The sequence below is a fragment of the Haemaphysalis longicornis genome, unplaced genomic scaffold, assembly GCF_048455015.1.
Source record: "Haemaphysalis longicornis isolate Haplotype H1 unplaced genomic scaffold, Haemaphysalis longicornis Haplotype H1 scaffold_7, whole genome shotgun sequence".
In the NCBI taxonomy this organism is placed as follows: Eukaryota; Metazoa; Arthropoda; class Arachnida; order Ixodida; family Ixodidae; genus Haemaphysalis; species Haemaphysalis longicornis.
The window spans coordinates 175,116,914-175,189,002 of NW_027526422.1; the positions used below are offsets into that span (position 1 = coordinate 175,116,914).

At 48.5% G+C, this 72,089-nt stretch overlaps 1 protein-coding gene across 1 annotated transcript; it reads right to left on the minus strand.

The window, feature by feature from the left end:
- Positions 1-17,466: 17,466 nt before the first annotated feature.
- LOC144145550 (neprilysin-1-like) lies at positions 17,467-54,064 on the minus strand. Its single transcript, XM_077677197.1, has 13 exons — positions 53,942-54,064; positions 49,443-49,674; positions 48,060-48,158; positions 42,010-42,087; positions 39,883-39,995; positions 37,160-37,218; positions 35,410-35,461; positions 32,051-32,118; positions 31,117-31,247; positions 24,980-25,045; positions 24,769-24,876; positions 20,551-20,627; positions 17,467-17,754 (listed from the first exon to the last, which is right to left on the minus strand). The coding sequence occupies exons 1-13, from the start codon at positions 54,019-54,021 to the stop codon at positions 17,655-17,657; spliced, it is 1,263 nt and encodes a 420-aa protein (XP_077533323.1). The 5' UTR covers positions 54,022-54,064; the 3' UTR covers positions 17,467-17,654.
- Positions 54,065-72,089: the final 18,025 nt, after the last annotated feature.

A 72,089-nucleotide genomic window follows, 5' to 3' on the forward strand; every position in this document is an offset into this window, starting at 1 on the left:
AATGAGCTGTTGCGTCCATTGTTCTAGGTTATCGGTCGGCAGTATGCTTGGAAGTGGAGCTTCGCGGAAGGCTTGCCAGTCAGTGAGCTGCGCCGTGCCCATCTTGCGACGGATACCCGTGAGTGGGACAGTGAGAGCAATGATGTAGTAGTAACTGCATAAAGTATCTGTCAGCAGGACCTATACAAGGTCGCTGGTGTTGCGACTGAATGTCAAATCCGGTCTGGTGTCTCGGGTCACGCTAGTGCCTAGACGTGTTGGCCGAGTCAAATCGTTCTGCAGGGTGAAGTGGTGGTGCTGTGTTGCTTGTAGCAGAGCCGTGCCTTTTTTTGACGCGTGGGGATAGCCCCATGTAACGTGAGGTGCGTTAAAATCGCCCAGGAGTAAGCATGGGTTGTTGCGAGTGTGCCGAACCGCCGCGCTAAGGAGGGCTTCGAAAGCGGATAGGGGTTGTGTGGGCGGGCTGTAGACATTCAGTATGTAGAGGCTTGGTGCTTGTGGCTTATGAGGAAGGATTTCAACGAGGACGTGATCGATGGGTGACGTAATCGGTATTACCTGGGCTGTCAGTGACCGGGCGATAACGATGGCTCTGCGCTGGTGAGGCGGATTGGTGTATCATAACCGCGAAGGCTGGGGCTGTCAATTTCTTGCAATACGATGACATCCGGCGGGTTTGGGGAAACGTATATATCGAGGGCTGCTTTTTTGCTTTTAAACGATCGGCAATTCCTTTGGTAGATGGTAAGGGGTACTTGCGTTGCGGGTTTAATGGTCATCAGGTTTAGACGTTTTGGCTTGAGGTGGGTTGTCCGGCAGTATAGTTTTGGGCACCGCTACGGCAGAAACATTGCCGGCATCACCCGATTCTTTGTGAAGCCAGTCCTGTGCGGAACGCGAAGAGTCGGAGCTAAGAGTCAGCTTCTGTATTCAGCAATCCTTCGAACATACGGAACACATCGAAACGACATCGAAAATTCAAGGCTAAAACAAATTCCAGGCCTTCGGGGCTTCCGGATTTGGCAGAAGGAATTACGACTCCCGGTAATCATATGTAAGGTAAAACAGTTTGTGCAACCTTGCCAAATGCTCGAAAGTATTGTATCACATCACTTTACGTTGAAATGCAATGAAATTATGACGACATTCACTACGGGCTACAAAACTGTAGGTTGAGTTCCGAATAACAACCTGTGTGTATAGGCGCGTGTTGGCTTTATACCAGGCTTCTAGCCAGTATGGAGGGTTATTGATCAAAACGATTCACGGCTAAGGTAAAGATACAGGAACACTATGTTCTTTCAGGCCTGGAGGGATATTTTTTACGTTTCTGAAAGCCATATCTTCCAAATATTCGGAATGCGTCATAGGAAAACTGCGTTCAAGGGGAGGAAGAGTTCGAGGAAAACATTTTTTAACAGAAAAATCGAGCTGATTACTGGGCCTGACTGCATTTTACTAGCGAAAAATAGACGCGGACGAAGAAGAAGTACACAGGACACTCAATAGAGTACAACTGAAATTTTACTTAGCGTCCGTGAAACAAAGAAAGATAACATATCACCACGACCTGCCTCTACACATCCCCACACACGCCAGCCTATGTGTCATTCATGCGCCATCGTAGGTAGCATATCGCCTTATCTGTAAGAGTGATTGAAGGGGTGCTCACACAATTAACTCCTTCCCTGTAGATCTGAAATGCCTCGTTAATCTCGCGACTAGTTTGGTCACGTCCAGATCCTAAAACACGTGTTTTATCGAACGCCGGCGTACAATCAGGGCACCGCCTGCAATGATCGGCCAGATGGCCTCCCGCCGCAAGCGACGAAACTGCTGCACGGTGCCCTCTCAGCCTGTCGTTTAAACACCGCCCCGTCTGTCCCACGTAGCATTTGCCACATGACAGCGGAATGCGGTAGATGACACCTTTGCAGGTGACAAAACTGGTGCCATGTTTTTTGGGGCAAGCTTGGCGTGGCTTTTCGTTTACGGCGGGGCACATCCTCATCAGCTTTCCAGGCGCGGTGGCCAGCACTTCCACGCCGCATTTTTTCCCCACTTTTTTGAGGCGGTGCGTGAGCTGATGTACGTATGGCACGGCTACGCGTCGCAACCTCTCCCGGTTGGCGTCTTCTTCCCTGAAAGGGCCCTTACCGGCTTTAACCTCTTTGATGAGGCTTTCTGCGACCGAAGCCACCAACTCCAAAGGGAAGCCCGCTTGCGTCAGACGAGCCACTTGAGCTTGCACACTACCAGGTACCTTGTGAGCGCACGACTTCTGGAGGGCACCGCGGAGGCAGTTCGCCGCTATGCCACGCTTAACCACCTTGTAGTGGGCCGAAGCGTAATTCAAAATCTGCTTTTTTGAGCGCGGTTGGTACGTCCAGCATATGTTCCCCTCCGTAAAACAAAGTTTCACATCCAGAAACTGAATGGTTCCGTTCTCAGGTTCCTCAAAAGTGAACTTCAAGCCGTTTGAACACGTCCTAAACACATCTAAAACATTGTCACTCACACCCCGTCTATCCTGAAGGCTGTCCACATCCACAAACACAATAAAATCATCAACATATCTGAAACACTTAACTATACTGTGGTTGAGGCGCGCTGCAATGCGTTTGTCACAAACTGCTAAAAAGACTTCGCAAAGTATTGGGGCAATGCAGGAACCAATACAGACACCTTCTTTCTGTACATAGTACTGGTCATTAAAAGCGACAAAGGTTGACTCCAGATAAAACGCTAAAAGATCAATAAACCCTTGAGTGGACATACCGCTAGCATTCTGAAAACGGACCGGTTCGTTTTCTTCAATCAACGTTCTCACGGCGTCAATGAGTTCTTTTTTAGGGATACTATAGAACAAATCTTCGACGTCTATAGAGAATGCAAAATTGGCCCCCTTCTTGTGCAACTCCGGTAACACCTCAACTAGCTCGTTGGAATTGCGAATTCGAAATGGGTCATCAACGCAGATGTAGTTCAAATGCTTTTGAATCTCCCTAGATATAACACCCTGCCAGGAACCTTTTTCAGACAATATGGCCCTAAGTGGCATGCCTTCCTTGTGGGTTTTTCCCGAAAAGGATATTTTTTTAAACCCTCATTTTTAGCTGCCTCAATATTCTTTCCGAGGTGGGGCAAATTCCGATGTTCACACAAAAGTAACGCCTTTTTTTTAATTTTTGTCTTCCTTCCCGCAAATGGAACAAAGTTCTTTCCAATTGCCTGACTGGCTTTTTCTTCATAGATAGACACCGGCATCACTACAAAGCCTCCTTCTTTATCAGCAGTTAGCAGGGTAAGGTCGTTATCACGCAGGTAGTCAATAGTCTTTTTGACGCGCAATGGTTTACTTTTTGTTCCCTCATTCCTGCCCATTAGGCAGTCAACACCCTCAGAAATACATCTTTTTCGGCCAGCTGCGCTTGATGGGCCACTCTCCTAACCGCGCCTGGAAAGCTGATGAGGATGTGCCCCACCGTAAACGAGAAGCCACGCCATGCTTGCACCAAAAAACATGGCACCAGTTTTGTCACCTGCAAAGAAGGTGTCATCTACCGCATTCCGCTGTCCTGTGGCAAATGCTACGTGGGACAGACGGGGCGGTGTTTAAACGACAGGCTGAGAGAGCACCGTGCAGCAGTTTCGTCGCTTGCGGTGGGAGGCCATCTGGCCGATCATTGCAGGCGGTGCCCTGATTGTACGCCGGCGTTCGATAAAACACGTGTTTTAGGATCTGGACGTGACCAAACTAGTCGCGAGATTAACCAGGCATTTCAGATCTACAGGGAATGAGTTAATTGTGTGAGCACCCCTTCAATCACTCTTACAGATAAGGAGATATGCTACCTACGATGGCGCATGAGTGACACATAGGCTGGCGTGTGTGGGGATGTGTAGAGGCAGGTCGTGGTGATATGTTATCTTTCTTTGTCTCACGGACTCTAAGTAAAATTTCAGTTGTAGTCTAGCGAGTGTCCTGTGTATTTGTTCTTCGTCCGCGCCTATTTTTCGCTAGTAAAATGCAGTCAGATAACCAACTAGCCCAACTTTATGCCTTTACTGGGCCTGGTCCACAGCCCAGGACAAGAGAACAACAGTAATTTTCTTCACTTCACAGAACACCATCCCGAGTAGACCAGGATTTCTTCTTTACGCCTGGAAGGGTTGGAAAACAATAAGGAGCTTCTTTGAAATTTTCATTGGTCTCGATTCTTGTAATATAATCCCGAATACTATTCATTGCGTTCGTTAGCGAGTATATCAAGCCTTCAATACCGTAATTCTGTCATAATTGCTCGGGTTGAAATTCAGTTCGTTATGATAACGATGGTTACGATAGAAATTCGAAGCACAGAAGCCACCTTCCAATACCCTGGACAATGTTGTCTGGGGCGCGATAGCGGTGGCGTAGCACAAGCCTTGCCATTGTATTTGTATGTGAATAAACAACGCATGCTGCCGATATGCACCTTGTTGAACACAGCCATAACAAAATTCAACATCTGAAGAAGAGAATGTATGCCATACACCCTGATGAACATATCCACATGATCTTTATGAGCCTCGCAAACATCCCCAATCCTACTAATAAGACGTTTGTGACGGTGCAGAAAAATTAATGCTTTGGGCATAGAAAAAAACATTCATCTGATACAATTATACAGATACAATTATGCAGTTACTCAATTATACAGTTGCGAAACTCCGCTTCAGAATCCGGGCGTTGGTACCCCCCTGCTCCGTGAAAGTTGAGGGGCAAGTCGACGCGCGCGGCACCTAGGAGATCAAAACTGAACTTCGCTAGACTGTTATTATTCAAAATTATTTTGCAAAATAAAGGTTGCTTTTTGAGTTAAAATACATTATTACGTGAAATTTGCTTGTGTTTTTGCGTCTTTTCTTTTTATGACTTACGGCAGCAGCCGCAAGAACTTGAGTACTACTTCAACGTCTTGCCGACAGGCGACAGGCTAGTCAACTTGACCCGTGCTTGCCCCGGCGCAGGCGGGCCTTCGAAGACCGGCTTTTGATACATGGGGCCTATGGGAAGTTTCACAACTGTATGTATCCAGTAACTCTGTCAACAAGAACGAAAAAAAATAAAATACAGCCGCTTTATTTCCTGCTGTCTGATGCGCGTGTGGAGGCCCGCGGCTTGACACGTAGCATTAAACTGTTGAGTCTTCATAACGGCATCTCAAAAATACTGTAAGGAAGCCTACGAATTTTGAATACTTAGCCAAGAGCTTCGAGCGCTGAACTTCGCGAATAAGCTCTAAAGGATGAGTTACACACGATCTTCTGACCGATGCTCTCAATAAATTGTTCTCTTTCTCTTGGTGTGTTACTTGTGCGGGAAACAGCTTCACATTAGTCATTCAGATGAGCCAGAAGCTGGCAAAGTAACTGAATTACTAGAAACACGATTCTTAATGAACAAAAATCAGAGCGGGCGATTTCTATCACAGCCGCTACTGCCCTTAACAAGCGGAGTGTAGCACACGACAGCGACGCAAGTCCCTCAGCTGACTTCAGAGCCAGGGTGCGCCACTCAAACATACCACCGCCAATCGGCCCATAATATAACGGGAGACGACCGTACGTGGCCGCAAATTCTTACAGACACTTATACTGGCCGCCGGAACCATAAGCTGCTCTCGTCACAAACTCTGGCACACCAAACCACCAGCTAGACACCGCATTCACATTCGCCGAGCTGCACTCTGCCCTTCATATACTCACCCGAACCACGACACCTGGACCAGACGACATGACGTACACCACTTTCCGAAACCTTGGATCCCATTCCCACGAACAGCTCCTCGACTATTACAACCACCGCTGGCAAACCGGGCACCTACCAATAGAACTCATCATAACGCTCATTTCCAAGCCTCACAAGCCTATCTCAGCCCACAACCTACGTCCCATTTCACTCACTTCGTGCATCTGCATCTGCAAACTCTTCGAACAGATGATCGCACCTCGCCTCAATCTCTACCTCGATCATCAGTGTCTCCTCCCCGACAACATGTTCATATTTCGCTCACATCGTGCAACCAACGGCATACACTTCCAAATTTATCACCAGCTTGTTAAAACACCCCGAGATCGAGACACTTCGGAAATCCTTACCATAGATCTAACAAAAGCTTTTGATCAAATCTCACACTGAGCTATCCTGTCCTTATTCAATAACTTGAAGGTGGCAGAGATCTCTTAAATTTCGTTCAATCCTTTGTGTCTGAACGGGCAGCCGCACTTAAGCTCGGCAATAGACAATCCCCAATCCTTCCCCTTCCAAACCGTGGCACCCCCAATGTTCGATCTTATCTCCCACACTGTTTCATATAACTCTTATTCCTCTCGCTAGGGCACTCGCCAAGATCCCCTTCCCCCACAGTAGTCTATACGTCGATGACATTACAGTTTGGGTAACTCATGGCAGTGATGCCCACATAGAATCCACCCTTCAAACCGCTACGAACGCCATACACAACTTCGCCCAGTCGGCAAGCCTACCGTGTGCCCCTGAAAAGTCCCACGTGCTTCTCCTAACCCCACGCCGCCGGGCTGCCCCTTGGTCTCCCCCCAAACAATCCACATAAATGACCAGCCAATAACATCTACGCCAACACTCGCCGAACTCGGACTGACCCTACAGCAAAATCGAGGCAACTCTTCCATAATACAAACTCTCGCCGACAAGCGGCACAAATAGCAGGACTCAACCGGAGGATCACCGCCCGCGGGCACGGCCCCGCCGAAAAATACAAATTACAACTCGTTACAGGTCCTTTCACATCACGCCTCACGTGCTCTCTACCTTACTTATCACTCACAAAGGCGGAACTCGACAAGTTGGAAGCCTTACAGCGCAGGGTATACAGAGCAGCACTAGTTCTTCCTCCCAACACCTCCACGATCCGCCTCCTCTCAACTGGCACCTTCAAAACCATCCTCGAGCTCCTGGAAGCGCACACCGCCTTAGCCAAATCACCCGTCTATCCGCAACTCCCACACGTTCTATCCTCCTACACCAACTCAGCCTCACTGCTCCAGCCCCTCTCTCCCAACTTTGCCATACACCCCTATCCCACCGTGAAAACCTCGAAATCCTCACCCTTCCCCGCCCCATGCATCCTATCCACCACGCATCCCGATGAAGGTCCCACGCCTTGGCACACTCACGCCTATTCCCGCCCTCTCCTGACTCTATTTACCTGGACGCCGCGGAATACAGATACCGACCAGCTTTCGCTGCCGCTATTTTCACAGAAGAATGATAGATCCCAGCAGCGTCAGCCACCATCCACACAGCCCGCCCCCACGAGGCCGAGGAAGCGGCAATAGCGCTGGCCATCACACACCAACCGCTCCCATCTCGCATATTCTCCGTTTCTAAGACGTCCGTACGAAATTTCGCGCAGGGACACATCTCCTTCCAAGCTCACAACATTCTCCTATCCCATCCTCCTCCCGACCGAACCATTATCCTCCACTGAACCCCCCGCCACGTGGGCTTTGGCGGTGCGGAAACGGCTCACCTGGATGCTGGAGGACTGATTTACCTAGCCCCAGAAGTAGACGTCTCGCAGCATGGCGCACGGAACTCCCGCGAATTCTTGCTTACCTTTAATGACCTTACCACACATTACCGTCTATAGCGGCTAGAACTACCTCCTCCTCACACGTCTGTCCCTCCACCCTTAGATAGATTATGGCGACAATTATAAACCCATTCCCTCCCCACCAGACACATCCTCCACCACATCTTTCCCACATTATATCCCCACCCAAACTGTCCGGCATGTGGCGCTTGAGATACCACGCCACACGCCATTTGAGAATGCCCCTTTTTGCACCCGCTCCATTTACCCAGCCCTCCCACTACATGGCTGCAGGTTACCGGGAGCTGCCCACCCGAGCCGCAGCTCCTGACCACTACTAGGGCTCAAGATTACCTGGCGCGCCTTCCCCACCTAAGGGACAATCGCTAGGACAGCCTCAGCAGAAATAAAAGTTTCTCTCTCTCTCTCTCTCTCTCTCTCTCTCTCTCTCTCTCTGTTTTTCTTTTGTGTAGAATTTGGAATAAAACATTGGGACTTGGGGTGAATGACCGGAACTGAGAATTTATATCAAGGGCATGAAAAAAACGTTTAGGGGAAAGAAGCACAAAAGAGAATTGAAAATTTCGTAAAATTCTTCTGAAACTTCGTCAGGGCCAGGGGACCTGGAAATGGGAAGCTGATCGACAGCATTTTATACTTCAGTCAAAGTAAAAGCATCACTTATTTATGTACAATACTCATCGCATAGAGACATAATAAGGAACACGAAGCAGTGCACAACATCGCTCTTATGGCTGTCTGATGTGGATGTCGCGCCAAACATATTTGTGTGATATTGCCGAACTCTTAAATAATTTCTTCCATGGTGCGTACAAGTTCACCATCAGAACGGTTAGAACACCACGAGACCAGCCTACTGCGTTCGTTTCACAAGTCTATAGGCCTCGAGCGCGGCCTGTAGGGGCGCCACTGAAATCCCCCTAGCGGCCCGTTTCGAAAGCAGGCACGGGAGTCCCCGGCCCGCTCCCCCCTGTCGCCGTTGCTTTTGGGGCTCGTTCAAGACAGCGATTTATCGTTTGTCCGCGTTCGAAATACCGAATAACGTGGGGCAGGCACTCTGTTTGCAAGCGTGGCATGTACACGAGAGTATAAACGTTTATGACGCGATCTTAGTGAGATCTATGTGAGCGCCGGGCGTGTGTCACAGTCCGGCGTCCCGAAGCCAGCATTTGCATGCAGCTGATTGCAATTCCGCTGCCCTGAAATTTAGTGACAGTGTCTCCGTAAGCAGTGTTTCCTCCGATGGTCATGTTGCGGCCATACACACTATGATGTAAATCGACTTTGTGCACTTACAAAATCTAGCGGAGCACTCATACCTGACAGCACGCAAGTTACGCCTGCCAATATCACATATCAGATATTGATCAGTACCATGAACAAGCCAATGCGGCATAAATTTCAAACATTGTACCAAAGAAGTACGACGGATAATGCAAAATTACACTCCGGAGTCAGCACACGACGACAAATTTAATGCTGGGTCGTCTTGTCCTGAGGTGAGCGCTCCCAAAAATTCATCTGTTACATTTATCCTCCACGAGAAGCGCGAAGGTGGGCTTATAGAGTAATCCGCGTCCGTGACCAAACTCTTATTCGAAACATCGTCGTAAGAGTCATGACACAGGGAGACTGCAGAATCTAGCATAAACCGAAATCAGAGGCCCTTATCAGATACGACACTCTTCCAACGAGCCCGTGTATACGAGATTTTGGCGCACGTTAAGGCTCTCCAGGTGGTCAAAATTAATCCGGAGCCATACGGCGTGCCTCATCGTCTCCGTTGCGTCGGCGCGTTAAACCCTGCAATCAATCAATCAACTCTTCCAACGACACCTCGTATCGCTTGTGAACTGCCTATCCTGTATTCTTCAAAAAATGAGTCCGCCGAGTGACCAGCCGTTTTTCAAGGCTAAAAATAAACGAAAAGTGAACACGCATCTTTGTGTGTGCGATTACTAAAACGTTCATTCGTTGATTCCGCTCCGCATTTGTAAACAACGATAGTAAAGCGTCCTCCTCCTCACCCCCCCCCCCCCCATGTCTAGCGAAATATCAGTGCATTTCGCATCTAGTTGGTCTGGTGAATACTACCTTGCTCGAACAAACGTCTTTAGCATTTCAGAAGCTGCACTCGTTTTTTTTTTACATTCCCGTACGACTATTCCATTTATTCCTTACTTGCAGGCCATTCATTTTCCCGTGGTTTCATTAACATATACCTTGGTTCTTACTATAAGCCATGAGTGGGCACATATCTGACAATGCACAGCCTTTGAGTCTACTTAACATTTTCGCGTGGCTTATATTCCCATAAAAGGCACAAGTTTTTGTCAACTATTGGGTTATCACGTCCACGAAACATATTTTTCTACGACGTACATATTCGAAGCAAAGCCGCATTTGTCGTCTGCGCTGCAAAACGAACCAACCACTTACAGTGCCAATATCAGGTCTAAGCGAGGCGACAATAAATAGAATTCACTTGTGCTGACGTGTTCGAAGGTGACAGCGGTGATATGCTGCTGCCATCGCCGACGCCCGCAAGAGCGGCCAAGAAGCGCGCAGAACCGCCTCCCCGGGTAGCTCTTGTTGGCGTTAGAGCGCTCTACCAAGACGCAGCTGTTTTTTTTAGGTGCCCTAAACGTGCAGTTAGCTTACAGACGTCACCATAACAAGTTGTTCAGAGCGCGGAAAGGCAAAGAGAAGCGAAAGAGAACCGGAACACTGCATGACCACCTATCAGCCACGCATCGCTAATCCCGCAAACGCCGCGGAGAAGCGGCGGCAGGCGGCGCAGCGATCGCGAATCTCGAGGCGTATAAAAGGCACGTGGATATAGGTTCAAACATGCCCCTAATGGCGCCATGAATCATGGGCGCCTACGGTATTTTGTTAAGGCTACAAAGCATTGGCAACATTTATTAATAGCATCTGCACTGGCTGTATAGTCAACGTGCGTGTTGCTTTACAACGCACTTCGGACTGCTTTACTTCAGTCGCCATTCTTTCACAGCAGAGTTTATTTTAAACACAAATTTGTTCAACACAGGCATGTTAAACTTGTATAGGTTAATTACTCCAACTGTCTTTTCTTTTGTGTGTCCACAACGTGACAGGGAGCCAGCATTACAACTCAGGTTTCGGACCAAAAACTTCCACAGCAAAATGTTCCATCAAAATTGGAACCCACAGACAAGGTTTCCCAATGCAGCGACTAAATTTCACATTGGTTTTGAACTGTCCTATTCTCTGAAGTGAGACATAGCTGGCAGCGATCGTGTTCACTACGTCCTCTGAGCACTGCCTCCAGGTTTCTCACGGCTCTTTTGTTCACGACACCAGCTGGGGTTCTCCGGAAGAGCATAAATGTGAGTTTGATTATAATCAGATCTGGGCGAGTTGGCTATGCTAAAAATGTTACTACTGACAGCGAAAAATTTGTTCTACGTGCATACGTCACGTAGTACCTCCACTGTAATTCCACCGTGCTCAATAAACACCCTCTAGCTAGTCCAGAGGGTGTTGCCTCAATACGCTTGACGCGAAGCCGCTAAAACCAAAAAGCACTGAACGTAATTGAGAGGTATAGTTTTCTTTTTGTCGTTTGCTCAATTACTATGAGATATAAGTAGTTTCATACCGACGTGTTCGTTCGCTTGGGCTTCGGCATTCACGCAGATGAAGACGGTAGACTGCGTACTGTATAAAGTGCGCTCGCCGCTGGCGTAGACGCTTCCGTGCTGCAATGAAAGGTACTTGCGTAGCGTGGGTGGTAACACGGAAAACACCGCAACGGAGACTTCGAAACGTTTAGAGCGGCCTGGTGGACGCTTTGGTGTTGCGATGAAAGCGATTTGCCAATACACTAAGTAGCACCATAACCACAGGCTGACGATGGAAGGGCACTTAAGAGAGCAGCGGCGCTGCGCAAAGTGCTTCTTTTTCACGCCGTGTTCTTCTAAATCAATCCGTGTAGCATTTGCATTACCCATGGCCCATGGCTGACGGTAGCCGTGGCAACAAATACAAGAATCCAAAACACGCCGGACGTAACGTCAGAAGGTCATGTAGGATGCGTCTAGGCGGCAAGGTTTATCATTCACGCTGCAAGGAGAGCGGACTTCTAGCAGCGCCATCTGGTTGACATTGTCATAACTCTCACGGTAATTATGTATAAATATCGATAATGCCAAATCGTAATTCAGCTATCTTGGTCGAAAATCTTGTATCCATGGCACAAAAGCTGTCGTAAAGTGGAGCACCACATGGCCGTCTGCTATGTAAACAAGGCGATTAATGCTCTTATTGACGCCACATTTCTCAGGGGAGCTTTCATGTGAAAAGTATCAAGTCGGGTAAGTTTTGCTAAGTCGTGTAAATTTCGCACATGTATGAGTCAAATCCAGGGTCCTGCAGGATTCAGACGAGCAAGGAACGTGTGGATAACGAGAGCTTGATTATAGCTGACGACTGCCAGAGAACCTAGCTTATAGGTTTTGGCCTTGCACCTCGAAACGTGTAGAAATACACGAGATATGCGCAGTGTATTGATACAAGCAACGACTACGTGAGTAGCAAAGAAGCTCCCGCATAATAACGCCTATGTAAAGCTAACAAGGGCGATCACCCCCGAGAGGGGCACCTTGAGTTTTCGTGGTGAGGATACTGACCGCACCGCGGAACCCGAGCCCCCACACTCACGCTGTAACCAACCCTGATAGTGAATTTTAAGGTGAAAGGTAGAAGCCTCTAACGGTGAAATTCCGAGCCCTGGTCAAGCTCCGGCCGATAAGCTCCCTGTCGGTCTACTAGGTAGGGAGTACCTGGACCGCTGTAGCCATCAGGCTAAAGCCACCGAAGGAAGAACTCCTCTCCCCTCCTTTTTTCTAAGCCGTCGGCCCCCGAAAAAAGGCCGCACTGAAGTGAATTTTCCACCTTCACCTACAATTGAATTCCGTAAACCCGACAATTTTCCCCATTTGTTGATCATGATATCTGCGACAAAATCATACACTTACAGCTAAATCAGTCGTCCTCATTGCTACGTTTCTGATCAACAACGGTCTGTTGTTGATATATTAGGTCGCGGATTCTTAAAGGGAAGCTGAAGCGCTTTCCAAAAAAATTGAGTTAGATTAACAGTTATATTGTTTCTTGCGCGCTGATTCCGAATATCACATTGAAATGTATCGTACATGAGTCCAAGTGGCATTTATCTTGCAAAAAGCGCGGCCCCGTTTGAAAGACGCGCGCTTTTCGTCTTTTGACGCCCCTGATTGGTTGCGCCCGTCATGACGTCAAAGGAGGACACCCTTCGGCCGCGCGGGTTGTCGGAAGCATTGCGAACGATCGCACGGTTGCCTTTGCGGCAATTTAGCTTGCAGTTTAATTTTCGCACATGACTGGAACTTTGTTTTATAATTTCCCGTGCTGTTGGTTCAATTATCTTGGTGCTTAATTTTGCTTTACACGACAGAGAACCCCAAAGCAGTGACTGTGACGTCGACTAGTGGGTTCCATCAAAATATTTTTGAATTAGGCAACCAGCATAGGGGGATTTTATACCTTATGTTAATATTAGGTACTGCCTTAACTGTTTCTTATTATACACAGAACCATTTATGCCGAAGATTAATGGGCGTTTTATAAACAATCTACCAGCGAAAAGCACGTACGTGCACTGCACGAAAAAATAGCGTTCATGCGCTGTAAACGTATATGCGAGACACATCTTGCCGGTACACGCATAAACCAACAAGCAGACTCTGCTTCCGCATTTCCTTTGTTCGTTGTCGCCCACCCCTGCCCCGTTACTCATCCCCGTACACAGACTCACACGCGCGCGCCATTTCGGCAGCGGCACTACGGCGCCTCCGCGATTGCTAACTGCACTTCGATGAGTGACGTCTTACTGCTTCACATGCATTTATTCTGAAAACACTGCAGCATACTAGTGCCTGCTCAGCATTATTGGCTGTAGTAGGGCTTGATTTTCGCTTGTGCGTTGCGCATTATGCTACAATATTACGGCCACATCGTTATAATTAACAGACCAGTCGGACAAGGCAGTTACGTTGTAGTCATTACTTTAGGTAACAATCACCAAACGTTTGTGATAATGAATCGTTGGCCTGTTTCAGCATTTCTAGATTTAAGCATTTCCCGCGACAGTCGGACAGAGGCCGTATATTTACTATTCGCTCCTAATTTTTTTAGTATCATCATTATATATATCACCGACTATCACTGGAGCACACTTGAGGTTCAGTGACAACAAGTGCTTGCCAGGTTATAATATGCAGCCACACGGAACCTTGGGCAAAAAATTAGGCCCCCGCAGTCAACACAAATTATGGCACGGTGGTGGTTCGGGGGAGGAGGAGGAGGCAAAACGTTTATTGAAAAAAAAAAAAAAAACGGTGGGTGGCGTCCTCAGTTCAGGAGGCCGCGCGCCGCCGCTGCTCGCGTGGCCCGCTGGATCAGGCTGAGCTGCTCCTGCAGGTCCGAGCTGGTCAACGCGCATTCCCACTGCTCGGGGGTAGGGGAAGGGAGAGGAACAGGGTGTTGAGGGCACAGGAAGACGAGGTGGGCAGTGGTGGCTGGAACTTGACAGTCCGGGCAGTTGTACTCGAAGCGTGCGGGGGAGATGTGGGAGAGGATGGTGGAGTTATAGTATGTGCCAGTTTGTAGTCTGCGCCAGATTCGTGATTCTTCGACGGACAGGGTAGGGTGGGGCGGAGGATATTTTCGGCGAGTGTGGCGGTAGTGGGATAAGATGTCGGTGAAGCAGGGTGGAAGAGGATGGATAGTGGCCGTCGTAGAGTCCGAGCCGCCTGGCCCTGTAGGGAACGCCCGGAAGTGAAGCTCGCGGGCTGCAGCATGTGCTGCTTCATTCCCAGGGAGTGAGGCGTGTCCCGGGGTCCACACGATTGTTATTGTAGGTAGGTCGCGAATGGCTTTCAGGAGCTTGAGCGCCGCCGGGGGTACTCTTCCCTGGAGGTAATATTCGGAGTGGTGTTTTTTTTAAGTGCGAATGCACTTTATAAGCGACCCCAAACCTTCCACCGCCGGCGGCGGCGGCGGCGGCGGCGGCGTCCGCAGTCCTCCTCTCCCTAGCAACGGCGTGGAGCGCAGAGGAGCGTCGGTAGCAACGGCGCGGTGACGTCACTTCACCACGTGACCGCGCTCGCTCCGCCTCCTCGCCGTGGCTGCGCGGGTGCGCGCCGCTCCCCGCACCGCTCCTCGCGCCGTGACGTCATGGTATGACGTCACAGCGCGCCTCCTCTCCCCAGCAGCTGCCGCGCGCCTCTCTCTCCACCGTGACGTCACACTCTCTCCTCTCCCCCTCGGTCGGCTGCAGCTGCCGTGCGCCGCTGTCCCTCTCCCCTTGCGCTCGCCTCCTCTCTCAGCCACCTGGCTCGGCGCGCTCGGCGCGGCGTACCCCCCTATATATGCAGCGATAAACTGCCAGACCTCCGTGGGTCGGCTCGCGCGCGCTCACGGGCGAATGCCAACGGATTTTAACTTTACTCCCCCTCATAGCATCACCCCGTGCATTCGCACTTAACCATGTTCACCCTCGGGGAAATGCTTGGGAGCTTTTTAATTCCAGACAAACATCACCTTATCGTAACATGTATACTTGCAAAATAAGTAATCTGGTTGTCTTGGTTCTTTTACTTTGTAGGAATACTGTTTACCTCTTAGCCGGGAGAGAACTTCTATCAGGATTGGCCCCTTGTTTTAGTTTCGCCAAAAAATTGTTTTTTGAACACTGTCCTGAGCCCATACGGGAAGAAAACCGACGCGTTTAAGGAAACAAGTATTTCCTGAACAAATGTGACTTGATTTCTGGAATGGAACGAAACATCCCCGGCCAAAGTACAGCAGTATTCCCCATCCTTCCTAAATCTAGAATCTAATGTGAACATTCACGTCCTTCGCATAAAAAAAAAGAAACCGCATTGGAGCGGTTTACAAAGTATTTAACGTAGTGTAGTATATTATCTGTCATCAAGCCCAGCCACCTCGGCTGTCGCTTCCGTATGTTATCAAGCATCCCGGCGTGGCCTTATTCTGCTTAGGAATACGGCATGATAACGTATGCCTCGTTTGGCGTTCGTGCATACGTTTTGAACACGAAAATTGTACAAATGAGTGCTATCAACCACAACAGCAACAAGTATCATTCACAAGGAAACACGGCGAAAAGAGCATGGCCGAGGCGACCGATCCGGCCGGAAGTCCAGGTATGACGTTTTTCAGCCGGTTTTCGCCCGCGATCTTCGGTCTTTCGGCATCGCGCGGCGAGATGGGGCGGGGCATCGGGCCACTTTTGTTTGCGCATTGCGCCGCTTCTATTGAATGTATTGCGAAAACATTTCGTACACATGAACTATTCAATGTGTACTTGCTGCTAGTCAACTTTTCTTTTAATTCTAAAACCGATTTACCTTCCCTTTAACTTGCGTGTTACCAATATCCCTTACCCTACCATAGCATGCACATTCTTAAATGGGGGGACACCCGTGGTTAACGCTCAATTGCTACATTACAAAGAGTTCCGCTCCTACTACAAGTAGGATGAGTGTGCGGTGAGAAAGCTGTATAGAGAAACGTGTGGAATATTGGACAGCATAAATATCACTGGTCCGAGTTCAATTGTTATAGAACGAATCGCAACAGGGGTCTACAGGAGACTGGTTCCTATAATTGTTTTGCCCTTGAAGAGGATGCCGCAAGCTGATGCAGCTGGTCCCAGTTGCAGCTGCTTGTCCCAACTAGCCCCACTAGCTCACTAGTCACAGCCATTTCACCTCGGCAACCAACAGCAACATCTGTTCCCCGCAGCTGCGGACGGATAGTGCACTCATTCCTGGCTGCACTGCCAAGTAGCACCGGCAAAACGCAAAACGCATTGAATATTTCACAAGTAATCCTCACCAATAACAACAAAGCTTAAACAGTGGAAAATAACGCAGCCATAACTTGCGCTTCATTTATTGATAATTTTTACAACAACGAAATCACAGCACGATAAAGATAAATGAGCCAAAGGATATGGATGAATAAATAAAGCACTGTCGAACCACTTTCAAAATAAATATGGCTTTTTGAAAGGAACGGTGGGTCAACTAATTTCCTATGAAGTGAAAAGGACAGTGGTGGGCTCTCTCTTTATAGAACTTAAGTGTCAGCCTCGCCCCCTCTAGAGGGCGGAGAGGAAGTAGGGGAGACCTTTATGCCACTCTTTTTATTGCGCCATTTTGCCACAGGTCATAGGTAACAGGAAAAGAATGAACAAAACAGGATATGCCCTAATAAACAAACACATACATAGGCACATCTGGGTCTCTTTATTGAGATCTTTTACATTCCCCAGCTTTTCATTCTGTGTTCGACCTCGTTTTTCGTAAAAAGAATTTTTTTGACTACCTGGCGTAACCATTGAGTATCCATTGGCATATTCCGGTGCTTACCGGACGTTTCATATTCACCAAAAATTTATCCCTCCCGACGCCTTTGCGGGAAACGTACATCGTTTGCATGAGTTCTGATAGTCTAGTTTGCTTCGAGGCGATTTGAGCGGCACAGAGGTATGTTCAGCTTCTTTCGCACATCTACGGTTGTTCAAGGGCTGACAGTGACATAGGACTACCCCAACTGCTCTCAGATTTGCGTGGTCATGTTAAGCCCACCGCAATGACTAGCACAGGGCGATAATTTCATGCGTTTGTTTTTGTCGTGTTATTGGGCGTTCTGTTGTTTATAATACTTAATTGTATTTTTTCTCTCAGTAAAGCGTACGTTGAAGGGCGGGCAAGAATGCTAGCATGGAACAACACATGCATACATCAACACGAGCGAAAGCCTGAATGTGGATTAAATACGAGACTCGCATCTCGCGTCTCCATTTCGAGAGTACGCAATGTGCTCTAAAAGAAGAAATTTCATTTTTTTTTTCTTGCGTGTACACGCATAACGCCGCGTGAGCAACGGCGGCTGTGTCGGCTACCAGACGATGCACTTCTGGTCAGGGTTCATGATGGTTCCCGTCTTGCAGCCGAAAATGGTGGAGAACCGCTCGAAGTTCATCAGGGGAATAATTGTCCTGCGAAGGAAATCGTTTGCGTGAATGTCTTAGATGCGTTACAATAACCCTGAATTATGCAGAATGTGCAGCAAATCGCAAGTTCAACCCCTTTCAAGTTGAGACAAGACGGCAAAGGGTTCCTGCATGGAGGAACGCCATAGAAATCCCGCAACAATACCGCGTGCTTTGCTGCCCACATGTGGTAAAAACCACTAGTCAGTGTCACGTTTAAGCGTAAATGCAGTTTCTTGACCTAAAGGCTTTAATGCGACAGCATCTCTCACATGTTAGTTGGTTCAGTTGACAAAGAACTCGGCGTCCCCAGAAGATCAGCGTAGCCGAACACTGTAGACAAAAGCTCTCAGCAAACTTGTCTTGGTGGGAGATTCCAGCCGGAGCAGCGGTCGGCCACCGTAAGATCAGTGTTACTCTGAGTGGACCTCCCTTGCTCTAGGTTTTTTATTGTTTACTTGTTCGCACACCCTGACAAATGTCCTGAAGATTTTCAATATTACGACCTTCTGCCAACAAAAAATATTATCAGTGGTCATGTCAGGATATTTAGCTAAGGTTCAGCTGGTTATTCTTAGCTTTCCTGATTGTCTAGGATTAGCTTGATTACCATGCTTACTGCTGCTTTAATGGCACACATACGGTATACGCATTACGTGACATGTATATTTATCAAGCGGCTCCGGCGCAGCGTCACCAATCGCCCCCCCCCCCCCCCAACCCCCCAGAGCTAAGCTTGTTCCACAGGCGCACGCCGGTGTTGCTGCGACGCACGAGCCATCGGTTCCACACCCAGCCACCCCTCGCATGATCATCAACGGAGGTCGGCGAAGACGGTGGGCACGTGGGGTGTGTGAGAGACGCCGGGCAGCGAGCAACGTTCTGTGTGACGTGTGAAGTCACTGCTCCTCGCGAATGCGCAGCACGGCTCCTGGATGCACGTGAAAATGCTACACCTCGGCCAGTGTAGCTCACTTAACAAAATCCCGGGCCACCTCCACTAACATGAAACCTGGATCCTTGGCGCCTTGGCGTTCTTGCCAACTGAGATGAAACCTTTTGGGGGTAGAGGTACGCAGCTCTACTGTAAGGGTCTCTTGTCTATGAAGCACGAAACTCTCTAGCGCGAGGCGTAAACGCGTGTCCGTGTGGTTTTTAGTACGCGTTACGTTGTAGCGCGAGGCGTGGACGGGTTTTTACGCCTCGCGTTGTTTTAGCTCACGCTACAAAATCCCGGGCCACCTCCACTAACGTGAAACCTTCTCGCGCTGTTCCCGGTGTTTTAGTGCCGCGACTACATGACACGACGACTACGACGACAACGACGACCGGAGAAGCCAACAGGCCCCGCCCCTAAGGGGCTTCGCCCATAAAATAACTTCCTGGGCACCAGTATAAACAAGGGGAGCCACGCACCTGGTTTCAAACATTCCGAAAATAAGCAGCTCCGTCTATTTACTTTGTTTCAATGGTGTTGACCATAGAAACAAAGGCTGATTGATTCTTTGTACAAGCGCTCAGTTGATCACTCTCCAAACAGCGTGTTCTGCCACAAGCATTTTTAACCTCGTTACACCCTCAAGGCTCGAGAATGTTTAACACTACTCTCATAGTCTTGATCGAATTTCAGGGTTATCTTAACCTACCTCGGAGGGACTATAATAACTTACAATATGACGCAATTTCAGCAGAAAGAACTTCGATGATTGGATGATATACGGCGAACGTTTGATAAATTTAAACTTTCCAAAAAGTAGAGCGTACAAAGCAAACTGGGATCTATTGCTCTCCTAACTCTGAACTAACCAATTCATTGCCCTTCACTCTATATCCTGAAATGCAACGCGTTTGCACGTATTTTTCCCGTCCAGTCTTAGGAAAAGTGGAACTCGGCCGCTAATGACCATGCAAAAGCTCTAGTAGCTACAAAATACACAATCTGGACCACCAGTTGGCCTTCGATGTGATCGGGTAAACCGTCTGGCGTACCATAAGTTCAAGCAACAAGGGATGATTACTATTTGACGTTCAGTTGTTCCGGTCCGTGTTAATTCATATAGGATGGCTTAATTCTAACCGGAAACGAGGTTTCAATACTGCAACGTATACTCAACTGATGCCACTCAGCATACGTATTCCTCGCGTTAAGTAGGTCGTCGCGACAAACTGTCAGCGTGCATTTGTGCTACGGTAATGGCCGGCTCTATCCGGGTACAAAGGAGGAAATCGTGCAAAGGTACCAAACAAAAGTATAATGCAATATTTTCTGGTTATACGGACACAGTAGTAAAAATCACTGAAAGAGGCGATACGGACAGTGCGCACCGCCCCTTTTCTATTTAAGGCCCAGTATATCAGAATGGTATTGCCTAATGAAGACCAGAGAGAGAGAGAAAGAGAGAGAAAGAGAGCTCTTTTAGATGAAAGCAGAGAGGTTTGTCGGCATGCTCCCGCCTACACGCCACTCTGCGGGTATAGGGAGAAGGGAATAAAGGCAGTAGACGAATTAGGACGGAAGAGAGGGAAAAAAGAAGAGGTCGAAAAAATGAGCATTAAGCTGCGCGTGGGTGACGTAAAGTCCACATGATCTCACATGTTAGGAAATGAATTTCACACCATTTGAAACTATGAATCCGGCTCTCCTTTCTTTTCATGACTTCCACGGAAATCACTGTAATCCGCCTAGATAGCATGCTTTGAAAAGAATTGTAACCGTCCCCAATAACAAACAAGCGTAGAACAAATGTGCTTCACTGTAAAGCGTGCTTCAAGTCGGGGAGGGATTATCTGCCTTCTACTCACCTGAAGCGGTTCGGTATTTGGTCCCTCGGTCGCAGGTAGAAGTACATGGACCGCTTTCGGGACACCTCGCACCGGGACTGACAAGGAAAATGAAAAAAGAATGTCATTGCAACAGGCAACGTTACAAGCTTGCGAGTTCTCTCAACGCTTTAGTTTACCCAGTATATTTCTGCTTTGGCATGTTGTTAGCATCTGAAAACTGCCACAAAGATTAGTCTTTCGCTGAGATAACAAAATCTTGGCACTACCAGAGTCCTTCAATGCTTTACTGGTCACGAAACTGCTCCATAACTCAATGGGAGAGCTTCATATGCTGCGTTTGGCCGCCGCGCGGTGGCGCCACCCTCTCACTGAGGTCACTCCTCGGGCGGCATTGCGCTGGCTCGAACGGCGAGTTGTGTTTGTTTTGTGCGGGAAAAAAAAAATGTAACGGGCATCTCGCGCTCTTGTGATGCGACTTGAGTAGTGCAACGACGATGCCCAACATGTGTTGCGTCCCGGGATGTCGTTCTTTGTACAACGATACCACAGAAAATGTTTCCTTGTTCTGTTGACCGAGCGACGGGGAGCTGCGAGAGAAATGGAGGCGCGCCATTTCAAGCCAAGAAACGGGAGATTTCAGCTTCGATTATAAGTGTGTGACAGTGCGTGGAAATGCACTGTGTGTGAGAATGGAAAAAGCAATGTACCCTTTTGAGAGCATCGTGGACCTAGAACTGTACAAGGCTAACTTAAAGCCGGATTTTTGTCCTATCAGTCAGGTTGTAGCGCTGCTTCATTACCTGTTTGCAAACTTGCATTACCTTGCGCTCAGGCTCACGTGTAAAAATGTTTTGGGACGTCCTTGTGCTTTTACTTTTCATATTTCCGCGAATTATCCCCTAGGGTTCGTCTTGTTTGTTTTGTAACCGCGCGTGGCCGATTCCGGTTTCTTATCTGGCGTTTCAACCGGAGCGCCCATTTGCTCTTTTTGTTTTGATGTGTTTTGTTTTGATGTTTGGCAATATTGTTTGATATGAAAAGGGTGCCACCTTGTCGCCAACTTGATTTTTTGTTTCCTTGACAATGTTCTCGATCCCACTTCCATGGATCTGAAATTAATAACGTTCCGAGAGTAGTGCATGCATAGAAAACGCCGCGCAACTCACTTTATTGACGTTCATCTGTGCACGTCACACTGCGGACTGCTTCTTCGACGTTTGTGTTTCATTCTAGTCTTCTGTAGAACAGGAGCTCGCTAGCTCGCTGCGTTCAGAAAAGCTTTGCGTCCTCCTTGGCTACGTGGCAATATTCTGTTTCCTGTGTGTGCTCCACATCGCAGCGCGAAAAAATAAATTTTTGTACGCTGGACCACGCTCCTTTGTCTCCCTTCGTAACATTGAATTTTTGTTGCGTGTGATAAAATCAGTTTTATTGTTCTTTTTTCGCTTCCTGTTTTTGCAGGGATTGCAAAGCGTGGAAGCGGAAAGACACATGGTGCAGCATATATCTCTTCGTGTTTTGATCCTTCGCGTTCCTGCAGCGTTTTTAGATGTTCTCAAGTATGTACCCACGCATTGAAACGACAATACTATTGGGCTATCTCTTTTAGTGTTCTGCGCATTCCAGAGCAATCAACGGATTCATTAAGCGTAGTCTGAACAACGCGTACTTGGTTTCTTTCAGTTTTTTTTATTGTATTATCAATGGGCCCGCAGCAGTCCGTGACTACGCAGCTGCCGTATGTGTGGTATTTACAACTTTTGCTTTAAGAAAAGAAGAAATAGAGATTTAAAAATCCGAAAACACGACGGCGAAGCGCTTGTGCCAGAGTAGAAGCCGTTGCCGTTCGCGGCCGAAGTCTACGGTAATTTACTACGAAAAATAAAACCCCATTGAAGGAAGGTGATGACGGGACTATTCATCGCTAACTACTACGAAAAAAACGCACTTAATCAGCGCGCAGACACCAAAAGCAGCGAGCAGACACCAAAAGCAGCGAGCGTTTGCACGCCAAGATCAGGCCAATACGCCGCGAAAGCGGCGGCTGGATGACCTTCGTGCGGCGGTGGCGCCTGTAGTGGCGCGCGCGGTCCCTATATGAAACGAGTGCCGAAGTTTCGTGACCAGTAAAGCATTGAAGGACTCTGGCACTACTCAGCCGGGGCTGGAGCCAAACAACCCAGGCGAACCACGCTCACCACAGCGGGACAAAAAAACATTAGGACAACGTTCCAGGAGCGTTGGTAAAAAGATAGAGGCACTGGCCGACTTAACAGCGCTTTCCTGTGGCCTTATTCGCACTTCTCTCGTTTGCACAACGAGCACCTGTGGCTACTTTTTTTGGTACACAGAATTCAAGTGACCTGCGTGTCTCTAGTGTGCTACTCGGCATAGAGCACACTCACTCCGTGTTAGGCTCGGCTGTTTGACCACAGTTTACGCCTCCTCCGCGTATATGCTCATTTCAAATGCGGTTTATTGGCGACAACAAAGTGCGAGAAAAAAACAGAGTACGAGACTTATTCGCACAGTACGTCGCTCTCTGGCAGAGTACTTGGCTTTAAAATGTAGGTCAGACAACAGCAACGGGGAAAAATAGATTTTATTGATTGCAAGTGCTAACTGTTGTTTTATCGCCTTGTCTACGTCATCAAATACATTGTCTCCTTTGTTATTGTTGATGGCAAACTGCAAATGTGAAGACTATCATTGCATGTGTGCGTGTGCGTGTGGGCGTGCGTACGTGCGCATGTGTGCATGGGTGCATGTGTGCGTGTGCGCGTGTGGGTGTGCGTGTGAGCGCTAGTGCACGCGTGCGAGTGCGTGTGTGGGTGTGTACAACTAAAACCATGGTTTTAGTTGTATGTTTATCCTATGTATATTTACGCTGACTTTTTTTTTCTTTTTCTAATTCGCTCCCCGTGTACTGCCCTTCGGCCCCCATAGCTTGCTTAAACAAAAACTAAAGAAACCCGTAGTTACGGATTTACACAATTCTCTGTCAATCAACCCACACACACCATTGAAGTATTCATATCCTCGCTAATACCACATGCGTAAACGCACGCCAAGAGGATATGGAAGATCGGAGAACATTTAGGTCACAAGACTAGTCTTAAATCAATTTAGGAAGAGAGTGTTGAAAACTATTCTTGTGGTTTCCTGTGAAGTTCATAAAATAAAATACTACTACATTGCATGGTCACTGTTAAATATTCTACAAAATATTGTTACCCATGACCCTAAAAGCCCTGTTTGTCTCATTGCGGAGTGGACAAAAAATCTGAAACAGCGGGTAATTCTAGACTAAAAGGGGTACTTATTTAGATTGGGCTAAAGGTTACGAAAAAACGAGCATGTAGTAATTTTGCGCTTTATAATTTTACGAAACACTCTGAACCTAGCATTAAGGTCTGCAAAATGCAAGACGTCTTTACTCCCCACCTAGCTACAAAATTTTCTTTCCCAGGTACGCGAGGGTGTTTCTAGAGTTGAAACACTGGCCGTTATAATAGCACGTTACTTCTGGTTTTTACACGTTTGCAGGCTTTGCTGTTGCCGAAGCCACTTAAGCGCAAAATTAATTAAATTATTGGAGCTCAAAAGTGCATTATTGGCTTAACGGGCAGGCCTACAGCCATCGTCTGCTTCACCATGGTCATGGTGCGAAATATAATTTTGGGTGCGCACTTAGCCACTGCCTGATGACTCATCAATCATTGGTCCCTGTCGAACACGCTCCTCATACTCTTCTATTAGAAAAATACTGCCTTATGGAGTATGTACAAATGTTTCATGCTTACTTAATTTCAGACCTAATATTCACTTTATTGAGGTGCAGGGTGATTTTTCTTTATTTCATGACTGGATGGTGACATACGAGGCTTGAGAGCGCACTTTGCACGTGACAACTATGGTTATGAGTAGAAGCCAGCTGTTTTTCATAAGAGCACACGGGCTGTGCTTCCAACTTTAGCTCACGCGGTATGCAGTCGCAATGGTTGTTATTTTTGCGGAAGCTGCCTGTCACTCTGCCATGAGACATGGGCGCGTGCCATTGGGAATTAATCTCATGAGACGCAGTGACACCAACCAAGAGGTATACCTCGAATCATGATCGTCACTATAAATCCAAATATCTCGCGTCGTGATCACGGCTGATTCTAAGAACCCGGCGGTACTATCGGAATATATTCAGTTTTGAGGTTCGTGTTAGTGTTGGGAAATTTTTCTCACGAGTGCGTAGGCAATGAAGAAGATCTGGTCATTGTTCCAGGGCTCCATTCCCGGGATGGAGTACATGCCGTAGCGTTCCTCGTACTTGGTCATGTACACTCGAAAGGCCTGCGAAGATGGTGGACAGAGAAAAATAAACGCGGTGCGGCGATAGATGCCAGCAGCGAGGTTGCAGCGCAGCTAGCAGGGCTTCGATCTGTTCGATGCCTACCTTGAAGGCGAGACGGAGGCCCGCGTTGTCAGCGATGCTCATCTCCAGGGTGCTGTTCACGCTAAGCTGCGGAACGATCGTTTTAAGCAGCGTTTAAAAGACATACGACATATATGCCCGTACGCACGCTTAAACAACTTACATAGCAGAATGCACTGAAGAGTTTTCACTCGCAAATTGTGAAGTTTTCTTTTTGTTTCGTTGATTGATTGATTGATTGATTGATTGATTGATTGATTGATTGATTCATTCATCGATAAATTGGATTATTGATTGATTGATTGATTGATTGATTGATTGATTGATTGATTGATTGATTGATTGATTGATTGATTGATTGATTGATTGATTGATTGATTGATTGATTGATTGATTGATTGATTGATTGATTGATTGATTGATTGATTGATTGATTGATCGATCGATCGTGGTGTCTAACGCGCCGAAGCTACACCTGGCCTATGTGGATCACAGCAGTGGAGGGCTGCGGATGAATTTTGACCACCTGGGTATCTCTTAAAGGGACAGACAACCGATTTTTGTCGAGTATATGTTCTCTAGCCCATATTAAGGCCAGCGTTTTATATAGTGGGGTAACCACAAGCAATTTATAAAGAAATTGGCGGAAATAATTTTAATTTGGCAGTAAATTTTCCGAAATCTAAAAGGTGGTGGCTCCCAGTGTACAAACCTTACATTACATCACGTGTTCTGGTCACGTGACCTCCAAACCTTGTAGCTACTCAAACTGCTGAAACGGTTATATTCACTTATTGAAAACACTTTTACATAAGTATTCGTATAAGTTTAAATTGTATATGTAGTTGTAAAAGTTCTTTCGAAATTTTTTAAGACACGCCGCCCTCCGTCGCGTCGCTGCTGGGTTCCTCTCAGTATGGCTAACTGAACCGCCTTGCCCATAATCAACCGCAGCGTTCAGTAAACACACCCTGTGAATGAGCTTCCTGATTGTTTTGTACGTCGTCTGACGATTCCGCCTGAGCCAGGGGCATTTTTTCTGCCGACATGTTCATTTTCAGTCTCCAAAAACCCCACGGCAGCTTTAAAAAAGAAGGACGTACCCGGGGAGAATCAAACTGCTGACCTCCACAACAAGAAGCCAGCTTTCTCTCGTCCATTCCAACAAGTGGCGCCTTCGTGCAAAATAGGGTATGCCATACTAGGCTATTAATACATACGGTTGGCTGCTTCTAAAAAACACGAAGGAATAAGAGAGCCTGCAATTCACATTTTTTCAGCTGGGGACGAGTTTTTTAATACCGCTTTTCATCTCGCATATAGATAGAACTATGTTACCGCGCTACTGTATGTCATGGTTGCCAGCATTATTTTTGGGAGGACATGTACAATCGCCAGCAAAAGTTTGCGGGATGTGCAGCGCGTGGCGGAGCGGCGCAAAACTGCATTGCTGCGCCATCTGGAGCCAGCAAGCGCCGGGTCGAGGCTCAAGGAACTGGCGTGTTAGGCGCGCTTTGCGCATGCCCGTCCTTTATTTGTCACCGGGCATCCCTGATCACTCGCTTGCCCGTGACATGCTTTCGATATTCGCGGCAGCCGCGGTGGCGCCGTGGGACCATCTCCGTTGTTCTGCTATCACTGGTGCTACAAAATACCCAGCCCGCGGCCGCCGTTTGCGCGGCGCGCAACGTTGAATAAATCTTAGACTATGTTCAGACCACGGAGGTTCAGACTATCGACGCAAAAGCTATATCGTGATCCATGGACGTAAAAAGACGGCGTGTCACGCTGGTCGGTGGATTGAGACGTGAAATGACGTCATTCTTGAAAGTTAGTTACGACAGTTGCGGACAGTCTGAACCCGGCCTTATCATTCAAGAGGCACTGCTGGTTGAATGGGAAATACTTTTATTTTATTTCTAACCTAGGCACCGGTAAACTGTCAGATGACCCACAATTCGTCTCAGGGGTTAATTATCACAAAATTTCCTTTGGGGTAGTTCCAACAAAACAAGAGGTACAGCCGTTTCTGTAACTGTACATCTAGTCTGTCATGTATTGAATGCCGTATCGTTTACGGCTTCTCTAAAAACTAATTATGGGAAGTAAATGTGATTCGGCGTAATGCTAACGGTGGTCCTTGCGGCCAATTCCAGTATGATGTTTACATGAGACCTACATTACATTGAGAGCAATATCTTTCCCCAGAAAGTTTGCTTTGCCGCATCATTAAATTTGGCGACGTGACCTTTTTCTAAGCACCACATCGAGGTACGCAGTTTCCAACAGGTAGCCTTTATTAACTCCTGTAAAATAAATTTGGTCGTGGACAATTGCATCACTTGGAAGATAAGATTTATTGAATGATGCGCGCCGCGCAAACGGCGGCCGCGGGCTGCGTATTTTGTAGCACCAGCACCACAGCGATGGTCACGCGGCGCCACAGCGGCTCCCGCGAATATCGAAAGCATGTCACGGGCAAACGAGTGACTAGAGATGCCCGGTAACAAATAAAGGGCAGGCATGCGCAAAGCGCGCCTAGCCCGCCAGTTCCTTGAGCCTCGACCCGACGCTCGCTGGCTGCAGATGGCGCAGGGCGCCGCTCGGCCATGCGCCGCACATCCCGCAAACTTTTGCTGGCGACTGTACGGTTCGTAGATATAAAAATTCCGATTTCAAAAGTTATAGTGAGCTATCAGCAAAACCGTTTCGCGCTAATGTGTTTCAAGGGGCCCCTTTCATTTTTGATACAGAACATATACTCGACCAAAATTGGTTGGCCCTTTAACGTGCACCTAAATATCGACACACGGGCATTTTCCCTTTTCGCCTCCACCTACAAAGCAGCCCCCGCGGCCGGGAGCGAACCCGCGTACTTAGGCAGTACAATGTCATCTGGTTACTGAGGCACCGCGGTGGGTTTTATTCCAATCTGGAGTACGAGAATGCGGGAAGAGATAGCCCATATGATGAGAGAATTATTTGTGCTTGAAGTAGGTGTAGCGATATGGAGTAGCATAGAAAATGCTTGGTTCATTAAAGGCAGAATACTAGCGAAGCACGGACTGCCTACAACTAGATGCCCAATAAATTGCATCACTGAAACAAAAGTGACTTACAGCGAAAAGAGGTAAAATGCACAATACTAATATTTATGAGGTATATAATTTTCCGCGATCGTAAAGCCGTTAAGGTATACTTTTCTTGGAAGCCAAGTTGGCGTTCTATATTCCCTACACATGCAAAAAATTGTCTCACGTGCCGGGTTTTATTCTACCTGACGCAGTCGTTCCCACCTTGGAAAGCTGAGTTTCAGCTACTGAACTTCAGCTACTGCAACTTCGTCTAGACTACCACAACTTAAACCAACATAAACAGCCTTCTAGCAATCTAAAAAAGGAATGCTACCACGAAAACCTCGCACGGCGTGTCCCAACATGCATTTTAACCTAAAATACTAGTGATTACCACATTTTAAAAGCTTGTTGCTCGACTCCATATACATTTACCTTCGACCGTTCATGCATATTTTGATTACAATGCGTCCTTGAAATTCTGTCCTTCTGTCGCACGCACACTGAAATTAAAATTACTACACACTGTTAAGAACACCGCGTAGTGTGTTTCGTGAACACGCCGCAATTTCTTTGTTTTTGTTTTGGTCTTGGGAAGGCTGTGTATAAGATAGAGCTTTTTAATTCATCAACTCACTTTGAGTACTCTCTTATTTTTAGTTTTTTTAGCATTTTCCAACCAATAATCTTTTTAAACAGCTATATCAATTCCATACGTTAAGTACGTCAACTATGCATTTTAGTACTATACGGGGTGCTATACCGTTCGTTTTATTTGGCGATTTTTTTCTGTGTGTTGGATGGCTTTTGGGAGAATTTTGCCTTCGTTGTGTGAGGGTTGTGTGTATGATAATCATTTCAGATTTACTTGGTCGTTCTTTAGTATTGTTTATTTGTATACTTCTCTTAAAATTTAACTCGGTCAATAATATTCATCTACGATATTGAAACAAATAAATGTGTTAACTCGCCAATCGGGAGTTTTGGGCAAGGCATTGCGAAGTGCCCATTTCACGGCTTAGACTTATGACGCCAGCTGACGACGAATCGTTATAAATGGGCTATCCTATTATGTGGCACTGACGAAACTAAACTGTGATTTGGGAGTTAAGGTCAATATTTTTTTTTCAATTTCATTTTATTTTTTGGTGTCTCTTCGTCGTATCCCGTCCAACAATGGAATCTTTGTACTCCTATTTAGACTGGTTAGAGCTTCACTTGTTTTTTATCTGCCAAGGTGTGCCCTTGTTCTCGGCATAGTTTAAAATCAATCCTAAGATAAGACTCCGACAGACTGGCTTTTAAAAGATAAGAATCATGATCATCGTCATATTCTTCTTCAGCCTGTCTACGCCCACTGCAGAGCAGAGGCCTCTCCCATTATTCTCCAATTATCCCGGTCCTGTGCTAACGGCGACCAATTTATCCCCACAAACTTCTTGATCTCATCTGTCCATCTAACTTTCTGCCGCCCCCTGCAACGCTTGCCTTCTCTAGGGATCCACTCTGTTACCCTCAATGACCAACGGTTATCTTGCCTTCGCATTACATGCCGTGCCCACGTCCATTTCTTCTCCTTCTTAATTTCTACTAATATGTCCTTAACACGCGCGTGTTCCCTGCCCCACTCCACTCTCTTCGTGTCCCATAATATTACTCCTATCATCTTCCGTTCCATTGCTCGCTGAGCTGTCCTCAATTTAAGTTGAACCGTCCTAGTGAGCCTCCATGTTTCTGCCCGGTATACGTGAGTACCGGTAAGATGCAGCTGTCATACACTTTCTTCTCCAGGGACCATTTTAGGCCGCCATTCATTATCTCAGAATACCTGCCGAATGCACTCCACCCCATTCTTTTCCTTCTAATTACCTCTGCATCATGGTTGCGATCCGGGGTCACAACTTGGCCTAAGTAGATATATTCGCTTACCACTTCCACTGGCTCGCCACCTATCTCAAACCGCTGTGCTGTACCGAAATTATTGAGCATTACTTTAGTTTTCCGCGTATTAAGCCCACGGTTCTACTCTGCTTTTCCAGTGCGGTAAGCATGCTTTACAGTTCGTCCCACCAGTTACTTAGCAAGGCAACATCATCAGCAAATCTGAGGTCACTGAGGTATTCTCCATTAACCCTTACGCCCACTTGTTACAAATCCAATGTTGTGAATACCTCCAGTAAACATGCTGTGATAGCTCTTATGATACCTCCCATGAACACGACAAAAAGTTAAGAATACTTATTATCAATACCCACTTCATACCCTACCAATATCAAGGTGTTATGTACATAAAGTTGTGACCCCCGGGCGGCCTACACCAATGCCGACCGTAGTGCGTAGCCCGTCATGTCAGTAGATTGGGGTGTGGATCCGATGACGCACATAGGCAAAGAATGCGTGCCTTGCGATTAGAATTGTACAGGGGTCCTAATTAATACGAAACTCGGTGTAGTTCCGAGTTAAGTGCAAAAAAGCTTAGGTTAAAGGCTGAAGCTATGTATTTTTGACTGGGCTAAAAACGAACGTACCTACCCGCACCGGTGGCTCAGCGGCTATGGCGTTGTGATCCTGAGAACAAGGACACGGGTTCGATTCCCGGCCGCGGTGGCCTCTTTCTTATAGAGGCGAAAAGCAAAAACGCCCGTGTGTTCGATATTTCGGCGCACGTTAAAGATCCCCAGGCGGTCAAAATTAATCCGGAGCCCTCCTCTACGGCGCGCCTCATCGCCTGTGTAGGGTCGACGCGCTAAACTCTACCATCAATCAAAACGAAAGTACCTAGGATTGCGATGAAATAGTCTGTGTTAACCCCTCGTGGGCACTAAAACGGGCTGTGCTCTTAAGGCGCCGATTAACCTGTACGTCGTGATCGGTCAATTGCTGGGTATCGCATTATCCTATAACCCACTTACTCCTACGGGATACCAAAGACGGCAAATGCTGCAGCGCGCAAGTAACGGCCGTCTTGTGCCGTTTTACCCCTTCAACCGCTAGGCCAGAAAAAATTCAAGGGTACCGTTGTAAACAGGTTCCCACGATGTAACTCGGGTACAAGTCGAAGCCTAATGTTACTGTGACACGCACCTTCAGGCCGGTGATGGGGTTGTTGAACTGGTCGTACTGCTCCGAGAGGCAGCGGGCGCCGGTGATGAACTTGCGGTGCGTCTCACGCGACCACCACTCCACCAGCTTGCCGTGCTCGTCGTACAGGGCGCCTTGCATAGTCACAGGGAGGGACGGGTCGAGAGAGGGCCTCATTAGCGTACTACGAAAGCCAGATAGCTTCACGGCGTCGTCTGTTCATCGCAACATCAACTTTATCCCTAAATATAAGATCTGCATAGTTTACGTTGTTCACACCGACAAGAGATGAACCGGGGGCTGCAGGCGATAGGCGTGAACGTAGCCGTCGAATATCTATCTTGCGAGTTCGGAATGGATCTGCGGCAGCACTAAGAGTGAGGACAGATGGAAGTCCAGGGAAATAGGCCGTTTAACCATTTTGTTTGAATAACGGGGAGGAAGAATGTACGAGCAAAGTTGGTAGTTTTACCCCCGCAAGATTTTATTCCGCATTCCAATCGTTTTTAAGCGTCACAAAGTCAACGTTTTATTATCTTAGTGCCTAACCTTCTGATACAGACTGACTGTTTGTAAAGATTTGGTGTTGTACGGAAACCCAGTGCACAAATCTGCACAAAGGCATGTTAACAAGCGAAACATATTGCTAGAAGAAAATTGTTCTAAACCCGCGAAACATTTAAGTTACGGAATGAGGCGGTCATTTTACTGCAACCAACATTTGGCTATGTAATAGTCGGTGTGGCATAGCTCCACAGTTTGTCTAGAAAGATGAAACAGCTGAATAATGAGAGCTCCTTATAATTTAGGGTATATTTAGAACAACATCATGCTACCGAGTGTAGGTGAAGAAGTGCAACCAATATGGTCTGATCTGGAGCAATGACGGGTGTCCGCGAGGAAGAAAACGAGCGCATTTCAACTCGTATTGTCATACCCTGCTCGCCGAAGCCGTACGCCAGCTGCTGTCCCATTACGGTCCCCAAGGCTCCGAAGTTGATGGGCCTGTTCGAAGAGGGGAAAATATTGTTTATTTTCAGTTTGTTTCCTAAGTGGGAAGGCACTTCAATACCAGCGTTGTACTCGGCAACCCGTAATCGTGTCGCAAGCTTGTGGTTTGTACGACGTCCATCCGACAGCTCTGCCCGCAAGTGAGCCGCGGATAGGCTTCAGGAACACCAGTAGTTCGGTCAGCGGCCACCCATCAATTGCTGCTCGAGGCCGACTAGCTTTGCTGGTGACCCACTACAGTAGAACCCCGCTCTTCGGTTCCTCAGCGCTGCGTTTTCCCGGCCGCTACGTTGCTTTTGTCTAATCCCGGCTCAGCTCACATAAAGTCCCATGTATTGAAATCCTCACTGTTACGTCATGGCTCAGAGTACGTTCCCGGATCACTCGTCGCAATCTGACACTCCGAACTTCACCGGGCAACATGCGCAGACTGCCATTTTGCCCTCTGACGAGCCTTGGCCAGGCTTGGCTACAGAATTGACTGCATGAAGCGCGTGCGGCTTCATGCCACAGCCACTAGATGGTCCTATGTTACTCTATGCTATCACCACCGTCACTGCGCTTACAACCGAAGTTTCACTTCGGAATGCTGCAAATGCGCGTTTGCCATAAAAACACCATCGCAAGAAGTGAATTGAATAACATTTATTAAAAATGGTGAGGTCACATGGTAGTAGTTGTGAAAGGGAAAGAAGGCAAGAAGAGGGGGAGGGGATGATCACTCAATGGTTAGTGATGACTCGTTAGAGATAGATAATCAGTAATTTATTTGGGCGGGGGAGGGCAGGCCCCATCTCCCACTACCCTTCCCAGGCCACTCATAATTAAAAAACACCTAGAGCACGTAGAAAACTTCGTACGCGGGTTCATCCGGAAATGAGTTGGGGGCAGAGCACGGAGCAAAGAATCACGAGAAGGTGCGAGAAGTGCCAAGTTAGATGTTTTAGGTCTGAAAAAAAAACATTGTTCTGGCAATGGCGACAGCACGGAGAGGCTGAAGAGTCCAAGTAAAACCATTTCTGCAGTTTGAAGGGTGTAAGGGCAGCATTAGCGATTGTCTTGTAAACAAAGACTTCTGCGGAGCCGGTAGGGTGGGGACACCATGCAGGTAACCCCGCGGAGTCTTTAGCGAGCCGCTTTCTCCGAGAACTTCTACGTGATCCAGTTGGAGGCACGGACGTAGACCTGGACCAGGTGGAAGGTCGGGAGCAATCGAGGAAGATCTAGACTGAACGCTCTCCCGCGCTGCATTATGAGCAGCGTGATTGCCGACCCCCTGGGTCCCATACCCCGGAATCCTCCAGGCGACGCGGACCTGCGTTCCGTTCCGGCCCAGTAGGTTTACCATGGCCTCGATGTGATGAACGGTAGGGTGATGAGAGTAAGCCTTATTAAATTCTGTGATGGCGGCGTGGGAATCAGTGTGGAGGCGGACTAGCTAGTGGTGGTGCACGAGGAGACCATGGAGTTCAGCTTGGAGAGACGACGGGGCGATGGTAGCCATAGTGGTAGTGCCGCTAAGATCAAGGCGTTCATCACAGTAAGCTGGCGTCTGTAAATATGCAAGCTGGCGTCTGTAAATATGTCCACCTCGTTTGGTAGTCTCTGCGCCATTCATCGGCGGAGAGAGCGCAGGCGTGGAACGACGCTAGCTTGAGGGATAACCGATCGTTGTGAAGAAACCACGATACCTCGAGCCCCAAGGGGAGGAAGAGGAGATGGCATGGGTCCGATTGGGCGCTCTTTATCAGCACTCTGGACAGTAGAACGCGCTCTCGTCGCCATCGTGCGCTTCAAGCTTTGAGAACACCGTTGAACTTGCAACCGCCAATGTTGCCGTGCGTTGATGGCATCGCGAAAGCACGAGGCGCTTTTCTTTCAGGAAAAGCTTGACGTGTAAACGCAGTAGACAAGCAGCCAGCGCGGAAGAGAGTCGACATCGCTAGGGAGCTTGCATTGCCACGCTTGACGTTCTCCAGAAATCGCAAAAAGCACAGCAATCCTACATTCTCCCGTTTTTTTAGGTTCGAAAGCCAAAGTTACAGAAATACATGGTTGGAAGTCAAATCTACAATCTTTTCGTTCATTTTTGAAGGTTTCCCCACTGCTGCATTTTCCTAATTGTTACTGTTTGCTTTCCCCATCCGATGAAAAACATATGAACGGGTTCCACTGCATTCACCCACCCGAGGCTGTTCAGCAAGTCACCAGTGGTACATCACTGGTAACATATCAGTGATGATCCCGGCGTATACTCACTAGCGAGTAGGCCTAATGCTGCAACAGCAGGATCAGGTGATATTTATATCATTGTCCATTCATGGGGACAGAGACAAATTTAATCGTTTACCATGGCACAAATAGCCAGAAAAGCACTTCCTCTTCCTTTCTCAGCTACAACGGTGCCTGAGAACAAAAGAGTTCGACGGACAGGTGGATGGACGAGGTAGCCGCCCTGCTCGGCGCAGTGTGCAACCTCGTTCTGCTACACAGCGCAGAACGCGAAGGTTCTGAAGCTGAGTCGCGAGCTGCCGGTATGGCATGATGCCACAGCTCAGTAGCGAACGCGCGCTAGCTGCAGCGCCGGCCCCTGGCACATGCCGTACGGCATGTCGAGACCGCTATCCCTGAGGGAAAGATACATGCAGACGGGTGTTAGTAGGTCATCCAACGAGCCTCTCTTTTCCCAAGCCGCCAAGACACTCGTGTCCGATGAAGAGGACAAGAGAAGAGGGATGCATGTGCACACCCCCAAAAGTAACTTTGGGCGTTCCTACCACCACATAACTCCTTGGCCAACGCATTCACATCCGGCAATGCATAGGCGAACATCTTCGAACAACAGCGTAAAATCACAGACTAGGGAGAAAAAATGGCGGGACGACGCTGTTTCTCACAACTACTTTTATTGAAACCACATCACCACATAATTGCTACAACCCGAACCCACGTGCCCACACATAACGCACAACAGATTATACATATCTCAAACTGACCGATCTAAAAACAAAAATTCTTTCTCGTGCAGCGCTATCCATGATAGCACTGCACGAGAAAATCTTCCCTAGTGTGTCTTTTCACGCTGTTGTTCGAAGATGTTCAACCAATACCAACTCGCCCAAAGGTCGATCCTTCTGCGGTGCATAAGCGCATAGGTTGAACCATGCATTTGAATTGGGCGCCAAATTGTCCGAACAAACCTACACAGAGATAGACCAGCACCTTTCAATGGACGTTTCCTGCAAAAGCTACGCGTTAAAGAAGGCGGGTGTGCGGAACACTTACGGAGCCATGTCCAGCACGAAAAATGGGAACTGGATGAAGTCTATCGGGAGCACTGGAAATACACGAGAATAAAAATGAAGTGAATTCGCGAAAGTTGCATTCGCAATTCCGCTAACGATACCTTTCCTGTATGATGAAACTACTGGTAGGCCCCGTAGGCCACCTAAAGCTTTAACTTTTTAACTGCAGTTAAAAACTTCTCGACAACACAGTCTGAGAGCCGGTAAAGAAAACGTAGGGATTAAAAAAATGCGCTCATAAACTTTGTAAGCTCAAAAGAATCCCCAAGCTCACCCAAAATTTGTTTTAAAATGGTATTAAAAAGCAGCTTCGTAACATTAATGTCGTGGACAACCGCGGCCAACAATTCACGTGAATGTTATTGCATTAAGAAGACACACGATATCCTAGGTCCCATGTTGTGCCGCTGTAAAATTTCGTTATGTCCCATAAACCAGCCCGCATGCTTACGCTTAAGATTTAAGCATGGAACAAAATAGCGTTATCCTACTCGACGATAGGGAAGGCTCTAGTGTGCCCGGAACAGTTATACGACAGTGCACCTGTCACAGGTGTATCAAAAGCGAGGGCATTGCACCACAGCGCTGACATCGTCGCACCCCCCCCCCCCCCTGCTTTCCACAATTGGTGAAAACTTTCCGCTCGCGCCCACACGCAATCAGTTTTTCAGTTGGCGCGACAAGGTGTTGCTACGGGATGTTTATTGAGACGTCGGGCTCCACCTGTGGACTGTCCTTTTGGCTGCCCTTACCCACTACCCCTTCACCTTTTACTATCTAATAAACGTTTTTTTCCATCCATCACACGAACACTTTCATTCAGAAATCGCGATAGCCACTTATATTCGGAAAAAAATCAGCCCGCCGCGAATGAAAGTTGTCAGCAGTGCGGAGAACTATACCAAATATTTCACGCGTCCATTTCACGCATCTCAGGTGTCTCTATGTATGGCTGGGAGACACACACCCAGACACCACTTCAACAGAGACATAGTAGGCGGCCCTGGCCAGCTCATCCCTTTCACGGTCAGGGCTCACTCATCTAGATGGCGAAGAAAGGAGCAGTTGCATCTGCAGCCCGGGGCCTCAAGTTCCCCCAACGAACTCTCTTTCTGCGCCCCTTCCACACTCCATTTCGTTATTTTACTACCTGACAAGCGCTTTTTTCATCCATCCATACGCAAATTGTAGTCACAAACATCGGCACAGCGGGAAAAAACAAGGTCGGGGCAAGAAACAGTGCAATGGCTGGTCCTGTTTCTCTTTTGCCTCTATTTTCGTTTTTCCCACTGTACTGGTGTGTTTGCAGTCACGAACCAACTAATCAGCAACCACGGTCTAGAACGCCAATTTTTTTTATCCACGAGGCCCGCTTTTTTAGGCCAAGAACCCCTGCCGCTACGCGTTAACCCATTAATTTGCTGATAGCGCTGCTTTAGAAACGTGTCGCAGGTTTTGGTTCACGGCCACCGATGCTCCTTTTCTCTTAAAGGGGAAATGCTAGCACCGCCAACTTCACTACATTTCAAGGGTCTCAATCAATCCCTCCCCGTTTTCTTTACGGTGTGAGCTTCGTGGGCATCATGAACCCTCGTGTCCGTACCAAAAGTCCCTCGTAGCTTCCGTGGCAATACAATTGTGACAATGTGTATAAAGGAAGATTTCGATAATGACGAGCATGGCTCACGCGAAGTGGGAACTTCTATGCGCGTGATGAAGGTGATACGTACGGACGTAGTTTCCCAGCAGACTGTAGTGCATCACGTCGGACGAAGACGGAGGGACCCACCTGGAGCAAAGAAACGACGCCGTTCCTCTTTTAGCGTTCAATGGCGCGGTGAGCGGCCACAACTTGTTAAGCTAAGCCTAAAGCCAGATTTATGGCTTCCGCTTGTGTTCATGTCAGCGTCATTGATGGCAAAATCATGTCAAAATTCATGAATGTTCGCTACAGCCCCTCAAGTACAGTAACCTTGCGATTCGTGTCTTGATGCTCGAAGTTCTTTAGATTCCCTTTCAGCATAACTTGGTTCCACCAATGAAAAGTAGCGCGAAACATTGCGGCACTGAGATTAAATGACGTGGAGCAGAGATGTGACATCACTTAAAGACCCACTGCACTCGAATTTTTCTTTGCTTTAATTTGATCCAAATAAGCGCTTTATGCTCTTGAAATCACCATGGTGAAATACTAAGCCTCGCAAGCACAGAACGCTGGGTACTGTCGTTCAAAGTAGCTCCGGGAAGGCGACGTTTGCACCTGACGGAGAGTCGCCGAAACAAGTTCCGAGCGGACTGTGACACATGAGAGAAACCTGTCCCGTGGGGCCCGCGCTTTTCCGACGACTTGCACGGCGCTCTTCCGAAAGAAGGGGTGCATTTGCTTGGTATTTCTCTGCTACATCACCACGCTGTACCGCCGTCGCAATCATATTTTGAAAACTAACCGCATAGGTAGCGATGTCCGCAATTTTTTAATGCAATAAAACAGACTAGAAGCCTAGAAACCATACGCGCGCTTGCAAACCTGCAGGTAGCAAACCTTTTTTACTTAAAAATGATATTTGTACTCCAAAAAATAGCGTTAAACGCGCATATGCCTTATATTTATCATTTTTTTGCATGACCACAAAGAAAAATGATGTTTTAGAAATTCTTGACCCCTTACCAATATTTGCCATATTTGTGCTGGCCCAACACCACCTTTGTCTCTAAAACCTTTCCAAAAGTTCGACGACGACCTAACCAAAGTTCTACACGCGGGTATAATCATGTGTGCGACTTTTGCCTGAAGCGCTAAGTGAACCAAAATCAGCCCTACTCGTGGTAACAAATACATCCGCACAAATATCGGCCGTCGCTTTCATGAAGTGCGAAAGCTAACGAAACTTCTCCTCTCCTAAAGAATATTCTGCATTGTTCTTTTCAATAGCGAAATGAAGTATTAGCTGTCGTAGAGTGTTATATTTTGTTTCCTTGAAAGTAGAATGTCCCCAACCGCACATGTATTTGGTGAAAGCAATGGTAGAATAACTTATTTCGTGTCTAATTAGTGCATTATGTCGCTGTGGAAGTTGATATACGGTTTCAGACAAATTTTACGATTGCATCCTCGATGTGCGACAAGTGAAAAATACTGCACCAATATTCACAAAGCTCTTTGCACGTAATGACATGGTAGAAATAGTGATTGATCTCCGCCCGTGCGAGTTTTGTTCCCATCAAAAAGAGCAATATCATAGCCGAGGCGCCGGCCAATCAAAGCTGCATTTTGATATCGTACGAGCAAGAATCTTTGTAAATCTGGACACCTCTATTTCACTCGCACTGCTAAGGATTGCAACTACAGCAGTTGTTCGGATGCAATAAGAAGTGTCCGACAACCTACTTCATCTCGATTGATAGCAACGCGATGTGCCTAACTCCCTTAGCCTCGGAAAAACGTCAGTGGAAGTTCTGAGAAAATAATGCGAAACGCGACGCGGCCGAGCCATTCGGAAGCTTATGTGACCGGGAGCCGGTACTGGCGCGCCCACTTTTGTTCCATCAACTACGTCACCTCCGGCCGTCGGCAATTGCCTCCCTTTCCTTCGGTTTCGGTTCTGAAAACGCCAATCTTCAGGAGCCGTTTGTGTTGCGCGCGTTGATGTTTGAAACGCAGTATTTCGTATTTCGCACTCTTTTTGTGTGCACCATTAGATGACATTATTTTTAAGTTGTCGACAATGTGAGTGCAGTTGACCTTTAAATATCGACCAGTGAAATTACCGATGTCCGAGTTTTTCTTTTTCTTTTTTTTTTCTTGGTGGGGCGATGGGGGGCGATTTCGTCTAAGATTGCGGTCACGGTAGCGCTGACACCATCGCTATAGAACCATTGCCGGAGGAAAAGAAGAAAGTAAGAAGAAAGTATAGACAAATGGATATTTTGGAGGGAAAGGCTAAAAGAAAATGTCACGTCAATTATGTTTATCACTTCAGTCTCTCCTTTCGAGTAGTATATGCGTGGTGTTCCAGGCCTCCAGTACTCTTGTGGCTATACGAGCCCGTTCTCTCCTCGCCCATTCCCGCCGTACCCTCAGTTTTTTGCCCAGAAACCCGTTACCAGTGGTAAAGATGTAAAAGTTTAAACTTATTTGCAAACTTATCGAAGCATCGCGCCTATGTATAACTGTTTTTGTAGGAGCATCAGTCCGGCCAACGCTCTATTTATAGAAACACAACTGTGCTCATATTTTTGTCTCTCTGGTTCCCCCAGCCCTGGTAAGTCAGCGAAACGCTAGACGCCAACACTGACGAGATACCGGTACAAACGGGCATGGAACAGCGCTTTAGCTTTCGGGAGTGATTTCTCCGTGCCCTGCGTGGATTTCTCATGCCACCAAATATCAGAAGGATATTATTTGATAGCCCAAGCCACATTTTCCCAGTAGTTCACGAAAGACGTTGCTCACCCGAAGTCCTCGGCCTTCTTGAAGCGGCGCAGGTGGATGAACATGATCCGGTTGTAGACCTTGAGCGTGCGCAGCAGGCTCAGAAAGAACTCCTCTTTGCGCAGGTCCGGCACCTGACAGTGGAAATGACCGGGATTTACAGGAAAACCAGCTTACTGCACTACCATAGCAAAAACGGCAACACGCGATGTTTTCGCTTTTGACCATTTGAATTTTAAAGGCAACGAATATTGCCGCTGTCATCACACTGGCATGCACACAGTATTTTGCATACGCGTCGCTTACTTGTGTCCCATGCACATTCCGCATCAATGTGCTCGAGAAGCTCCTTAAACTACTGGCCGCTGTTATCAAAAACTTTACCATCCCTTTGTAAAGAAAGTTGAGAAAGTACCTACGCCGTTCGCTGAAAGTGCATCCAATCGATCTTCATACATTCAAAGAACCCATGCGACGATTTTACACGGACTAAGCAAAGGCAACGATCTTAATGTACACCGACGTGTGGTTTATGAGATAAAGGTACCCAGAACCGTTCCTGTTTCGCGATTTTTGAGTAACCGTTTTGACACAAAGTAATCCCGCCTTCACGCACGCGTCGTGTGTTCGGAGATGTTATCAGAGCTTTTCGGTCCACCAATTGGTCTATGAGGAAATGCAATAATGTTTTGACCTGACGCCATCGGTCTAAAAAAGATTTCGCTTTAAAAAACTCCTCTGCCTCCTGCAGATTATTTATTCCCTGCTTTCCTGGCCCACAAATATTGACTTTTGCAGAGCTGTTTCCTTGCAGCCAAGCGTTGTAAGTGACTTTAAAAGATTTTGCAGCAATTCAGTGATGGGTTCAAAAACACTTACCGTAATTACCCGATTCTAACGCGCACCCTATTTTCCTGGTAAAAAAACCCGAAAAAACTTGCACTTCCGATTGTAACGCGCACGGAACTTTGTGAGCAAGAAAAACGAATGCGAGATGAACGGGCGATTTATTTCTCCAAGTAAAGTCACCCATCTCCCTCCTCGTCGCTCTCCGCTGACCACAAGATCCCGTCCTTAGTGCCGTCAAGCGCGTTCGCGATGCCACACTTCATAACGAACGTTCAGCCATGATCAAAGGGATCGTGGCCCACGCCTCGCACGTCCATCCTGCGAACGTCTCCAGAGGCGCATGCTTCAGCCGACCACTCGTTTTGAACGCGCTAGAGCTGCTGCTGCCATTGCTGCTATCAAGTGCGCAAGTGGAACGATTTGACTATTTGTGTGAACGCCGATAGAAAAGCCTGGGCGCCTATGCTTCCTGCGTCCGAAAAATTGTTGCTAAAAGCTTTGGCGCCATGGCGATGGGCGAGACGAAATTTCCGTTGTTTCGGCAGTTTCGGTTTCGTATCCGATTCTAACGCGAATGCGATTTTTTGACCTATCTTTCCGGAAAAAAGGTGCGCGTTAGAATCGGGTAAATACGGTAACTACGCAGACCGCTTTGAAAGGTGGCGATATACTAACAGGGGTGACAGCCGGCGTCAAATTCAAGCCAAAGTCCGAGCGTTTTATATTTGTTATCGGTGCCGCTTGCAACTACCTTATTTTTTCAAGCTGCGTTTTATACGTTTTCAAGTTCATCAAAGACCTACAGCGACCGAGGGGGACCGGTTCGAAGGCGAACTGCGTTTACCCATGAGCACTATCTCGCTTCTACTTGTTGATTAAGTACCATAGGTCGCCTCGACGGGCCATGCAGCGAATAATGATAAAAGTAGCGCTTAGGGACAGGAAGCGAGCTTCCTGGATCAGGGAACAAACTAGAGGAGATGATATAGTTCAAATAAAGGAAAAGCAATGGGCTAGGGCTGGCGATGTAGTGAGACGAAATGGCAATCGGTGGACCGCAAGGGTAACAGAGTGGATACCGAGATACGGCACTAGAAGAAGGGGAAAGCCAATAACACGATGGAGGGATGACATAAGGATATTCTGGGCCAAAGCAGCACAGGACAGGAAGGGTTGGAAGTAGGTGGGAGAGGCCTTCCTCCTGCAGTGGACTTGAGTAGGCTGCTAATGATGATGATGATAATAGAAATATCAGGCAACAATCACATGATATGCCGATGAACGTCATGCTCAACTCACGTCCTTGTAGTACTCGTCCAGGTCCCGGTCGCTCTTGATCCAGGGCGGGAAGCCGATGTTGATCTGCAGGTGATGCAGCTGGCGCAGAGAAGAAAAAGACGCTGTAGTAGACACTAGCGGAGCGCGATCTTTCGCCAGATGATCTGAACCAAACACGATAGAGCCACCTTTTTGTTCTTAGTTCTGAGGTAATTCAACCCCAATATAACAAAAAAAAATTGAAGTGACATCCGTGGGTTGATTTTTCGTGGCGTGGCACATTTCTTGACTTAGTCTGTTCAGCCAACAAGAAAAAAGTTAGTATCTTTGCTTGTTTCACAACAAAGTCCGTTCGAAAGCAATATCTTCAGTACACGGACCGCCACTCCCCGCTGATCGGTGGTGAATACGTCACCACCTTAGGTACCCGCCCTCTGAATCCTCACTCACCCTTCTAGCTTTTTCTACTCCTTACTTCCAATTCCTTTTCCGACTCTTCACCGATGCCTCCGGTCATGTCAAGGGGACTTCTCTCCCTCTCTTTTTGTTTTCTTTCAATAAACGTGTGTACATTCATTCTTTTTTGACGCCGTTATACTCCTGCATTGCCTCATTGGCGGATGGTAGCCAGAGCACTCGCTTCCTTTTAGTTTTACTGCAATCATGTGGCTTATTCCAAAGGCGTTGACTATACGCGGCAACTTTCAGCCTGCGTGTCGGTGTGTCTCAGCGGCTAAAGGGTTGTGCTTCTGAGTCCAAGGACGCGTGCTCGATCCCGGACGCGGTGGCAGCTTTTCAGATGGAGGCGAAAGGCAAAAAGGTCCGCCTGTAGAGATTTCGGCACATGTTGAAGCGCCCCAAGTGGTCGTAATTTATACGGAGCCCTCCACTACGGCGCGCCTCCTAGGCCAGGGGAACCTTGCAGCCTTAAAAGCTACGTACCCGATTATTACTCATGACGTCTGAACCATTTTTCTAGTTCGATATGTTTTTTTTAGGTGCAACTACCTTTCACTACGAACGCCGTAGATACACATGCGGTGCAGCTTCTTCAGTAGCAAGCAGCACAGAAGCCCACGTTTGCATTCTTTCTACATGATTCTCTTTTAAAGCGAAGCTCCCTATGTTGCAACTGTGGTGGTGTCGAAAAAGAATCACTGCAGAAAAGCGAACTTTCCACATTGGGTTTCCACAAACGGCACATCAACCACACACCGCATAAACAATCGGATGCCTCTACATGCATACCGGGTTCCTTTGTGGTAGGCGAATGCAGTTTAGCGTCATACGGTTGAGCGATGATGATAAGGAAAACATTCTCTAAAAGACGCCCAGATGGCACTTTGATCACGCCACACACTTAACCGATGGCAAGCCCAAACCAACGACAACGCTGAGTTAACCTAATCAGCACATTCAGATGATCCAATCCCAAACTAATCGATAGAAAATCACAACATCACATTAGGTTAGCTCAGCGTTGTCCTAGATTTGGACTATGGCTGTTTGTATTGTGGACTTTGAATTTGCATTAGAGAAAGCTTCGCGTTTCGGCAGCTTTCTTCCAGAAAGGGGCGTTAGATTTTTTTCGATATCCAACACGCACTATATCCTGTTCCTTTTCTCGCTTCCTTTCTTTATATTCTTGGTTCTCTTACTTCACAGAATCTCTAATGCGTTCTAGCGTACTAAACACAAAAGCGTAAGTGCCAAGTTTGCAGAGCACCTTCCAGCCACAAAACAGGCTTCCATTCGGCTCTCTGAATTGTTTTCTTTCCCTTCTGTCAAGCTTACTCCTTTGAACCAAGCATAGCAAATTTCTGTGCGGCCAAACTGACGGAACAGAATATTTCACTGAAGAAATCCCGGGAAAGGTTGATGGGAAAGATGTGCCCCTGAACTATTGTGTGTTTCCCCACTATGTTAATGCTCTAATCGTTCCTCCCCTGGTGGAAAAGAGGATGATTCACAATTAATTGCTATAGAGAGCAAATGCAGAGTGTTGGAACCTCACATTATCACAGGCGCTTGCGCCGGAACTTGTCGCAATACCGTATTTCCACGTACGTGAAAGCGGTACCCTTCCCTGCAAGGTGTTTTCTGTAACTGCTAGTAGTGACAGTACCTCAAAAAAAATGTTCCTCTCTCCAAAACGCCAGAATAGGCATCCATAAATACTTGGGAATTTAGCGTAAGTACAACTAAAGCACAGTGATCAACTCGTTTTTATTACTTATGAGCGTACTAGATAAGCGTCCATATTTCTGCGTTTTCTGTTTTGTTTCCGTGTTGATGTCCAATCCGGATTCAAAGCGGCCGTGGAGACAAAACACAACTTCGTTCAATTAAAAAAACAGCTTTCAGCACCTCACTCAGCTGATTCATTCATTCATTCATTCATTCATTCATTCATTCATTCATTCATTCATTGACTGACTGACTGACTGACTGACTGACTGACTGACTGACTGACTGACTGACTGACTGACTGACTGACTGACTGACTGACTGACTGACTGACTGACTGACTGACTGACTGACTGACTGACTGACTGATTGATTGATTCGTTCATTCATTCATTCTGTTGCGTCCGCACAGCCGTGGATGGCTGCCGACGATTTATTACAACCCAAGAGGTAGGAACATTGGCAGTAGTTCGGGCGTTGGAGACAGCCCTGGCCAGCGTTCGACACGTGAGGCGCGCTCGTGCCACAGGACCCAGTACCTCTCTCGCGCGCACATCATCGTTGTCGTCTTCTGGCGACATATCAATTCTTCCCCCCTTAGAGAAAACAGTAAACAAAGTCTCCATAGCGATCTGGAGGCCGCCTAGCCTCGGCTGGTCGCAGTTGCCGGGTGGTCCCTGCTTGAGACGTTGAGGTCGATGGTTGGGAGGAAACATCTGGAGTATCCAGCGAGTCCGGTTTCAGTGGAACAGCAGAACTCGGCGGCATCTCTTGCGCTGTGTCAGCGAAATCGTCTGCTGTGCTCCAGTCCGTGGGCGTCCTGCTCTGGCTCGCTTTCCTGATGTGGTTCAGATGACGGCGAACCTTTCCAAGGGCGCTTTTTACCACCCAGGATCGTGGTCCGACGCGGCGCAGAATTTCGCCTTCAATCCAATCTGGCTTTCTTAAGAACTGTCGTATGAGCACCTTTTCCCCTTCTTCGAAACGACGTGATTGTTTCAGCGTCGGCTGGTGATCAGAGGTCTGTGTTTCCTTCTCTGGCTTGAGCAGATCGAGGGGACATAAAAGTTCGCGGCCAAACATCGCTCTCGCCGGTGTCATTCCTGTGGCTGTGTGCACCGTCGTGTGCTGCCGATACAGGAACCTTGCAAGTCTGCACTGTATGGAGTAGTGTTTATCCATTAAGAGGGCTCTCTTCAGTTCTGCCACGTATCGTTCTGCTTGCCCATTTGTTGCAGGATGATACGCTGGTGACGTCATAGCTTGTATGCCATTTGATGCGTAGAACTGCTTTATCTCGGCTGAAATAAAGGCTCTTCCGTTGTCCGAGACGACTTTCCGTGGAATGCCGAACGTAGCGAAGAGGCTCCGGAGTACGTCAATGACAACCGCGGATGTTGTCTGGGTGACGTGACGGACTTCTACCCACTTGGTGTACGCGTCCACAACAACCAAGTAGGTGCGCCCGAGTAGTGGTCCCGCGAAGTCAACATGCAGGGTGTGCCATGGTGTCTGGGGACGGTCCCATCTAGGAATCGGAGCTTTTGGTGGGCTCTTCTGCGTTGATTGGCATTCAGAGCACTGTCGCACCGTTTCTTCAGTCATCTTGTCGATTCCGGTTATCTCTATTCCCAAATGAGGAAACCAGTTTCGTCCGAGGAGGTTACATCCTGATCCCTTGATTACCACAAGCGGTAATGTAAAAGTCTTGCCCTTACGCGTTACTTCTACCGTTGCACAGCCGAGCACTGGAAGAGACTGGCCTGACCATGTGCGTAGGAGAATGTTGTTCGTCTGGAGCCGAGGTGGGTCGTTCGTCCACGTGGATCTGAACGTTGTCTCACTGATAAGAGTGCAGGCTGCACCTGAGTCGACTTCGAAGGTCAACGATTTGCCATGTACACGTAGCTGCATCATGACCTTCTGGGTGCTGGATATGTCCATTAAGGTGTTGAGCTCATAAAGCGCCTTGCTTGGCGACTCTTGAGAAGTCGTGTCCTGGGCTGATGCTGTTGTCGAAATTCCTTCACATGGATATTCCATGCTGTTGTTCCCCTTAGTTCTTGCTTCTTTCCGCTTTTTGATACATGCTTTTTCGATGTGTCCGCGTTTCTTGCAGTAGTTGCAGGAAGCTGTCTGGAACTTGCAAGTGTCCGGACTATGTTGTGCGTCACAACGCCAACAACGTTGGTTCTTCTTCTCGGCGTAGCTGCTGGAGCGGCCTGTCCTTCCCGTATGGCAGGTACTTGTACTGGCTTTGTGGATCTCTCTCCCTTCCGCCTTCACGTTTTTCTGGTCTTCAACGGCGTTTTCAGCTCTCAATGCGAAGTCAAAAGCTTTCTTGAACGTCAAGTCCTTTTCTGCAAATAGCCGTTGTTGGACCTGCTCATTCCGAAGACCACAGACAAAACGATCTCGCGACATTACGTCCAGTGGTAGCATAGACGGATTCGCAGCCATATCTGTGCTGGTGCCAAAATTACAATCCGCTGCTAGTTTTTTTAGCGCTGCCACGTAATCACTGACCGTTTCGTCGTGCCTTTGGTCCCGTCGTTGGAAGCGTGCCCTGCAGAAGACTTCAGAAGGTTGCGGATCAAAGTGAGCCTTGAGCACCTCAACGATGTCATCATAGTCCACTTCGCTGGGCTGCTTGGGTTGAACGAGGGCGCAGACGATGTCGTACGTCTGTTCCCCGCACAGCGTTAGCAGGTGAGCGCGTTTCTTGGAAGCGTCCTTGATGTCGTTAGCTTCGAAGAAGAATTGAAGCCTTCCATACCAGGATCTCCAGGAGCCGGAGCTGCCGCTGAATTCGGGTAGCCGACCGAAGTCGCACGTCGCCATGTCGTTCCGTTTCTTGACGTCGGTGACCTGCCGGTGAAGTGCCGGTGAGTCCGCAGTCTTCCTCGTCGCCAAATTGTTGCGTCCGCACAGCCGTGGATGGCTGCCGACGATTTATTACAACCCAAGAGGTAGGAACATTGGCAGTAGTTCGGGCGTTGGAGACAGCACTGGCCAGCGTTCGACACGTGAGGCGCGCTCGTGCCACAGGACCCAGTACCTCTCTCGCGCGCACATCATCGTGGTCGTCTTCTGGCGACATATCACATTCATTCATTCATTCATTCATTCATTCATTCATTCATTCATTGATTGATTGATTGATTGATTGATTGATTGATTGATTGATTGATTGATTGATTGATTGATTGATTGATTGATTGATTGATTGATTGATTGATTGATTGATTGATTGATTGATTGTGAGGTTTAACGCGCCGACGCTATATAGGCTATAACGGGCGCCGCAGTGGAGGGCTCCAGATCAATTTCCGTATCTCGTACACACGGGCGTTTTCGCTTTTCGTCGCCATCCGAGAAGTGGCCGCCTCGGCCGGGAATCGAACCACGGCGGGTACCTCACTTAGCTCAATTCCAGCCACGAGAGACGTTTTTTAACCGCAAAAACGCAATAATTATTAAAACATTCAACATTTCGCGCTACAGTGACGTGTTATGAGCAGGAGAGATGTCACATAGATCAGTCCTAAAAACAATGTTTAGTGTTTTAACTGCACGTTCGCATTTAAATGTGCAATGAAACGGAACCAGCTCCCACACTGCAATCGGGCAGTCATGTGCCTCAGTGGTGGTTTACTTCGGCGGCCACCGATTGCACTAAGATTTTGTGGCGCCATAGAAAGGTTGCGGCAAGGTGGCTAGAGAATCGCCGTTTTCTCTGCTACCTCCGTCATTTGTTCGAAGTTCGCGATAAAATTGTTATCATTGTTATCGCGACGAAGAAGTCTTTTGTAGGAACCAAACTTGTACTTCCTCTTCGTAGCCCCTTAAAGGAGAGTAGAGATAGCGCGCTGCCGTCTACGCACCTTCTGTCGCGCCCTTTCCTTGGTGTCCGAGTCCATCCACTGGTTGAGGTCTATGAGGACGGCCATGGCGTCCCGGAGCTCCTCGGCCATGTCGTACAACTGAGAAGTAGAAACAGAGATGAGCAGCGGGTGTTGCAATACATCTATATCCTAAAAACACGTATTCTACAATGTCCGCATATACGTTGATGAAAAGGGGAACCAAAGCACGCGTGACTGCATGAGTAATCAACTTCTCGGCTCCCATCAGGCTCGTGGCTACAGCCCAGTGGTGATGAATTATTCGACCACGACGTGCTCACATGTGTTTTACCAACCAACTCTCGGTCGTATTATTTCTTTAAAATAAAAGCTAACACATGAAGCTTATCTGTACTATGACCTGATAAGCTCTGAGATGATCTGAGAATGATATAACGGTGGCTGGTCGGGCTTGGCAAGGCCGCCTAAACGCAAGGTGATTGACTGTCAGCCACTGAACGGGAAATTTCGCGTGTCATTGCCATCATTATCATTATCATATCCATGATGCTGATTATACCCATTTCGGACAGCAGCAACAGTATCAAGGACAGCACATTCAATGCCCACTGCTATGCCACTTCCGTGCATGCAGTAATTCTGTCTGAATAGCTGCGCCAGTTTTCCATTTAGCTGCATCCACTTAGAAACTAAATCGGGAGATTAGGCAGCTTTCTCGCATGACGAAACGAACTGCGACGCAGCGCTCTTGCCGGGCAGAAAGTCCTTTTTTATTTCTGCTGAAACAGCCACACAAAACGACACTGTATGAATATCTCATGACTCAAGCATAAAAACTGTCTGAAATATATTACTCAATATATGAAATATGGTTAAGGTGGATTTACAGAAGTCCTTAGGCAACGCTGAACTATTGGCTAAAATATCATGCCAAGCAATGTCAATTTTTCTATTTGCTTTCTATCCCCTAACGGGCTTATTCACGTATACAGATCTAAATAAAAACGAGATGACCTCGACTGGCCCCGAAGTTGTGTGGGAATAGAACCGAAGTATAACGTTCCACTCCTCACCGCGGTGTGCAGTAAAGGCCAAATACAAACGCCGTTTGTGTGTACAATATTTCTGTGCATGGTAAGAAACCTTCGATCCCCAATATTTAACTGCAGGAACATGGCCTATGGCGCACCCTATAAGCGAAGTGTAGCATCTGTTCATTTAAGCCCAGTTTGGTTAGACTAGAAATGTGGCAACCAAACTACTGAGCCCGAAAAGGGGCCGAGTGTTCTGAATGTGCATATAAAACACAGTAAGGCGGCACTTTTCGGGAGCAATCCCCCAAAAGCGGCGGATTTCTTGTCGTCCCCTCCGAAGAGATGGTGGTGCCGGCCGCGTACGTACCTTCCTGTACCGCTCGGCGGGTCTGGTGATGTGCCGGTCGAAGAAGAGCCTCCCGACGGCGAAGTGAAGCAGACGGGAGGTGAGGCGCACACACTCGCGCGGAACCTCGGCGATCTCCTGCAGCAGGTACCGGTACCGGTCGAAACGGAACCGTGCGCGCCGAAACCTCTCCGTGGCGTGCATGCCCATGGTCTGCACGATGCGCCACCCGAGGTAGTTGGCCACCGCAGAGCTGCATAAGCGACGAGGAGGAAAAGAAACTTGAAACAGAAACGATGAAAAAAAGCGGCGGACTAAATTTAACAGGAGATTTTTTTTTTCACGCAAAACTGGCGTACCGCATTGGATATCAACGTAAATAAACTTTGTAAAGGTACCCGCTCCGGTTGCTCAGTGGCTAAGGCATTGGGCTGCTCAGCCCAAGGACGCGGGTTCAATTTCCCGGCAGCGGCGGCTGCTTCTTGTGATGGGGGCGAAAAGCTAAAACGCCCGTGTGTTCGAGATTTCGCCGCACGTTAAAAATTCCCAGGTGGTAAAAATTAATCCGAAGCCATTCACTACAACGCGCCTCATCGCCTGTGTAGCGTCCGCGCGTTAAACCGCATAATAAAAGTTGAAACCCAATTTTATGAAACGCGATTTTACAAATCTTCTGATTTAACGAACAAATAAGGATACAAATTTTGCCGTCAACCCCGATTTAACCAAGCATTCCGCAAAAAAAATGCATAGAAAAAAAGTTTTTTTTTCCAATTTTATGGCGTCTAGAACGCCTGGCAGTGCGCTGCCAGCGCATTGCGAGCACACGAGCTGGCAACGTGCTGTTAGCTCGTGTAATCGGGCTCCACAAGCCCGCAACACGAGCAGGAAGAGGCATCGCGCAGTTGTTGGAAAGAGCTTTGTCGGCGTGACGAGGTGGCCGCACATTTTGACGACTTCGCGAACGCTGACGCAGACGCGCAAACTGACACAACAGCAATTCTCGACCACGAGGAGATAGTGCAGCTTGTTTCCGACGCACAAAAGGAGCTTGAAGATGCGAATGATCCGAATACTGTCGAAGCTCACCAGCCCACAATCAAGCCAGGTGATGGACGCCGTCGACATTCTGAGGCGGTCTGCTTAGGCACACAAGGGTGTCGAGGACGCTTTGACTTCACTGGCCAGCTAAGAGAATTGTGTGCTAACGCTACTCAAAAGGGCGCAGGCGAAAAACACAAGCTTCTTCTCGAGGCCATAAGCTTGTCGTTCCCTCGATTATACGAAGTTCCCGATTTAACGAGATGATCTGCGGGTCCCGGTGACTTCGTTACATCGAGGTTCAACTGTAAATCAATCAACTTTGTAAATGTGCTAGAACGGCACATTAGAGTGCTTCAAGTAAGCAAAATGCTCAAATCTTTTCTATCATCGGAGCTGTTGTAGGTCGACGCTTCTCGTTCGTCTGGCATAGGTCGTGCCACACAATAATAGGAGCAGGATCCAAGATTCACCTGCGGCCTCTACTGGTCACTTTGGGAAACCCTTCTCCGGCGGTTCCCAGACCCATTTATAGAGGGCGCTGTGGTATCGCCCACGAGCTTAGCAGGAGCGCGTTCCTCCCCCTCCCGGAGCATACCGCCGTTTACGTTTAGCCGCCGATTCCCTTGCTCGAATTGTACAATTTGCGCGGCGACGGCGCTGCCATTCTCTGGCGACCGCACGTTCACGTTCGCGCCGGCACAAGCGACGTATGCCACCGCCGTTACCGCAGATTTCACACTGGGTGGAACTGGGTTTAATTTTTTCCGAGCTTGCAACTTCACGTTTGGCATCTTTTGTATAGGTTACGGCATGCATTAACCGATCTATTGTTGGGAATCCTACCATTGTTGAGCTGGGAAAGAGCTGCAGTGAAGCCATTTACGCGTCAATTAATTCTCTGCGTCCAGCCCTGGTTTTATTGGTACTCTGAAAATGTCAGGTAATATTTCATTAATACACTTATTTGTTTTGTTGTTTTGTTAGTACCAACTTCATCAATACTTGCTAGAGAGGCCTTTGTCCTGCAGTGCGAATAATTACGCCAATTTCAGTGATCATGATAATGTTTTTACGCATCACTGCACATTTCCTCTACATGAACTGCATACTTGCCCCTGGTACAAAATCACTGACTTGGGCTTTTGGCGTACCAACGCTCGACCTGAGCTATTAGGTGCGCCGTAGGGGGACTACGGACCAATTTAGAGCACCTGGGTATCTTGGACGTGCGCCGAAATCTCGACCTAGACGTTTTTCTTCCCCATCACCACAAGGAATGGCGCGAACAGGATCGCTCAGCCAGGCGCCTGCTTTTGTAGCGTAAGCTACACTGGCCGAGGTTGAGCGGTTTCGCGTGTGCCGTCAAGGGCCGTTCTGCGCAAGCGCGAGAAGCATTGGATTGGTTTGGATTGGATCGGATCGGATTGGCTTGGATTGGATTGGATTGGATTGGATTGGCTTGGATTGCATTTGATTTGGATTAGACTGGATTGGATTGGATTAATTTGGATTGTGTTGGATTGAAATCCAATCCAATTGGAGTACGGGTGCTGAACCGCTCACGCTACGTATATCCTGGCATAGCCGAGCTAAGCCACTGCTAATTTTTTTTTTCATCATTTGGAGGGATCGCGACTTCCACGCAAACCCCTTTCTGGCTAGCTTTCCCTCGCGACCGGTGCTGCGCAACACGCCCCGCTCGCGTGACGTGAGCCATTTGCGGGACGCGCCAGCAACCGGTGGGTTGGCTGTCGCCAGAGTGGCGGCATTGACCCCTTTTCCTTCCGGTTTTACCCGAGAGCCAGTTCTTCCTCCGCACTAGCACCACAATGGGCGAGATGTCGTTGGATGTCGCGCGATGAGTGAAGGGTCTCTAAGACTTCGGGATGGGTTAGCGCGCGGACGTTTCGGCGAGCGGCGTTTGACCTGGGGAATGCGGCACGAACGGACGCTTCACAGCGAGCCCGGAGATTATTCCATCAGTGAGTCGAACAATCTTGACCTCCAGTGTTTACTGCCTCGCCCCCAATGTTACCGTTATGACCTACGATCAGTCTTGTAGGCAATGTACTTGCTTTGTATGCTGCAATAAATGCTGCACGTGACGTTTTGCCTCCTACCTCTGTCTCCGTGAATACAGTACCCGACCGCAGCCCAAGCTCGCACAGCATGTTTACTGAGCGCGGGTGGCTACGGGGTGGGGAATAAGTAATGTGGGAATATGTTTAACCCCACACATTTTAATGAAAAATTGCAAACCAACTGCTCAGTTCATGTAAAAAAATTACTTTTTTCTTAGTAACCAGTAAGTCATAATTACCCCTAAAAATATTGAAACATTGCAACCAAAATGTGCTTTAATTAAGATTCTTTAATTATAAAGATAATGTTGGGGGAAAGTAGATTCCATACAATTTTCCACAAAAATTACTCCCTGCTTCGTTAGGACCTATTGTAGTATAGTTTGGAATCTCTAGACCGACATGTTAGAGCTGAAGTGAAGTCAGTGTTCATTCGGAACGCCGTATGCACACAAACGCTGGTCAGATTATTACCTTTCCCATGCGGGCAGAATGGAGGCCTGGCTTCGGTCAACCACGTGGCGTTCTTCGGCAGCAGCCCCGCCTTATGTCACGTGAACCGTTCAAGACGAAAACGAGATAGCGGCCGTCAGGGCGGTAGAGACGGGGAAGCTAGAACCACTAGATGAGGCTTCAGGGTATCGGCACTCTTTTCTGTCGTTGTTCTATGCCGCCGACAGCGGCCATTGGTCGAACCGCGCCACGTGACATTTTTTTACCTTGGAAGACCCATGGGCGCGGACATTTTGGTGCCTCTGTGTTGCTGCGCGCGCGCTCTTCGACAAGTCGTGATTTTCGGAGCGCAGTGCGGCTGTATGACACGTTGGGAGTGAGTTTTCAAGCCCCCAGACAGAGTAGCTACGCCGTGCTGCCCTCTACGGGGCTGTTTCAACCGGCGGCAAGGTGGAAAACGCCTGCATCGCCTCCCGCGGGGAAAGAACGACAGCGGCCTAGCGTAACTTATAGCAACTTAAAAAGCGTAGCTTCATTAGTGGCTCTAGCGTAACCCAGATCTGAGCCACTATACGAGCTATGCTAGCGTAACCGAGCCTGAACCCACCGCACCGGCGCGCTCTTTCTAAATCTTCTCAAAGTAAACACAGCTGCCATGGTTGACAAGCGGCGCCTCGACCAATTCCGCCCGTCAGCGTCAGCCGCAATAGGGCGCATAAAGCTGGCCACCCAGGCGTCAGGCACCAAAATGGCTGCCGCCGTTCGTCAGTGTCATTACTCTTAAGCGTAGCTTATTTAGTGGTTCTAGGGGAAGCATTTGGTTCCTTACTGTCGGGCCCGCGGGAAGTTTTGCTTGTTATTGGCAGGGCTATTGGCGTCATCTGGCGTAGTCTGATTCCACAGGCACATCTTAGCGTAGTACGCCCCATCCAGTCTACCCACCTGGGCACCTCCTTGAGTAGGCGAGAGAGCCTCTTGAGGTAGAGAGGGTGCAAGACCACCACGTGGTCGTTCTGGTCCATCGACACGCCCACGTCTCGCAGGATCACGTTGATGAAGTGCAACCAGTCGATCTGCATAGAGCGAAGATATTAGGAGTGCTGAAAACTCAAACAGTCGTGGTTTCTTATGGTTATTCTCTGAAAGAAGCGGCTAACTCTGGTACAGGGAGTTTGAACGTAAGGAAAAGTAACGGTACGAATGGTTTAGAGGGATGGGAATAATAAACAAACGCTATGCACGAAATGTGCATATTTTCAAGAGCTGCTCAGACTGTTCAATACAGGAAACATTTAGAAATATCCAGATTTCCGTGTAAGTAACCACTAAAAATGGCAGGGATGATATGCTGCGGGAGAGAAACGTTGGTTCTCTTAAATGGTGAGCAAATCAACTCTCTTGTTTTGTTGGCACCGGCACTAAAATTGTTTTCGCTGATCTGTGAGGCAAGGTTTCTTGTTCCAAAAAGTACAAATTAACTGCACGAAACCGCTATCCTTTATTTACTCCGATATTAATTAGTGGAATAAGCGCTTAACAGTAGCCCAGTAGCCCGACGCATAGTAAATCTAAATGCCTTAACTCGAACAGACGGTTTTGCCGAGGGTTTTGTAACGAAAAGTGGTGTTTTTAAACACCGCTAGACACAATACTGCCACGTTCCAGTAAAAAAAAATTCTTGATAGAAAAATTTGGTGGCTGAATGCTTACGGCATGTAACCATTCAGGGATTACTCGCGTAACACGTTTTGACGTGACGCATCCACAGGTCAAAGCTCCCGGTCTTGCAGTTTTCTCACGCTGCCTTTACTGACTTCAAGCCGTTTTTATAAGGTTCATCACTCATTTTGTATGCGCGACATTAAAGCAGCTCCATTCGATTCAGAAGGGGTGCACGGCAACGTTGCAGAGAAAGTTCTGTGGTGCCGGTGCAGTGCAGCAGCGTGGTTCCGCGGTGCCGTGCATCACGGCTGCACCGTCAGCAGCGCCCCTGCGTGTTCACAATCGAGCTGATCGAGCGAGGTGCAGGCATAGTCGTCTGATAATCATCCTCGCCTGTCGTCCTCTACAACTGGATGTTTACGGCCATCTGGGTTGCGTCGTACGCATCAGCGGCGACGCTAAGTTCGTCCCGCGTATCTTCGAGCTCGACGGACATTTTCACGCGGTCGCCGCAACTGCCGGTAGCCGCCTGCCAACCCGCAACGCCCCAACGCTCACGGCACCGAATCGCTGCACCTCCTCCGTAGCAGGTGCAGCGATTCTCTGCACCGCGGCGGCACCGCTGCCGCACCATGAGCAATCGAGCGACGCGGTGCAGGGAACCACTCGTGCAGCGGTGAATCGAGCGCTTTGGTGCAGCGCATCCTGCACCGTTGCAGGCGTTGCAGGGAATCGCGTCTGAATCGAATGGAGCTAGCGGCAACCACATGGAGCGGTTTGCTGGCGTCTAGCCGCCGTCAGCGTCTCCTAGCGGCGACGTGAAACGGACGTTGCAGAGGATCAAATTCAAAAAATGAAAAGCCGATTTGACGAATGAGGCGGTGTTTACCTAAAAAACTAATCTGGCAGATGTCGGTGGCGCAGATTGTGCTCTTAACGTTTTTCGCGTTGCCACCGCGGCCGCCAGACGCGAGCAAAACGCTCCATGTGGTTGCTACAGCGACTTGCTTATACCGTTCAACACTACCAAGGCACGTGTTTCTGAGCCCAAGGACGCGGGTTGGATGTCCAGCCGCGGTGGCCGCTTCTCTATGGATGCGAAAGGCGAAAACGGCCGTGTGATCGAGATTTCGGCGCACATTAAAGATTCCCAGGTAATCAAAATTAATGCGGAGCTCTCCACTACGGCGCGCCTCATCGCCTGTGTAGCGTGGGCGCGTTAAACCTCATAACAAGTGAAATCCCTGGCAGGACAAGGTACACAGCGCATCTACTGTGGAGGTGGTGAAGCTATTTTCAATATTCTTTGCGAATTGAAAAATCCTACCCAGCTTTTCTCGCTCGAAATTCCCACCTCTCAGGAACCTAGGAACAGTACTTCAGGAAAGTGATATTTGGCACAAAGCAAGACGTTCACGTGAACATGAAAACACGAAAAGAACTTTCCCGGATTCCGAACATTTTTTGTGTAATTTGCTGTCGAATCTTACTCCACATGTTTTTCAATGGGATAGTTTCCATGGCTCTGGAACTCAATCGCGCAACGTGAAAGACTTGAAACTGTGCACAAATCAAGTTTTCACCCCCAATATTAGCTGCGCGCAAAACTTTTACGTTTTCTTAAATAACTACCGAGTAATCACTGTTGAAAGGACTGCCATGAGCGAAAAAGCTGCACATGATATGTCTTACAACAACACGTGCTCGGCTCCGAGACATACAGATTTGTCGCACCGCTGTAAATTGAACATTAAAAAGAATGAGGCCATTAAAACGTATAGGCGTTTACGATCTTGCTCGTTAGAGCCAGACGCGCATGTGTCCACATAAACAAGGAACTTATAATCAGCAAAAGGTATATAAAAAAATGGTTACTCTCCCAAAGAAACCTGCGGGACTATTGGTAGTTATTTTTTTTTTCGAATGCGTAACCCAGTTGCGTCATTAATTGGGAATTAAAAAATGCTTACGTCGGGGATGGCCTTTCCCAGAGTCCTGAAGCTCATGAGGTTGTAGACACGTTTTGGGTTGTGAATAGCGTCGGTGGGCTCCATTATCTGCGGTAGGAATGTTTTTGGGTATGAATTTGTAGATTACCGCTCGGTTATGCGCCGCGCTCAAATTAAAAGCAAAACAAAACGTTGCTCGGTACCACTGCACACACTTCGTGTGAGTGTCGTGGAATATTTGCATGTGCATCAATTTCACGGAACTCAAGACGTCAACAAAACCAACAACGTGAAAAGATCCATAGGTGATAACTCGAACGTAGTACGACCTACAGCTTCAGCTCTTGAGGTATAGATAGGCGATGACATTTCTCCTAGGACGACATTTCATTTGGTGCGTTCTAAAATGGTAGCCTTAAAACAAGAAAAAGGAGTAGAGCGTGGGCTTGTGTCCTGTGTCGCTAAGAGTACGTGGGTATTGGCCTCGGGCTAGTGTCCATGCGGATGTACTGGTAAGGCATACTAGCTTTGTCACTGTGGTCGCTTCCACTGGTGAATATCTCTTCTGCGTGCAATCAGTATGGGTCTGAAGAAGGAACTCCTTGAATTTTTGGTGTTACAATTTCCTGTCGCGGTGACACCTACCCGCCATGATGAATTTCTGTTGCTCCTCCTAGGTATTAAAACAGGACACAGAACATGAACACAAAACCCGCAGTTAAACTTCTTGGCCACATGCACCCGCAGTAGAGGGGATATACGACTACAGCGTCAGCAATATATCGGCCTGGGTTCGACCCCGAGGCCTGGATTATCGAAGTGGAACAAGCATTTTAGTGTTTCCATCGGAGCTCAGCAGGAGAAATGCAGTGATACGGGCGACGGACACATGGCCATGCCACACAGCCGCACACGCACGTTGAGAAAAAGTATCCCTTATAAAAGTACCCCATACAATAAACTACTGGTAGATCGCGCTGCAGTAGGTCCGTCAGCCCAAGTACAATGGGAATGAGGGGGCCTGTTCGTCGTCGTCTTGAGTAGCCTGCTTGCGTGCTTGCGGACAAGGACACGCTATTCCAGAGTATAGGGACATTGCGGGTCACCCGCCGCGGTGGCTCAGTGGCTAAGGCGTTGCGCTGCTGAGCATGAGGTCGCCGGTTCGATTCCCGACCGCGGCGGCCGCTTTTCTGATGGAGGCGAAAAGCAAATACGCCCGTGTGTACGAGATTTCAGCGCACGATAAAGATCCCCAGGTGGTCAAAATTAATCCGGAGCCCTCCACTACGGCGCGCCTTATCGCCTGCGTTGCGTCGGCGCGTTAAAACCCACAATCAATCATCATCGACATTGCCGGTCGTTAGCTTCAAATCTGGCGTTTAACTTGCGGCATCAACCCCATGCGGAGTTCTCTAAGGGTTCAAGCTGCTGCTTTGACTTTCCAGTTGCCTGTTTTAAAACCTGGCGCCATTTTATATCAGCAGCTGTCGTTGGTTGATCGTACTAAAAAGCTCTTGCCGCTGTCAGACTCACACGGGATAGTCCGCGGGTGGTCCGATGACTCTCCCTTGCCATAGTTATACATGCAGAAAACTAATATCGCAGAGCCTTTATGGGAGAGCTCAACCACTGCTGCTTTGCGTACAAGATTTTTTTACTCGATGGAATGCACGCCGCAAACAACGAAACTTTTACGGCATTTGTGTCCGATACGTTTTCTGACACGTCGCTTCACGTTCGCGCCTTTGTACCGCGCGCCATATTTGAGCACACCGTTCATTTATTTTTTGTAGGCTGCCAGCAATCGTCCCTCTGAAGATGCAGGACATTTTGCTCGAGCAACTGCGCAGCACGCAGCTCTCGTGACCTTATTGTACATTCGGCATTGAGGCGGGAGGTGCGAGGGGGTAACATATGGGCACTCACGGCTGCCAGCTTGGCCTCGAAGGCGACGATCTCGTTGACGACGTCCGCGGCCGCCACGGTGGCGCCCATCAGGAGCGCGCAGCGGTAGATGTAGATCTTGTAGCGGTGCAGGATGCGGAAGAAGGGCGACCGGAAACGGCCCCGCAGCACCATGGGCTCCACGCCGAACGAGGGCTGCCCGATCTGCCATCAGGAGGAAGAACAGGGGGAAGAACAGCAGGGGTACGGGGATGTCGACATGATGCAGCGTCTACCGCGCAGTAAAGACAAAATTGCATATCCGCGAGGCGTTCTCGTTGAAGTGCGATGACCGCGGGCTCCGAGGGAGTGAATCCGTCGAATGATCTGACCCCATCGGCAAATTCGGTGGAAAATAAAGGTATCTGCCGCATTGTTTCATTGCCGAACTTCCACAAGCCGAATTTTCAGGCAGGCACTGGGCTTCGGCATTAGCGTTCTTTGCCCCTCTAACAATAAATTACTGGTCACACGCTAACAAGCTTTCTGCGTTTTCCCTACAATGCACGGAGCAGTAGGGAAGTTTATACGCTTGTTTTTTTGTTTTTTTTAAGTGACGTCTTCCAGAGGTACGTGCACAGTTTGAGAAGCATGACCCAAACCCCCAAGTTCAAGAAGACCTGGCCCGCTTGGCCGACGGCACCGGACCACTGCCCAAAAGGGGCCCTGCTGCCCGACGGACGACGGAGAAGATGTCGCCGGCCTAGTCGCCCGAGCTGTGGACAAATAAAGTTGTTTTGTCTGTATGTCTGTCTCTAATATGACGTGTACAGGCGGCGTTTTTAATTACTCGCTTTCTAAAAGTTGTATCGCATAGGTGATGTAAACAACGTAAAAAGCTTATCTATCTTCTAGATAGTAATACACGCCTGCGCAATGCACCTTGAAATATCGTTCCGCGTAGTATTACGATGAGGCCCCACTGGCGCCGAATGAACTGGAACACAAATGCGTTTGAGGGGAAACATTGCGACCGCGTTAACCACGCAGATTGCGCATTTTTCCGAAGTTAGGTAGCTGCAAAACAAGCCTGCAAAGGCGTTACTTCCGCCGAAGGTAGCGGACATGCCTTGTACTGTATTCTGGTTCCAAATGGGACCAAATAGGAGTACGCAAAAACGAATAGGGAATTAGGTGACAAAAATGAAGGCTGGGCCCGAAAGGCGGTTAGGTATTAGCAGTGCATTTGTTGCGCGCGACAGGCGAGGTGCATTATTATCCGCTTCTTGGGGAGGGACAGAGACCGCGAATGCGAGCAAGTGTCTACAAGAAACAGGAACCCTACACGCGCGCGGCAAGCTGTAGCGCCACCCAAGGGAGCAGCTCCTAGTGCGCGTAGTTTCTCGCCCCGATAGGAAGCAAGCATGGGTACGGGCACGTGCACTCACGTAGACGAGGTAACGGTCGCTGCTGTGGTAGTCGATGCCGACGCGCACGGAAATGACGGCGTCCAGGCCGAGCTCCCGGATTACGTTACCCAGCATGGTGATGGTGGGGAAGGTGGCCGTGCGGTTCAACACGGGCCACTTGGGCACGTTGAAGTAGTTCAGCAGGTCCGCCAGAGGCTTCACTCCTCGACTGTTGCGCAAGTCTGCATCCACGGGGGGAATTAACGCCGTTCCAAGAGCGGTACATTAAAACATGGGGAACGTGCACCTCGCATGATGAAGGCAAGAACAACGCTGAAGCGCGGTGGCATGTTCGTCGACGACCAACCCCGACGTTGAGATACCGAGAACAGCGAGACGATAAAGTTATGCGTAAGTATACGATTTCGAGTCTTATATCAGTCACTAATTTTATTTTTTTTCCTTTTTGATGCAGTGGGTGGAGCTGCTGACCAGCTCTGACCTTCCCTTCCAGCGACGATTGGTGGAGAGGGCACGGATGACCAGCCTAACCCAAGGCATCCCGGACTAAGGAAGCCTCCCACCGGGCGGGTGCCCTAACATCAGCACCTGGTCTCCAATAAAGTTTATTCAATCATCCTTTTTAAAGCAAAGCTTTTTACCTCTACCCCCCAAGAGTTCTTTCGCGACCGTTGGTGTCACCAGAAAACTCCAGCGAACAAATAAAAGAATTTACTGGCAAAGCCGGGAATCGAACCTGGAACTAATAAAAAACAAAGCTAGTTGTCTTACCGATTTAGCTACAAGCCCACGCGAAGACTGGGAAGACAGGTGGCGTAATCACCAAGCACATCTACTGGTTTACCCCCTGCGTTCTCGCTAAATGCCACGTGAAAGCGTCACGCGACCACTCACGCCTGTCTAGCGGCCCTGTGCGCACCTTGCTCATGGGCTAAGAGTTACAAAAATTAAAGTAAGCTCACACCAATGCATGGCATCTCACTTCTAATGCGCCAATGTGCTAAAACCTGTGGCCTACAGTGTTCATGTAAACAATCACAGCTCTTTGTCGTCCGCCCTATCGCCAAACCAAGGAATACACTAAATACTCCTTGATGGCGAGGCCATCACTCCAAGCCCCAGCATCAGGATCCTGAGCCTACATCTCGAGGCTGACACCAAGAGTGACGTCTCCTTGCAGCGCCTCAAAAACAGCATTAATCAAATCATACACACGATCAGGCGAGTTGCCACCAAGAAGCGAGGCCTAAAAGAATCCGGTACCTTTCGAATAATTGAAGCTTTGGTCCTCTCGAGAGTTACTTACGCCAACCCCCTGTATTCTTCTCGACAAGGAAGACATAGAGATACTTTATATAATGATTAAAAAGGCGGTCGAGCAGGCCATTGGTCTTCTCATGAGTGCGTCCACACAGAGGCTGCTTAGCACGGGGCTCCACAACACGGTGGAAGAGCTGATAGAAGGCCATCTTTCTAACAAGAAGGTCCGACCCAGAACTGCGATGGGTAACCGCATGCTTCACCAGATTGGCTGGACAGCCCAGAATGTCACTCTGCTTGACGTACTCCCAGACTCTTGGCGACTAAAACTAAAGATGCTCCCTTTGCTTAGTTAGAAATATGAGCCCCTCACATGACGAGGATCACCGAAAAGCACGGGCTCAAGCGCTAAACACCACCCTCGGTGGGGATCATGCAGTTATCTACACAGACGCCTCCAAACATCGAGGGCAGCAATACGCAATCATCGTGGCTACCTCCAGAACCAACCTCCTTGCGTGTACCTCGCTTAGGACCCAAGAAATGACGGCAGCAGAAAAGGCAGCTAGCCATCACCTTATCTCTCGCTCAACCAGGGGTTCGAATGGTAGTCATCGATTCCCACCAAACCTACTGGAATTACCAGTAGGGTTGGGTGTCCTGACCTGCACTGCGAGTGCTAAAAAAACACTCCCAAATCGGTTCCATTCAGCTCATCTTGACACCCCCTCACGCTTCAATGCAGGGCAACAAATACGCCCACCCAACAAGCCTGCGCTTTTACCTCCCGTGCTATGGAGCTGCACGAGGACAGTCACACGCTACCTCCCGTGCTATGGAGCTGCACGAGGACAGTCACACGCTTGTCACGTTCAGGGAGATAACCCAGAATTATCGCCTTCTGAGATAGACCGTATCTTCGCCTTACCCTGACCTTTCCAGAGAACAACAAACTACCCTACGGCTCATACAATCCGGGCTCCTTCCCACAGCCTACGCGTCTTCACTTAATGTATCCGAATCGCTACGACGCTGAATGTAAGTTTTGCTCAGAAGTAGGAACACTCCGCCCAGTAATCGGGGTGTGCGACTTTAGCCCTGAGCACCCTCCTCTCTCTCCGTCAACTACCCAACAAGAGCAATGGGAGATGCTGCTGTCTAGGCCCTCTCTACCTGCCCAGCTTCAGCGGGTGGGCAGAACACAGGCCGCGCGGACTACATATGGGTCCCACAGAAGAAGGAATCACTCCCCAGGGCTGCACTCTGGGCCGTTCAGAAATCTGAACATAAGTATTTCTTCCTCCTCCTCCTACTCTGCCGAAAATCTCCTCGCCTCCGTCCGCTTCGCAGAGACGGAGAAGACAGATCGTCTAACACCGGGTTGGAGCTTACTTTAATTTTATAAAGAAAGTTTCCACTCTTGTGCTACACCAATACAACTCAACCAAATACCGTTCATGCTTCATGCATTGATTTGACCTTAACAAGAATAACTCTTTGAAGTAATAAATGGTGTGGTTAAGTGCATTTAACTTCTCTCTCGTTTTGCTATTCGTAGAACGATGTGAGTGAATTTAAGGGACGTCGCATGGGTAATCCTTATGGGTGCCGTTTACAGCTTTGCTTTCCAACCACATTCACGGTGTGGATTGGCGCGATTTTTTTGATACCCAGTTGTATATATCTTACACTTCTTCATTGTATTTCCTATATGTATTTGCCCCTTATCCCTTATGTAATGCCTTCGGGCCCTTAAGGAACTAATAAATTAAATGAAATGAGATGGCTCTATCGTCCTGGCCATGGAATAGAGATAGCACTAGCTGATGAGTTGGCTCCGAATGGTCTGTTCAATGAAGGTTACGGCCGGTTAGATTGCGGCGAATACGATGTCCATTTTAAGAAGACAGCGTCCTGGGCTATCATACAACGGGACAGGCTTATGCTCCGTGTCCGCTCCCTATAGCCTTATCCTTAGCTATTTTACAATGAGCATATTTGTCTGCAATGTTCCGCCTATATATGTACAAGCAACGGTCGAACGTCCTGAAGAGTACAGCATTGCAGTAAATGGTTATCCGCAAGATCTTGTAAACCTCGTTATACTGCATATGAGGACCCTGTCTCAAACGTGTTTTTGATTCCATTGCGAGCTAGAACAGAAGGATCTGCTGAAAGGTGGACAGGGGGCAGACTAAACATGCAGCCATTACTAATGGCATTAACTTGTGCTGCACCGAGAACCTATGTCTACCCAAAGGTTGTCGTCAGGTAAAGGTAAATTTTCCCACAGTGAGATGAATGCCGGCCTTGCCCTAAGTTCAACCTTATACGCTGAAGTTACAGTTCTTTGAAGTTTACTTGCCAGTTCTAAAACCCGTGCGGTTGCCTACCCTCGTTCATCAGAACCCGGTAGGTGACAGGATCTTTAGGCCACACGCTGACCCACATGTGCAACGTGCCCATGCGCATGCAAATGCGCACAGGTCCATGCGCATACGTGCACCACCGGTCACGTGTGTCGCAACGAGCGCGTACACGTACATGCACTGTTTCAGAGACACTCCGCGTATTATGCAGCGTTCGGACGAGCTTCCTAACCTTTCGCGCGCTTGGGCAAGGAGTCGCTTACCGATGTTGATGCAGCCCTGGTACAGGGCGGACGCCTTCTGGGTGGCCGTCTGGTCTCGGTACGATATCACCGTGTTGTTCAGGATCTCTGCGAGAGCAGAGGGAAGCGTCAAATGAGCGTGACCCCGAAGCGAAAAAAGTGGCCGATTAGGGGTTCTGTAGCAGTGCGTGTTGTGTTACAAGCAGAAACAACGCGAGCGAAATAACATAGGATAATTATATCTCTCCATGAAAAAACGCAGAGAGCAGGCCAGCATTACTATGCTGAATAGCTAGCGGCACTTGTATGTCGCTGAGTAGTCATAAGAAGGGGGAGGGATACGCTCTTTCTTGTTCTGTTCCTTTTTGGCTTAGTATCAGCCTTCGGTGCGTCTTTCGTTTCCCCTGTGCAAAACCCCGCGTTCGACGAACTTCTCCGGTCGAAAGAAGCATAAATCCCGTTCTGCGCGAAAGAGAAAGATAGAAGTAACGTCATTGCGGTAACCTGCTAGTTTCCCTCAGGCGAATAACGTGCAACACCTCAATCCGCTGTTATCTAATTGGCACCCGGCGACTGCAAGCTGTCCAGCTTCCCTTAACCCGCTACCACTTATTTCATATCGGTTTCGTAGCCCTTATTTTAAGCTAGAGTGCCACAAAGGGATCCAAATAATGTCAACGGCTTCGACATTTATTTTGATAAAGCCACCAATGGATACATGGTCAACGCTCAGAGGAATCCCGCTGTCTGCAAGGGGGCATCCTGGTAAATACTCCTTGCATGGTTAAGTGGGGTAAACTGGTGAAGCATGTGGGGAGATGTCTAAGCGGGAGGGTGCTGTCAACTTTTCAAATTGTGCACAGCTAGAGCTTGCCCTACCCGGTTTTTACACCAAAGCTGCATATGGCTAGGATCCAGGGTTTAAAAGTTTTATACACCTCGCCACCACCGATGCCTCTTTCAAAAGTTGCGCAAGCGGATGACAACGGCGTTTGCGCCGTTATAAGGAGTTTTAAGAGCGACTGCCTTTATAGATAGCGACTTTCGATTCCATGTGCCGAATTGTTACAGCAAAACTGTCTGTCTACAATCCAGCAGGTCATCTCCGGCCACAGAGTGATGTAAACAAGAATGGCACGTGGGCGTAGCGCCACGCTGCGGCGCCCACTCAAATCCCCGGGGTCTCTAAACCACGAGCAACACTTTCAACGTACGGAAAAACTCTGTTTTCGCAAAGTCCTATGGACTTCATATAGAACAACATATTTTCTCTAAAAAATGTCTCCCTAGCAATGCATTCGTATTCAGAGGGGAAGCCGACTTTGAAAAGATCCATGTAAGCTTGCTCTTCGTAAGATGGCTTTCCCACAATGGCGGTTTTACAGTGAAGCGCGTTCATCTTCTCTGGGAGTATCATTACAGAAAGTCTCTGTAACCCTTGTTTTTTTGAAACTATCCAGAAACAAGTTATATGACAATTAGCCGCTTAAAGGACTCTAACATTATGCCGGGTTTTATTTACTTTTCAGTATTACATACAGTTCAGAGTGAAGTTGCAAATTGTAGAATTCTCGTATGCTGGCAATACATGTGCTCATACGGGAGGGAAACAACAGCCCCATGATAATCCACTAGATTAAAACTCTAGCTCGTGAACGTTTCATTCAGGCACTTAACCAGGAAGTACGCTCAGTCACAAACAAAACGTGTTTTGCTTCGTGCGCCCTTCGACTTCGACACGGTCAAAGCATATTCTTGCTCACGTTGAGGCTCGGTACCACAGCTTTGCTCGTCATCGTTCTTCACTGAGTGGAAGGGCACTGAACTTCTGCTTGTTTGGCTCTTTAACACGAAAAGTGTTTTATGCTGGGATACACCAAGATGTCGCAGACGTCATATCCGTCACCGGAGATGACGCCAGGACAACGAACACAGGAGAAACGCCAGAAAAAGTTTGCATTGATGCGGATGGTGCTGCCGTCTAGGAGAGGTGAAGTGAAGTAGTGCATCATGACGCTAACGAGTGCCGACAGTTGGTGGCGTAAGCTGCGACGGGCGAATTGCGCGAACGTGACTGATTTGTTGCGAACAGAAAAGCCAGCGGGAATTTGATTGATTGATTGAACAACTTTTTATTTGCCCAGATTTGTCGCTTAGCCGTCGGTCAGGAGTCCTTGGTCCCTGGCGGCGGTCGTGGCCATCTGGACGAGCCGGGTCTGGATACCCGGGTCGGAGCTGAGTAGCGCGGTCTCCCACTGCTCCTTCGAACTTATGCTGAGTGCAGGCTGCCCTGCCTTACTGCTTTGCGGGTCATTTCTCCGGAGAGGGCAAGACCATACCATGTGATGTAGGTCAGCCCTGTCACCGCACGCCTTGCATTTATCTGAATAGAGCCCTGGATAACATCGGCTGTAAGCCACTGGATTGGGGAAACAATCTGTCTGCAGCCGTCGCCACGCTACTGACTGCCATTTGCTCAGTGTCTTGTTTGAGGCTGGGTATTTGGCCCTTTCCAGTCTATAATGGTCAACTATGTCTCTGTAGGACACCAGCCTGTCCCTTCCTGACCGTCGTATCGAGTGCGCGTCTGTGTCAGGAGTTTCGACATCGGCTCGGTCAATGAAACCTCGAGCCGCGACATGCGCACACTCATTCCCGGCCAGACCAGAGTGGGCCGGTGACCATATCAGTTGTATTTTGCCGTCCCGCTCCATAGTCAAGCCGGATTTTAGAATACGAAACGCCTCGGGTGAGATGCAGCCCCTCGCATAGTTTAATATTGCCGACTTGGAGTCGCTTACTATAACTTTGGTCTTGGAGGACGCGACCATTGCCAGGGCAATGGCCACCTCCTCGCCAACCTCCGGGTCCGTCGTCCAGACCGAGCCGGAGGCGATGCAATCGCCCTGTCGATTCACTACCGCTAAGGCCATAGCGTCGCGGCTGGTATATTCGGCGGCGTCCACGTACACAACGTCCTCGGATTTCGCGTATCTTTTGTGCAGAGCCCTGGCTCTGGCCTGTCGTCGCTCCTCGTTATGTACCGGATGCATGTTCTTAGGGAGTGGAGGGATATGTATGTGGCTCCCTATCTCCGCTGGTATTTCGACTTTCGCGCCTTGCGCTCCTCTGTGGTTTATGTTGACAGAATCTAGTATTCTTAGGGAGTGGAGGGATATGTATGTGGCTCCCTATCTCCGCTGGTATTTCGACTTTCGCGCCTTGCGCTCCTCTGTGGTTTATGTTGACAGAATCTAGTATTTTCCTCCCCGTTTGACTCTTAGAAAGCCGTTCCTTTTGGGCGATTAGCTGGGCATCTATGAGCTCACTAAGGTTGTTATGGAGGCCGAGCGCTTCAAAGCGTGCGTTCGATGCAGTTACAGGTATACAGAGGGCTTGTTTGTGCGCTCTCCTTATCATAGCGTTTATTTTGTTCTCCTCATCCCTCTTTAGGTTCAGGTAAGGGGTAACGTATGTGATTCTACTGACATATTCATACGTCTTGCGGCCTATTCCTAGTTTGCCCATGTTCTCTACTATACCCGAGTGTTTTACGTTGTCGAAGGCCTTGGTTAGGTCGAGCCCCACAATTTCCCTAGTATCTAAAGGGGAACAATTATCTCCGTCAATGATACTGTGCTTGAGCCTGAGCATGACGTCTTGCGTTGACAATTTTGGGCGAAAACCTATCATCGTTTCGGGAAAAAGCCCTTCCTCTTCTGCGTATCTATTAAGCCTTTTCAATATGACATGTTCCATTAGTTTACCTACGCATGACGTAAGTGATATGGGTCTGAGATTCTCTATCTGCAACTTTTTACCGGGCTTCGGGATCATCACCACCTTGGCTGTTTTCCACTGCCCCGGAATTTGACCTCGTTCCCAGCAGACGTTCATGTACCGGGTCAAGGCCCCGACAGAGGCGTCGTCTAGGTTGCGCAGCATCTTGTTCGTTATGCCGTCTGGGCCCGGGGAAGATCTGGTGCGGAGGTCCTGAATGGCACCTCGTACTTCCCCCTCCGTGATGGGACGGTCCATGAATTCATTCTCCTTGCCCGTGTATGTTTTAAGCTCCTCTTTGGCGTTCATCCCTATATATATATATCACGAAGTGTTTCTATTAGGTCATCATCCGAGCCTTCGAGTCGGTGCAGTAAGATGCCCAGGTTGTGCTTTTGAGTGTTCTTGCTATTTTCCGGGTCAATAAGCCAGCGAAGAATGCTCCAAGTTTTTGCGAGGCCAATCTGGGGTTCCATGCTATCGCATGTACTGTACCAATTTTGCCGTGTTAGTTGATTTGCATAGTCATCAATCTCCCGGTTCAGGGCTGCCAGACGTCTGCGTAAATTACGATTTAATTTTTGTCGTTTTAGTCGCCTTTGTAGGCTTTGCTTGGCCTCCCACATTTGCAGTAGCCTAGCATCGGCCTGACTGAGGTTTGCCTCTTCTGGTATGTCTTTCGTTGCTTGCGCTACGCTACTACGTAGCTGTGCTGCCCATTCCTCGATATCTTCAATATCCCTGTGTTGGGTGCTAGCGCTGTCGCTTGAACCAAGTTCGGCTGTTCTTATCTGACGGAAAGTATCCCAGTCGATAATTTTGAGTCGTCTCCCCCCTTTGTGTTTCGCGACCCCTGCCTCGAATGTGGTCGCAAGTATGAAGTGGTCACTGCCTAAGTTTTCATGTGTATTTAGCCATGTGGCGTCTGTTCGTGCACCTTTCGTGAATGTGAGGTCCGGTGATGTGTCTCCACTTACACTGTTTCCTGTCCGCGTAGGGTGTGCGGGGTCTGTCATCAGGGTAAGGCCCTCCTGCTGCGCGTCAAGCCAGAGGTTCCTTCCCTTTATCGTTTCCCGCTTGTATCCCCACGCAGGATGATGAGCATTGAAGTCTCCTACGATTACCAATGTGTTTCCTTTGGCAATTTCTAGTGTTTTGCGGAACAGCTTTGCAAATCTGTGATTTTTACGAGGGGAGCTGTATATATTAAGTATGAAGATACTGCCAACCTTGTGTTTCCTGTCTGGTATTATTTCTACAAGAACGTGATCCGCGGACGTTGTGCCGTCATCAATGTCGCGACGTATGGCCGGCAAGTTACGCTTGACGAGGGTCGCCACAATCGATTTCTTTTTTGGTTCATCATCCGAGGCGTCATTCTCCAGCTCACAGTAGGACTTATAGCCTGATAATTTTGCTGGGCCACCCGTCTCCTGGAGAAAAATAACGTCCGGCGTATCATCTCGAGTTTTGGTTTTAACAAACTGCTCTACGTTACCCCTTTTGCGCTGGAAGCCCCGACAGTTCCACTGCCAAACGACAAGCTTGTTTGTCTTATTCCGCGCCATAGTTCCTTTGCTGAGCGTTTTCGAGGGTGGCTCTAGCACTTTCCACCGAAGTGGGTCTGGAGTAGGGTTTGGTAGGTTTTATTGGACCCGCGCCCCCTCCTCCTCCCACGCTAAGGCGCGGGGTGGCGTTTTCAAGTAATGTCACTCTCGTGTTCAGGGCATCGATTTTGGCGCCAATGCTCTCGGCGAATTTTGCCAGCATGGCTTCGAATTTTTTGCTTAGCGTCCCGCTCAGTTTTTCCCCAAATTGGTTACTCATTTCTTGATTTCCCCATTTACTTGCCCCGGATACCTCGGGGTTTATCGAGAGGCCTTGTTCTTCGTTAGTCGCCCTGCGCTTCGGAGGGGGGGACTCAGGCGACTCAGGTGTCGACCACTGATCTCCACCAGAGTTGCTGGATGGCGCTTCGAGCTCTCCGGCGCACGGCCGCCGGAAGTTCGAGCGCTCGTCCCGGAAGTCGGGCCGTTCCAGCATAGCGCATGCTACGCATGGGCCGGTTTCGCACGCATTCCGCCACAAATGCCTGCTTGTTGCGCTGTAAACTGCACAAGCAGACCAGAGAAGTCGTCTGGGAAGACGTTCTACTTGGAAGTATTACATTATTCTGAACGACGTGCGTGATACGCAGCGAAACGCAAATGTCATATCAGTGTCGTTTTTAAGCTGGGGCTCTTGTTACGCAGATTCCCTCGCTCTAAGCCGGATTTATACCGGCGTTCGGTGGCAAACTTATACCCTAGTTACACGGCGAAAGTAACCGCAGTTAAGTTTAACCGTGGTTACTAAACTTTAACCGCGGTTATCTCCAACTGCGGTTTTGGATGTTGCACGCGAAATTGCAAGTTTGGTAACATCAGTCACTTGATTATGAGCGCAACAAAAATAAATTACCACACTTTTAACTTCACGATAAAAAAAAGAGAAGCAGTGTAGACTAAAAGAAATATCGTTAAAGCATTCGCTTCTGACACAAACGCAACGCACTCGTGCGCGGCGAGAAGAGGGGCTTCCCCAACAGCTCGCAACCGGCTTGGTTTGCTTAGGTCTGTTCGGTGTTGGGAACTTTCATCTTAGCATCGCGGTAGATATTTGACCACCGCTATCTCTACAACTGCGAATTACAATCCATAGCACAATTTTTCACCGCACTAACATCCCTTTTCTCGAATGCGGAAGTTCTTTTCCGCGATCAGATTGATTTCGAAGAGCGGCGATGCAATAAGCTGTTGTTGCCGTGGTCTGGGACGGTTCGGGCCGCAAGCAGTGCCGTGCGGGCAGGCGCGCCGGCGTGTTTGCAGGCACGGCCGACGCGCGCGCCGATCGTTTCCGTGTGCTGAAAACGCTTCAAGATTGCCTGCTATATCCATTTCTGGCGGACGACGCGCGGAATTTACAAATTTAGCACGGCGTTTGTCGTAGTTGATCGGGCGGATCGGGAAACGAGCCGCTGCTGACGGGCAGTCGCGCTGATTGCGAGAGCGATACAAAGAACGTAAGCGCGTCTTGGGGACAGCTTTTGGGCGCCCGCTATTTGAGAACCTTTGTCTCTTCCGAACGCCAGGTGATTTTTTTTTTTTTCGCCTCCGCTGATGCGCCGGCACTTGGGTCCGAACTGAATTTTGAGCACTGCGGCTGCAGAAAGTGCGGTTAGCGTGACCGAACTGAGGTGCCAAGCACAGTTTGCGCTAACCATGGTTAGCGACGTAACCGCAGTTTCGTCTGTCGTGTAACGCAGCAAACTGCGGTTTTGTCTAACCGCGGTTTGCTTAACCGTGGTTAACTGTGCCCGTGTACCTCTCCATCCCCAGGCAGCAGGCTCTGACCACTTTACTGACAACTGTTTTGACAGAACGGGCGCGCGAACTCGGCTACAGCCTGTCGCCGTGCCCACGTTGTTTTCTTTCTAGCATAAATCCCTAGCATACATTTCTAGCATAAATCCTGTTAGAGCTGCTTCGTCTCTCAAACCAAGACCCAAGTGACATTTTCGTTCTCCTTTGCAATTAAATTCTGCTTCATATTAACGTCGCATATTTCGGCATAGCATATGTGGCGATCTGAACGCAATGTGTATAGCCAAAATGCAATAAAGTGAGAACAAAATGCCAAAATCCGCCAATCAGGACGCTTATCAGCGGTTGAAAAGCATAGCAGACGCCCGACTTCCGGGACGAGCCGTTGAACTTCCGGTGGCCGTGCGCGCGCCCGGCCGCGACAGCGGCGAAGCGCCATCCAGCAACTAAGTGGAGATCAGTGGTGTCGACTCGTCCATCTCGTCACTAGACGAAGCTTCTAATAAGGGGATTTGCGACGGCTCTTTTTCCACCAGTGTTTTAGGAGATTGATGCTGTATAATGCTCGCTGCCGCGAGGCTGCGATGGGATGCGCCTGAATTCTGTGGCGTGGCCAGTAGCGGGAAGCGGAACGCGTTCGTGCGTTCACGGTTCAAGCAACGAACTCTACCTCTAGCGTTCAACAAGCTAAGCTCGTCGCAACGCAACCATGTACCGTACACGCCACGGAACAGGACCGAAGTGGTCGCAGCTTTCCTGAAGCGACCCGCCAGCAGGACGTCGCTCGCCAAGCCCACCCACAAGACAGCCACCGACCCGCAAATCACGCTCCTTTAAATGCAGATTTCGCTGCACATTTCACCTTCGTGTTTTACTGATTCCTAGGACAGAGAAATCAACCAGTTTTTTTAGTTCTTTCTAACGCCATTGCTCCGGCTTGAGCTGCATTTGATTCCCATTTCTCCTTTGTATACGCGTTTGCTCTGTCGGTCGCCGATGTTATTTCGTCTTTTTCTCGCTCGGTTGGGCTCAGCCCTTGGCGATTCATCCTGGAGGAAGTGCACACCTTCTGTGGGCTCGAAGGTGTGCTTACATAAGAGTTCTTTAAACACGACGTTGTAACATGGCTAGTTTGGCCAAAGCACGCTGGTG

Excerpts from the sequence above, each read along its gene's own strand:
- LOC144145550 (XM_077677197.1), bottom strand. The coding sequence starts at position 54,021 with ATGGACCAGAACGACCACGTGGTGGTCTTGCACCCTCTCTACCTCAAG. Across the intron at positions 24,877-24,979 it reads GCCTCCGTCTCGCCTTCAAG|GCCTTTCGAGTGTACATGAC; the intron begins GTAGGCATCGAA and ends CCATCTTCGCAG. Across the intron at positions 20,628-24,768 it reads TCTTCATTGCCTACGCACTC|TCCCGGTGCGAGGTGTCCCG; the intron begins GTGAGAAAAATT and ends TTTCCTTGTCAG.